Below are 58,742 nucleotides of genomic sequence, written 5' to 3' on the forward strand. Positions count from 1 at the left end.
GATTGAGAAAGGAGATAGAAGTTCATCCACGTTTGAGAGAGCCAGTGGGGAGAAAACTGGGGCCAGGAAACTTCCTGATTTCCCCAGCCAGGATAACCTCCTCTCGATCTGGTACTCAGGCACATTTCAGGGACCCTGAACTTCCTGGGGCTGGAGCAGAAGTGACCATTTGGGGTTGCTTGAGTGCCTGGGGCTGAAACTGGCCACAGGTTGTGAACATCAGAGGTAACCGCTGTAAATACATAAACATCCAAAGAGAAAACGCTTTTATTGTTCCATTTCATAGCATCCAGTCATGAGAACTTTTAAGAGGGTGAAAGAAAAACAGGTAACATTTTGCCAATGGCGAGAAAATGTTGGTTAAATGCGGTGGAGCTCTTTCCAGCTCACACCGCCTTTATTTTTCAGGGGAGAAAAAGGAAAAAAAAAAAACACAGGGAAAAAATCTGCCCTTCAAATTCATCTCATGACAAAGAACTTGTCTCTGTTCATCCTAAAAACCAAGCTTATGTGCTTCAGGGACTTTTGCTGGGTCCCTCTTAAATTGCTCGGAGATTCTGAAAGGATTTGCAAGCTGGGGAGGGTGGCCACAACAAGACCCACACTCCACTCAACACTGACAAGAGTTTATGTATGCCCGTTGTATATTTCCGCTTGTGAATGGGCACTGCCACCCTGTCACTTGTACTGTTTTCTCGGCAATGTTGCATGGTTCCAGAACTTAAAACAAAACTTTCCTCAGGGACATTATCTTCCGCGGTCTTAAATACCTGAACCAAACCCAAAGGCGGTTACTAATTAGAACTAGTTTAGAAAAAGGGGAAGAGATCCACTTCTGAACCACAATGCAGGCTGCAGTTTCGATACACTGCACATTTCCAGCACTTTTCTTAAATTAATGCTCAAATAAGAAAAAATATGAATCGTTTTAAACGTTAACTATTTTAGGTAAAATGCAATTAGTTTTTATAACTAATGATAAAACACGTTGCAGAACTGTCCAGGCCTCAAAGGTGTATGTATGTGAAATAATGAGAAAGGATTTTTTAAAATCTCTTCAGCAACACTGGGGTTTCCAGAGATTCCAGAAACTGCACTTTCTACTCTTCATCTGGTACGTTCAGCTTCCTTTCGGTTTGCGCGTTTCCTGAATTCTAAAAAGCAAACAGAGAGAGAAACTCAAATGAGAAACCCTGGTCCTTTGGCCCAGGTGACAGAGCTAAAGTGAGACACTGAGTTATGAATGTTGACTCCTTTGGTCCAGGGCCCCATATGGCTGAGAAAATAGGGCCTCCTCACCAAAATCAAATACGGCAGATCTGGCCTGGAGGCTTTATAGAAAGGAAACCTGAGGGACAGTGGGGGTACATGACTAACCAGTTACCTGACAGGGTCTGTGTGAGCCAACAAAAGGGCAGATTGGGCACACGACATGGAACCTCGCTGTGGTTGAGCATTGAGACCTGACTAGTTAGTGAACAGTGCGATACAATGGACATTTGATTCTAGAACTTTGTGCTGGAAGGGCTGAAAAGGTTTAAGCTGAGATGGGGCTGCAGCGTCAGGAGCCAGAAGTGAATGTGGTGTTGGGAGCAACCTCTCCCCACCACCTTCTCCCCTCCAACTGAGGAAAGACTGGGGGTACCCTCAGCCAGCCTGTGTTTCGACACCCAGGGGTCCTAGATTTCCCCCCTGGCTAGTGAGAGTGTGTCTTCATGCCTGCCTCCTTAACTGACAAGGACTTCTCAGGATGTTGCTGGCTCTTCACCCCACCCCACAGTCACATTCCCTTGGAGAACTCATTCGCTCCCATAGCTTGAACTACCTTTGCTTATGCAGGTGTTTCATCTACCTCTCCAGTCCTGAACTGTCTTTCATTCAACTGCATTTCATTCAATCGTACTGAGGGCTTGCTGTGTGGAAAGCACTGTACTAGGCACTTAGTTCTCTGCAGTTTCACCTTTCCTCCTGCCTTTAGGACATCTCTACTTAGATGTTATGATGACACCTCAGGTCCAAAACAGAACTTCTCAACTTCCCAGCCAAACCCCAGTGTCTTTCCCATTCCTGTAGACAACAGTACTATCCTCTCTGACTCATAAGCCTCGCCTGGAACACCCTCCCTCCTCATATCTGACGGGCAATTATTTTCCCCACCTTCAAAGCCTTATTGAAGGCACATCTTCTCCAAAAGGACTTCCCTGATGAAGCCCTCTTTTCCTTTCCTTCATCTCCCTTCTGCTTCACCCTGACTTGCTCTCCTTATTCATCCCCACTCCCAGACCCACAGCACTTATATCCATACCTGTAATTTACTTATTTTCTTACGTCTGTCTCCCCCTCTAAATTGTAAGCTCATTCTGGGCAGGGAAGGTATCTGTTATATTGTTAAATTGTACTCTCCCAAGTGCTTAGTACAATGCTCTGCACACAATAAGTGTTCAAGAAACACGACTGACTGACTGACAAGCCCATAACCTTGGCATTATCCTTAATTCATCTCCGTCATTTAACCCACATATTCAATCTGTCACCAAATCTTGGCGGTTTCACCTTAGAACAGCACCAAAATGCACCCTTTCCTTTCCAAACTGCTACTATGCTGACCCAAGCACTCATTAATTGTATTCCAATTTGGGCTTTTAACCAAGCCAACTGCTTTGGGCAGATTTAGCCACTGATGGAGCTTACCATAGGGACCATCTCTATATGTTGCCGACTTGTACTTCCCAAGAGCTTAGTACAGTGCTCTGCACACAGTAAGCGCTCAATAAATACGGCTGAATGAATGAATAGGGAAATAGTCTTCAAAAACTGCAGCATGGCCCAGTGGAGTCACTTGGGAGTCAGAGGACCTGGGTTCTAATCCTGACTCTCTCAGTTGCTTCCTGTGTGACACTGGGCAAGTCAGTTAACTTCTCTGTGCCTCAGTTCTCCTGTTTTCCTGTCTACTTAGGCTGTGAGCCCCATGTGGGACAGGGATTATGTCCAACCTAATTAACTTGTACCTACCCCAGTGCTTAGAACAGTGTTTGACACATAGTAAGCACTTAATAAAGGTACCATAAAAAAGAAGAAAATGAACACATCGCTACTCCTCAATCCATGTTCTAAATACCCCATCACTATGTCCCACTCACTAAGAAATAGCAAAAGACTGTCCTGCTGCCTTCAACTTACTTATATTTTCTTAATTCCATCATGAATTTATTAAAGGCATTTGGAAATAGCCTTGTATTACCTTGGGCTGTCCAAATGCAGTCACTCAACTGAAACTACCTCTAAAAGGCAGTCAGTGAAAATGTTATAATTTCCACCAGTGAACCCCCAAGTGTCATTAGCAACAATTTGCTTCAAGGTCACAACATTTTTCAAAGAGATACTGAACTTTCTAGAGTTTCCAGATCCTGGAATTCCAAAGAATATTTTCCCCTATGTTTACACCCTTGCTATGGCAACATTAGGCAGTGATAATATTCAAAATAGCAGACATTACGGCATAGATAAGTTTAACAGCAATAGAACTGGTGTGGGTTGTGGGTGTATGATTCAGTGAGGGAGGAAAAGTAGAGTTGTCGAGCAGAAACCAGAGGTGAGTTAAGGCATGAATTTAATAATAATAATAATAATAATAATAATAATAATAATCATGGTATTTAAGTGTATACTATGTGTCAAGCACTGTACTAAAGACCAATGTAGCTATCAGTCAGTCAATCAGTACTATTTGTTAAGCACTTACTGTGAACAGGGCAATGTACTAAGCACTTGGGAGAATACAATATAACAGAGCTGGTAGATGTTCCCTGAGCTTATGGTCTAGATACAGGATAATCAGGTTGGACACACGCTCTGACCCCCGTGGAGCTGAGAGACTAAAGGGGAAGGAGAACCGGTATTTAGGCCTCATCTTAAAGATCAGAAAACTGAGGCACAGAGAAGTTAAGTGACTTGCCCAAGTTCACAAAGCAAACAAGTGACAGGCTGGATTAGAACCCAAGTCTAACTCCCAGGCCCATGTTCTTTCCACTAAGCAACACCACCTCTCATTTACAGTGGGAGAAGTAACTGTGACATTATCTCAGTCGCTAATGTGAATATGTTCTGCCTTACCTACTACATCAGCCTCCCTGTTGACTTTCCTGCCATCCTTACTTCACTCTGCTGCCCAGTAGATTTTTTTTTGAAAAACCATTTGATCCACATCTTCCCACTCCTCAAAAACCTCCAATCGTGGTCCACCTATCACCGCATCAAACAGAAACCCCTTACTGTCAGCTTTAAAGAACTCAATTAGCTCGCCCCCTCCTACATTACCTGGATTATCTAAGGCAACCCAACCTGCTCACTTCCCTTCTCTAATGCCAACGGACTCACGGTACATCGACCTTATGTTTCTCACGGCCAATCCTCACCCACATCATCATCATCAATCGTATTTATTGAGCGCTTACTGTGTGCAGAGCACTGTACCCACATCCTTCCTCTGACCCGGAACTCCCTCCCCCTTCATATCCTACAGGCCTTGGCTCTCTCCATCTTCAAAGCCTTCCTAAAATTACATCTCCTTCAAGAGGTCTCCCCTGACTAAGCCCTAACTTCCCCTCTCCATCCTCCTTCTGCGTCACTTCCCCTATCTTGCCCTCCCATCTCCATCATCTATGTAAGGGTTAGCTGTACTCTGTAACCCTAAAGCACTTTGATTTTCACCCACCCCCCACCGCATTATATACTTATCCAACTGTAATTCATTATAATGCCTGTCTCCCCCTCTAGTCTTTAAATTTGTGGGCAGGGAGCATGTCTGACTACCGTATGATACTGTAATCAGGCAAGAGCTTAATAAAGTGCTCTGCACCCATTAACTGCTCAATAGATACCACTGACTGACTAAGTAAGGATTAATCTTCTCTGCATCATTTCAGACTGCCACAGTAGATAACTGTGAGGCCTGAAATGAACTTGATTAATAGAAATATGGCACTCAAGGATGCCTAATTTAATTCTGGATTTACCTAAATCTGGGGGGAGCAACCTCTTGGTGCCCCAACAGGGTGATCTTGAAATTGCCCCTTTACTCTTCCGAACCACAGGAGAAGATTGATTTTCATGGCCACATTCACGTGCAAAGTGCTTAACAAAACAGTTCAAGGAAATGCCCATGGATCTCAAGTGGAAAAAAAAACTCTGAAACTTCTAAGGTGTGAATACAAGTGAAGAGAGTGAAAACAGAACAACACAGAAGATTACTGGTCATTCATTTTGTTGGGTGCTTTTTCTGCTATCACTTATCTGAGTGATATGTGTACGTATTTTATATTAAATTCTTAAAATTATTTTTCTGAGATTTGAAGTGCATATATGTATTTTTGCTTTGGGTATTATGCATGTTCTGTGTCGGTATAATACTCTTCAGTTATAATTAGGTTCGTAATTGCTACCCACTACTAGCACTATAATTATTCATTCATTCATTCAATCGTATTAATTGAGCGCTTACTGTGTGCAGAGCACTGTACTAAGTGCTTGGGAAGTACAAGTTGGCAACATATAGAGACAGTCCCTACCCAATAGCGGGCTCACAGTCTAGAAGGGGGAGACAGACAACAAAACAAAACATATTAACAAAATTAAATAAATAGAATAGTAAATATGTACAAGTAAAATAAATACAGTAGTAAATATGTACAAACATATATACAGGTGCTGTGGGGAGGGGAAGGAAGTAGGGCGGGGGGGCCGAGAGGAAGGAGGGGGCTCAGTCTGGGAAGGCCTCCTGGAGGAGGTGAGCTCTCAGTAGGGTTCTGAAGAGAGGAAGAGAGCTAGTTTGGCGGATGTGCAGAGGGAGGGCATTCCAGGCCAGGGGGAGGACGTGGGCAAGGGGTCGACGGTGGGACAGGTGAGAACGAGACACAGTGAGGAGGTTAGCGGCGGAGGAGCGGAGGGTGCGGGCTGGGCTGTAGAAGGAAAGAAGGGAGGTGAGATAAGAGGGGTCGAGGTGTTGGAGAGCCTTGAAGCTGAGTGAGGAGTTTTTGCCTGATGCGTAGGTTGATTGGAGATTTTTGAGGAGGGGAGTAACATGCCCAGAGCATTTCTGCACAAAGATGATCCGGGCAGCAGCGTGAAGTATAGATTGAAGTGGGGAGAGACAGGAGGATTAGGCTTCTAAATGAATCCACTGGTAATTTATTGATCTCAGAAAATGTAGACAAGTTCCTGGCTTTCAGAGGGGCATTAATTTTGGATTTTTAACCAATTTTTCAAGTGGGACTGATCAAGTTGCACAACTGAGTCATCAGATTTCAACAAAGCCTCATTATCAACCAATACATTTTCTGCATTTTTTACCTCTTGCTTTTCTGGATTCTGATCCACATTAAGTAGAGTTGGTATTTTAGCTATATCTGATTTCTTCAGCTCCCGTTTCAGCACCTTTATCTGTTTAGCTGAACAGACACAGAATAATTACTCTTTATTACTTTCATTTATTTTCTTTCTCAGGGATTTTACTGGGGGCTTTATAGGGGCATGAAAAAGCCCCTTCACTTTCAGTTTCTCAGTTTATGTCAATCACTGCTGAAAAAAACAAAGTTCTGAATCCTGAGGAAAAATAAAATATACCAAAGATAGGCGATGATTTTTACCAGAAACAGTCCCAAGAGCCTTCAACAGGTTTGCTCTCCATGTTATTTCTGTGTGTGATTCCTACATGGGTAGGAAAAGAACCAAATATTCCAGCCTGACTTTGTCTCACACATGGGCACACTCCACAACCTTAAGAAGGCTGGAAACCTGTGCTCACTCCAGACCAGCGACTGGAGGCTGGAGTCACTCCAGACCAGGGATCCGAAGATGTCGTCACTCCGGACAAGGGATCGGGAAGCTGTGGTTACTCCAGGCCAGGCCAGGAACAAGAAGCTATGGTTTCTCATGACCAAGGACGTTTCCCTCCCCCACTTCACTCACCACCATCCCAAACCATCCCTTCCCAGCATTGCAACCTGTCAGCTCACTCCCAACCAATCCAACTCAACAGTCAGAGGACCTGGGTTCCAATCCCGGCTCTGCCGCTTGTCCGCTGCGTGACCGTGGGTAGGTCACCTAACTTCCCTGTGTCACAGGTATCTGTAAAATGGGGATTGACTGTGAGCCCCATGAGGGATATGGATTGGGTCCAACCTGATTAGCTTGTATCTTTTGTTCAGTTTAGTTCTGGCACATAGTAAGTGCTAAACAAACACCATTTTAAAAAAGAAAAAGACCCTTCAAGCCATTCCCTTTCCCACCCTCCCCTTCCTCCTCACCCCATAGCCCTGCCTAAATGCAGGCTGTGGACCCCTTACTCCACTGTGGGGAAACTCTCCTTCATCCTTAACTGGTGTCTGACTCATCCACTCTTCCTCCTTGCCATCCCTGGGACCAGGCTCCACTCAGATGATGGTAGCAGTTTTGATCCTTTTCTCACATTCCTTCTCTCTTACTCAATCCCTTCGTCGATTCTTGGGGACTTCATTATTCACAAAGATGTTCCTGATGACCCTTCCGCTGCCCACTTTCTATCACTCCTCAACTCCACCGATCTCCTGCTCCACCTCACCTCCCCCACTCACAAACTTGGACACACACATGCACACACACACACACACACACACACACACTATCTCTACCCTCACCAACTCTGAAATTCCTCTATCTGACCACAACCTTCTCCCCGCCAACCTGTCCTGTTCCCCTACAGATGTCCGATCTTTTGACCCCATCCAATTTCTCAAGTTATCATACCATTTAGCCTCCATACCCAAGCTATCTTCCCTTCATGACCAAACTGACACCCTCAGCACCATTCTCCCTACTAAACTCACTCACTCCCCTATCCCTTTGTCGATCTCGTACCACTAACCCATGGCCCTGGATCACCTCCAGAGTCCTCTTCTTTAGCTTCTGGGCACAAGCTGCAGAGCACGTCTGGCAGAAATCTCAATATCAGGCCAACTTCATCCAGCTCAAGTTCATCCTTGCATACTTTTAACTCTGCCCTCTCCTGTGCCCGGCAAATATAGTTCTTCATCCTTACTGACACCCATGCCCATCGCTCTCACCAGTTGTTCCAGATATTGGACTCGCCCCACCCACAGCCCTTAAAACTCCCTGTCCCCCTGTCTCCTCTAGCTCTTGCCCCTAATGATCTGGCTACCTAGTTTATTGAAAAAATTGAAATTAACAGGAGTGATCTCCCTAAAATCTTCCCTGCTCCTCTCCAGTCTCTCCCTCCTCCTGTCTCTTATTCAACTCTCCCATCTTTCCCAGCAGTACTTCAAGAGACGATCTGCTGCCTTCTCACAAAATCCCCCCTCCACCTGAGCATCTGACCCCATCCATTTGCACCTTATCAAATCACCTGCCCCTCTTTTTTCCCTTCCTGACCTCTATCTTCAAATGTACACTCTCCAATGACTTCTTCCCCACTGCTTTCAAGCATGCTCACATCTCATCTATCCTAAAAAAGTCTTCCCTTGACCCCACAGCTCCCCTCAGTTATCACTTAATCTCCCTACTGCCATTGCTCTCCAAACTCCTTGAGAGAGTTGTCTACATCTGCTGTTTTCAATTCTCTTTGGCCCCCTCCAATTGGGCTTCTGTCCCCTTCACTCCCTAGAAACTGCCCTGTTGCCCAGTTCAACAGTCTGTACTCCATGCTAAACCTACTTGATCTCTCAGCTGCCTTTGACACTGTCTCCCATCCCCTTCTTCCTGAAACATTATCAAACCTCGGCTTCACTGACACTGTTCTCTCCTGGTTCTCCTCCTATCTCTCTGGCCACACACAGTCTATCACTAAATCTTGTCAGATTAACTTTCACAGCAGCACTAAAATCCACCCTTTCCTCTTTAACCAAACTTCTCCCTTATTAATCCAAGAATTTTTTCTATCAGCCTCCTTGCTGACCTCCCTGCCTCCTGTCTCTCCCCGCTCCAGTCCATTCTATGTTCTGCTGCCCAGATGATGTTTCTACAAAAACATTCAGTCCTTGTTTCCCCACTCATCAGGAACCTCCAGTGGTTGTCCATCCACCTCTTCCTAAAACAGAAACTCCTTATCATTGGCTTGAAAGCACTCAATCACCTTTCCCCCTCCTCTCTCAATCAATCGGTCAATCAATAATATTTCTTGAGTTCTTACTGTGTGCAGGGCACTGCACTAGACATGTGGCACAATACAACACAATATAACAAATACATTCCCTGCCCATAATGAGTTTATAGTCTAGAGGACTCACCTCTCGGCTTTCCTACTACAAGCCAGCTTCAACACTTCATTCCTCTAATCCCAGCCTATTCACTCTTGTGAGACAGGGAAGATGGTGGTGCTGTCTACAGTGATAGGAGAATCAGTGGGAGGACAGGGTTTGGGTGGGAAGATGAGGAGTTCTGTTTTGGACATGTTATGTTTGAGGTGTTGGGGGGACATCCATGAGAGAGATGTCCTGAAATCAGGAGGAAATATGAACTGCAGAGAAGCGGGGAGATCAGGGCTGGAGATGTAGATTTGGGAATCCTCCACATAGAGATGGTAGTTGAAGTCATGGAAGCAAATGAATTTTCCAAGGGAGAGGGTGTAGATGGAGAACAGAAGGGAACACAGAACTGATTGAGCCTTGAGAGACTCCCACAGTTAGGGGGTTGGTTAGGGGGTTGGAGGCAGAGGAGGAGCCCTGGGTTCTAATTCTGACTCTACAACTTGTCTGCTTTGTGACAAGCAAGGAAGCCACTTAACTTCTCTGTGCCTCAGTTCCCTCATCTGAAAAAAGGGAATGAAAACTGTGAGCCCCATGTGGGACAGGGACTGTGTCCAACATAATTATCTTGTATCTACCCCAGTGTTTGGTACAGCACCTGGCATACAGGAAAAGTTAAACAAGTACCATAAAAAAGAGCCCGTGAAAGAAACCGAGAGTGGACGGGCAGAGAGATAGGAGGAGTCACGGGAGAGGACAGTGTCAGTGAAAAGGAGGTGGTAGATAGTGTCGAAGGCAGCTGAGCAAAGAGGATTAGGATGGATTAAGCTTGTTGTGGCCAGGGAACGTGTCTATCAACTCTGTTACACTACTCTCCCAAGTGCTTAGTACAGTGCTCTGCACACAGTACGTGCTCAATAAGTACAACTGATTGACAGAGGCCTTTGATCCAGACCCTGACCCTGGATCATATCTATAGTGCATGTCCTTCAGTGGAGAAGCAGCATGGCATAGTGAATAGACTACCCCCCAACTAGACTATGAGCCTGTTGTGGGCAGGGATTGTCTCTCTTTACTGCTGTATTTTACTTTCCAAGCTCTTAGTACAGTACTCTGCACACAGTAAGTGCTCAATAAATATGACTGACAATGAATGAATGAACAGAGCACAGGCCTCTGAGTGAGAAGGTCATGGGTTCTAATTCCCGCTCAGCCACTTGTCTGCTGTGTGACCTTGGGTAAATCACTTCAGTTCTCTGGGCCTTAGTTTCCTCATCAGTAAAATGGGGATTGAGACTGTGAGCCCCATGTGGGACAGGGACTGTGTGCAACCCGATTTGCTTGTATCCACCCTAGGGTTTAGTATGGTGCCTTGCACATAGTAAGTGCTTAACAAATACCATTATTATTATCATTATTATTATTATTACTCCCATGCCCTGGAACACTGCTGCCAGAAATCCAGGCACTAGGCCAACTTGGGTCACCTCAAATTCTTCCTGACTTGCTACAACTCTACCCTTTCTCCATGCCCTTTCAATTTCAATGCTCATTTTCCCCCACCCGCTATTCCAGGCCTCTCCTGAGATTTCCAGTGACCAAACCTCCCCATCTCTTGCCTCTAACGACTTGCCAATTATGGTAACAAAATCGAAACCCCTAGGCGTAAGTTCCCCCAAATCTCCCTTCCCGTCTCAGCTCCCTCCCAAGCCAACATTCACTTTCTCATCCTTTTCAACCATCTTTCAAGAGATCTCCCACCTGCTTTTAAAATCTACTCCTTTCATCTGCACCTCCAACCCCATCCCCTCAATTTCTAAAAATCCCTGTGCCTATTCATCTTCTCCCCAAGACTACCATCTCCAGCTGCTCACTCTGATGACTCCTTTCTGCCTGTCTTCAAATTGGCCTTCATCTCCTATCTTCAAAACCTTTTTCTGGACCTTTCTGCCACGTCCCGCTATCACTTGACCTCCCTTATCCCCTTCATACTCAAAGTCCTTGAACAGGTTGTTTACACAGCTCTGTCCACTCTCTGTCCTTTGGCATCCTTCTTTGACCTTTTATGAATGTTTCCTCCCCACTTCACTCCACTGAGACTCCTGTCACCTAGGGCTCCGGTGACGTCCTTCTTGCCAAATCTAACAGGCTGTTCTTCTTTCTAATCCTCCTTGACCTCTCAACTGCCTTTGACACTGAGGACCACTCCTGCCTCCTGGAAATAATATCTAACCTTGCTTTTTATGAAAGAGTTTTTCCAAGTTCTCCCCTTCCCTCTCAGTCTCTCTGCCTACTGTTTCACTCCTTAACAACAATGATAACAATGCTAATAATTAACAATCTAATACTCCCAACGTACTCACTGTACCTTACTCTTGTCTCTCCAACCGCCAACCTCTGTCTCACGCTGCTCCTTCTAGCTGGAATTCCCTCTCCTTTCACATCCCTCTAGACTGTAAGCTCACTGTGGGCAGGGAACATGTCTACACCTCTATCACACTGTACTCTCTCAAGTACTCAGTACAGTGCTCCGCACATAGTAAGCGCTCAGTAAAGAAGAAGCAGTGTGGCTTAGTGAATACAGCAGAAGCCTGGGTATCAGAAGGCTCTGGTTTCTAATTCCGCTTCCAATACTTGCCTGCTGTGTGACCTTGGGCAAATCAGTTAACTTATCTGTACCTCAGTTACCTCATCTGTAAACTGTGAGCCCTATGTAGGACAGGGACTGTGTTCAATCTGATCATTTGTATCTACTCCTGCACTTAGAACAGTGTTTGATATCATCATCATCATCAATCGTATTTATTGAGCGCTTACTATGTGCAGAGCACTGTACTAAGCGCTTGGGAAGTACAAATTGGCAACATATAGAGACAGTCCCTACCCAACAGTGGGCTCACAGTCTAAAAGGGGGAGACAGAGAACAAAACCAAACATACTAACAAAATAAAATAAATAGAATAGATATGTACAAATAAATTAGAGTAAAAAAAAATATGTACATACATATATACATAATAGATAGATATAGACATATATACATAAGTGCTGTGGGGCGTGGTGGGGTAGAGGAAAGTACAGTACAGTGCAGTGCTTGGCACATAGTAAGCACTTAAAAAATACTATTTTAAAAAATGTTGATGGTTGGCCACTCTCCAGGGCTTCTGAAAGTTGGAGGCAGCTGATGATGATGATGATGGTATTTGTTAAGCGCTTACTATGTGCAAAGCACTGCTCCAAGCGCTGGGGGGGACACAAGGTGATCAAGGTGTCCCACGTGGGGCTCACAGTCTTCATCCCCATTTTACAGATAGGGGAACTGAGGCTCTGAGAATTTAAGTGACTTGCCCAGGGTCACACAAATACAGTAAGTGCTTAACAAATACCATAAAAAAATAAATACAGTTGATTGATCTGTCAGGCTACTGTTCCTCTCGGCCTCTGAGCCCTTCTGAAATCAGTTCTCTTCCGGGAGCCCTTCCCTAAATGATTTTTAATCTCTCCATCCTATATCGCCAGCTGCCATTTCAACACCTCTTCGCCATCCAAGCACTTAAGAATTCCCAGTCCCCCGTAGCACTTACGTACAAATCTTTATGCACTATTATTTCCTCTTATCTGTAATTTATTTTGGTGTCTCTCCCTTTCCCACTAGATTGTAAGCACTTTGAGGGCAGGAATGATTTCTACTGATTCTACTGGATTCTCCCAAGTAAACAGTCCTCTGCACGGAGTAGTTGCTTAATCAGAGCTATGAATCAGCATCCTTCCTACCTGAGCGAAGCTCTGAGAACCTCCTCTGTTTCCACGGTGTCACCCATGATCACCATTCTCTATATGCCCTCTGCCTGAGGGGCCATGAGGGATTTAAACTGCACTGATACCTGTTTTCCCTCCTAATTAGAGTGTGACAGGGACTGCAGCTGCCCTAATTAATCTGGATCTACCCCAGTGCTTAGAACGATGCTTGGCACTTCGTCAGCACTTAACAAACATCATCGTCATCATTATTATTATTGCTAATAATAACAACTGTTATCATTATCATTATCATCAGCACGTGGCTGCTACACATTTTAGAGCCCTGGGAAGATCTGGTCCCTGGATAACCGGTGAGGCAGCTCCCAAACGACCCTGCTGGTCTTCCTTCCCAGCAGGCTGGTTGGACTCTGAGCTTTGTCTTTCATGTTGTTTTTGTATTTATATCTTTTTGTCTTTCTTATTGTGCCCGTCATCAAATCCCTCCACATCTTATTCTTAGATTGGGGACCCCTGAAGGACCAGGGTCCACATCTATTTCTTACCCGGAGAATTTTTCTCAACTCTCAGTGCCGTGCTCTTATCTGTAAGCTGATCCCCTAGACTGTAAGCTCATTGTGGGCAGGGAATGTGTCTGTTTATTGTTATTAATAATAATACTGGTATTTGTTAAGTGCTTACTATGTGCCCAGCACTGCTTTAAGTGCTGGGGTAGATACAAGGTAATCAGGATGTCCCATGTGGGGCTCACGGTCTTAATTCCCATTTTACAATAAGGTAACTGAGGCAGTTAAGTGTCACAGAGCTGACAAGTGGAGGAACCCGTGACCTCTGACTCCCAAGCCCGTGTACTTTCTATTGAGCCATTATATTATATTATGTTATTATGTTATAGTGTACTCTCCCAAGCGCTTAGTACAGTGTTCTGCGCACAGTAAATGCTCAATAAATACGACTGTCTTTGAGACTGTGAGCCCACTGTTGGGTAGGGACTGTCTCTATATGTTGCCAACTTGTACTTCCCAAGCGCTTAGTACAGTGCTCTGCACACAGTAAGCGCTCAATAAATACGATTGACTGATTGATTGACTGAGTGAATGAATGAATGAACAGTAGTCTGCTTAACGTAAACTCATTACTGGCAACTGCTAATCCTGCTGTAGTGTACTCTCCCAAGTGTACAATGCTCTGCACACGGTAAGCACTCAATAAATACCACTGATTGACTGATTGATTGATTAGTTACTATAAATACATATCCATTCTATTTATTTTATTTTGTTAATATGTTTAGTTTTGTTGTCTGTCTCCCCCTTCTAGACTGTGAGCACACTGTTGGGTAGGGACCGTCTCTATATGTTGCCAACTTGTACTTCCCAAGCGCTTAGTACAGTGCTCTGCACACAGTAAGGGCTCAATAAATACGATTGATTGATTGATTGATTAATAAATACTAACACCATTACTGCTGATTGAAGTCCCATGAAATAGTCCAATGTGCCACTCATGCCGTTTAAGTAATTTCTCACTAGATGTCAGTGTGTTGCAAAGAAATCAAATGTAATTCCGGGCCTGGAGGTTAAAAGCCGTTTTTCGTTTGAAAAAGTTCCACAGAAGTTAACAAACTCATTCAGGACCCACCTGGAATAAAGTGAATAATCAATCAATCGTATTTATCGAGCGCTTACTGTGTGCAGAGCACTGTACTGAGCGCTTATAAGCGCTACATCCCCTTTCATCTGGGGGAGACAGACAGTGATGTGCCAATTAATCTACCCTAGGTCACAGGCTGAATCAAAACCAGGCGTCCGTTGAAACAACTACATAGCACGCCTTTGTCCGAAAGGTTGTACTAATTACAAGTTTCTGTTTTAAAAGTCAGGTAACCCTACTTATAACAACTGTCCAGTGATATATGCACGGGCTTGGTTGTCAGAGGACGTGGGTTCTAATTGTGGCTCCGCCACTTGTCTGCTGTGTGACCTCGGGCCAGTCACTTTACTTCTCTGTGCCTCAGTTCCCTCATCTGTAAAATGGGGGTTAAAAGTGTGAGCTCCAACTGGGACAACCTGATGACCCTGTATCTACCCCAGCGCTCAGAACGGTGCTTGGCGCATAGTAAACGCTTAACAGATACCATCATTATTATTATTATTCCGATTTGTAAATGAGAAAATACACCTCATTAAAAGTACTGAATCACCTGGCATCACACTGTTAATAATTATACCACTTATTAAATAAGCTATTATTACTTATTAAATAATCTACCTAGGGTAGATTCTAGGTAATGAGGCCAGACACAGTCTCTGTCCCACCCGGTGCTCACAGTCGGTCTTAACTTCGTTTTACAAAAGAAAAAACAGGCCCAGTAAAATCAAGTGGCTTTTCAATCAGTCAATCAATTGTGTTTATTGTGTTTTTCCTGACTGCAGAGCACTGTATTTTACACTTGGGAGACTACAAGACACCAGAGTTAGTAGATGCATTCCCTGGCCCCAAGAAACTTAGAGTACAGAGGAGGAGGCCAAATCAAAAAAAGAGAAGCAGCGTGGCTCAGTGGAAAGAGCCTGGGCTTTGGAGTCAGAGGTCGTGGGTTCAAATCCTGACTCCGCCAACTGTCAGCTGTGTGACTTTGGGCAAGTCCCTTAACTTCTCTGGGCCTCAGTTCCCTCATCTGAAAAATGGGGATGAAGACTGTGAGCCCACCGTGGGACACCCTGATCACCTTGTAACCCCCCAGCGCTTAGAACGGTGCTTTGCACATAGTAAGCGCTTAATAAATGCTATCATTATTATTATTATTGTCCTCCTACTACACCCAGCAGGCCATTGGCATATCTGGGACGGGAACCCAGATCTGCTGACTTCCAGTCTCGTGCTCTTGTCACTATGTGACACTGCCTCCTCTTCCACTGATTTCCATATAAACCAAAGTAGCATGGAGCAGTCCGAAGGTCACGGGTTCTAATTTCGGCTCCGCAACTTGTCTGCTGTGTGGCCTTGGGTAAGTCACTTCACTTCTCTGGGCCTCACTTACCTTATCTGTAAAATGGGGATTAAGACTGTGAGCCCCACATGGGACAGGGAGTTAGTCCAACCCGCTTTATCTGTATCTATCCCAGTGCTTAGTTCAGTGCCTGGCACGAAGCGCTTAGCAAATACCATCATCATCATCATCATTACTATTATTATTATGGAAATCATGCCCTGGAATTTCATTTTAGTTCTACGAAACACAAAGCTCTACCTTCGATTCCTTTCAGCTCCTTTGATTGGGATGTTAATGGCAGCTCTGGGAAATGGATCTCTTTCTTCTCGGCCTTTGAAATGTTCAGTTTTTTCTTGTTCCCATTTCCCATGTGGTCAACTTGACCTGTGCGTTCATAAAGTGCAGCCTAAAAGGAAAAAAAAAAGAAATTAATGTTGGGGGAAGTTTCTTCATTCATCGGCTCACTACTTGGAGCAAAGCAATAAATCAGTCAATTGTATTTCTTGAGTGCTTCCTGGGTGCTGAGCACTGTACTAAGCACTGGGGAGAGAACAATGTAACAGAGTTGATAGACATTATCTGCTCACAACGAGCTTACAGTCTAGAGGGGGAGACGGGCATTAATATAAATAATATATAATATAAATAAATAAATTACAGATGAATACATAAATACATAAGTGCTGTATATATGTATGTACATATTACTCTATTTATTTATTTTACTTGTACATATCTATTCTATTTATTTTATTTTGTTAATATGTTTGGTTTTGTTCTCTGTCTCCCCCTTATAGACTATAAGCCCACTGTTGGGTAGGGACCGTCTCTGTATGTTGCCAACTTGTACTTCCCAAGCGCTTAGTACAGTGCTCTGCACACAGTAAGTGCTCAGTAAATACGATTGATTGATTGATTGATTGCTGTAGGGCTGAGAGAGGGGTGAATAAAGGGAGCAAATCAGAGTGACCCAGAAGGGAGTGAGTAAAGAGGAAAGGAGGGCTTAGTCAGGGAAGGCCTCTTGGAGGAGATGTGCCTTCAATAAGGCTTTGAAGGTGGGGAAAGTCATCATCTGTTGGTTATGAAGAGGGAGGCCATTCCAGGCCAGAAGTGGGACGTGGGTGAAAAGTCGTTGGTGAGATAGATGAGATCGAGGTTCAGTGAGTAGGTTAGCATTAGTGGAGTGAAGTGTGTGGGCTGGGTTGTAGTAGGAGAGCAGCAAGGTGAAGTAGGAGGGGGCAAGGTGACTGAGTGCTTAAAGCAGATAAAGCACTGAGCTAAATGTCAGGAAAAATACAGAGAAACAGATATGATCCCTGGCCCCAAGTGGCTCACGATCGAAGAATAAAGCGGTAAAGGGAAGGAGGTTGGCAACAAACCTGTAAGGAAATATTGAAATATTTCCAACAGGTAACGTATATAAACCAACAGGTAACATGACAAGTCGAGGACAACAATAAATACAGTAACAGTTGCAAAACACTGGGACTTATGGTCCTTTAGACTGTAAGCTTATCATGGGCAGGGCAGGTGCCTGCTCAGTCTGTTGTACTGTGCTCTCCCAAGCGCTTACTACAGTGCTCCTCACATAGTAAGCATTGATTGATCGATTGGTTGACTGAAGGTACAGCGTTCCAATGGCTCCCCAGGGCTTGGGACTGGGTATTTTGAAGCCCAACTGTCACAGGAGGCACCGCAGCAGCCTCCAGCCTCCCAACATTTTCAGAGCTGTGACGAGGACTGGGGCCATTGCTTCTCCCCGCTGCTTGGGAGCCAGGCCGGACGGGAGTCCCAGGTGGATCGGATCACTGTGGCCCATAGACCGGATCACAGGCCTCGGCTCTCTGACGCCAGGGGAGCGGCAGGAGGACTCGTGCTGCCTCTGCATCTTCTTGTAGAAAGGAGACTGCCAGTGCAACAGAGGAAAGGGAAGAACTCCAAGATGCTGTCCAAAAGTTAGGCCCATTGTTGGAACAGATCAATGGTCTATACAGCTCAGTCTTCTGTCTCTGCCCGTGGCAACGGGAGGCAACAGGGAACCAGGTGAAGGTTACTTTCCTGGATATCAGTCCTAATTTTTAGGGATGTGTCATTTAACATCCCTAACTTTTCTCCTCTATGAGCCCCAAAATTTACCCTCTAGACTCTAAGCTCATTGTGGGCAGGGAATGTTATATTCCCTTTTACAAAGTTTCACACCAAAGGCTTTCAAAAGAACTGAATAATCTTGGGATTGGAGAAAATGTTCTGCCATGGATAGAAAGCTGGCTTAAAAATAGGGGCAGGGGCAGTTATATTGTTATAGTGAACTGTCCCAAGTGCTTAGTACACACAGTAAAGTGCACACAGTAAGTGCTCGATAAATTTGATCTGCTGGCTGACCCAAACTCTTCTTGAATCCATGGTTATGTTCTGCCTACACAACTTCCTGCTGTAAAGAATTCCATATTTTTACCCTATGAAGATGGATTTTGTTAGGTTGGTTTGGAATCTATCATGTCTATCATTTTCAAGCTTCACTGGATGTCCCCTCATTCTGAACTTCAGGGATTTGGTGAATAGTTGTCGACCTACTTACACTCATCCCTATTTGGCAGACTTCAGTCATGTTCAGGGAAGCAGTGTGGCCTAGTGGAAAGGAGTCAGAAGACCTGGGTTCTAACCCCGGCTTCACCACTTGCCTGCTGTGGGACCTTGGACATGTCACCTAACTTCTCTGTGCCTCAGTTCCCTCATCAGCAAAATGGGGACTCAATCACTGTTCTCCCTCCTGCTTAGACTGTGAGTGCCATGTGGAACCTGCTTATATTGTATCTACTCCAGCGCTTAGTACGGGGCTCGGCACACAGTAAGTGCTTAACAAACACCGTGACTAATATTAATTATTCTGTCCCTTCTCTGTTTAAGTCTTTCCACATCAAAATACAGTCACCTCTGCCAGAATGTGTGATCCAAGACTCCCGCTGCCAGAATGGGTGAACACTTCAGTGTGAGTTTTTCTTCATATGGGGTTCTGCGAGAATGCAGTTTCTGAGTTACGAGAGGATTGGGTCTGTTCTCATTTGGAAAAGCTTCTTCATATTCCCCAGCTCATCGCTGTGCCTTGTATCTTTTCATTCACTCAATCGTATCTTCCCCACTTCTATTATATTGTTCTTAAGCTGCCGCGAGCAGTCAGAATTGCACATGGTATTCCAGGTGAGAAGGCACCAAGGCTTTACATAATATCTTTGGATTTGGTTTTGATCCCTTTCCTGATGATGCCTGACATTTGATTGACCTTTGTGGGTGCTGCCTTGCATTGCCAATTATTTAAAGAGTCAAAGATAGCTTTGAGAGCAGCATTTTGTAGTTGCATTTTGGATCATCTTTCTGTAGGTGCATTGCCTTGCCCTTGCCCACACTGAAGCTCATCTTTCCACCTTTCAGCCCACTCACTCAGCTTTATGAGGTTGATCTCCTCCTTCATGGCATTTCACCCCCCAGGAGAGCCTATTGTCTTCTGCATATTTTGAGATTTCCCCGCATGCATTTCTATCCCCCGACCATTTATAAGGGATAGTAAATAAAACTGCTCCTAGCATAGATCCCATCATTTAATCTTTTCCATCCTGAAAAGTGGCCATTTATCCCTGCCCCTTTCCCCTATTTTTAAGCCACCTTTCTATCCATGACAGAACATTTTCTCCAATCCCAAGATTATTCAGTTCTTTTGAAAGCCTTTGGTGTGAAACTTTGTAAAAGGCCTTTCAAAAATCAAAGTACACTGGTTCCCCTCTATCCATGTTTATGGACCCTTTCAAAGAAATTCAGCAGATTAATGGGGTCTTATTTCCCCTTACAAGAAACCATATCTTTCCCTCAGTGGGTTGTATGTTCTCTAAATACTCGCTGATACTCCATGTAATTATTCATTCTTCCCTTAGGGCTGAACCACAAAATGGGTTGTCTATTCTTATTTTGCTCTCTGGTTTGTTATGACAAGTACACTAAAAATACATAGGGATCCAAGCTGCTATAGAAGTTTAAAAAGCAAGGTTTTACCTTAATGGAGATTTAATACATACTTCAAAGTTTCTGCCTTCTCTTTTACAGACTCAAGTTGAGAAAAAAACCTCATTTTGGGCTTAGTATGGTGCTCGATAAATACCAGTGATGATGATGATGACGACAATGTGGGAATCATCTGCGGAGAGGGGGTAGTTGAAGGCAGGTGTTCTCCAGGGAAGTAAGGGTAAATTAAGAATAGAAGGGAACCCAGAATTGAGCCTTGAGGGTCACCCACAGTTAGGGAGTGGGAGGCAGAGAAAGAACCAGTGAAAGGGACTGGGAAGGACCAGCCAGAGAAGAAGGAGGAGAACCAAGAGAGGACAGTGTCAGTGAAGCCAACATTTGATGGTGTTGTGGGGAGAAGTGGTGGTCCTGAGTGTCGAAACCTTCCGAGAGGTCAAGGCGGACTGGACAGAATAGAGACCAATAGATTCAGTGAGGAAGAGGTCATTGGTGACCTTGGAGATAGCAGTTTTAGAGGAGATGAGGGGGCGGAAGGCAGAATGTAGAGGGTTCAGGAAGGCGTTGTAAGAGAAGTGGAGGCAGCGGGTTGTAATCAATGATATTTTTTGAGCGCTTACTGTGTGCAGAACGCTACACTAAGCACATGGAAGAATACAACACAACAGACTTGGTAGACACATTCCCTGCCTACGCTGAGCTTACAGTCTGGAGGACTGCATTGTTGTTTAGCTCTTCTATGGGAAAATGACTTTGCCCTGAGCACGCATGGCTAATGATTTTGAGGTCATGGGTGGAGAAAATAACGGAAATGAGGAATCGGTTTAGAAATGGTGAAACTATTTCTAAAGATGTTTCTTGGAACTTACTTGAGTAAAGGTTCCATCCTCCTGCTTAATGCCGCACCCAGTCTGCCAGGGGCTTCGTCTCTTTTTGCCTTTGTCAGGTAGCCTATTACTGAGCGGTGGGAAAAAGGAAAAATTGTGCAGGACAAAGAAAGTTAAGTCATAATACACTCACAGTACTTCCTCCTAAAATAACTGAATACTGAAGACCGAGTTGTCTTTTTTTTAGTGGGGGAGAGGGAAGGGGAGAGAGAAATCTTCCTCTCCATCCAAATGGCAGTTGTCAAATCTCATTTTGACTACTGCATCATCAGCCTCCTTGCTGACCTCCCTGCCTCCAGGCTGTACGTCACTTGGCTCCCTGGTTTATTTTTCTAAAATGTCATACTGCAGGAAAACCTTCATCACTTACCTATTTCGGGGAATCACAGGACCTGGGTTTTAATTCCAGCTCTATCAACTGTCTGCTTTGGAACTTTGGGCAAGTCACTTGATTTTTCAGTGACTGAGCTGCCTCATCTATAAAAAAATGGGGATTGAATACCTGTCCTCTCTCCTACTTGGATTGTGAACTCCAAGTGGGATGGGATCTGTGTCCTACCTGACTGAAATGTATCTACCCTGCTGCTTAGAAGAGTGCTTGACAAATAGGAAAGAGCTTAACAAGTACCATAAAAAAACACCCAACCACTGGCTTTAATCAGTCAATCAATGATATTTGCTGAGTGCTTATTCTGTGAAGACCACTGTACTAAGCGCTCGGTAGAGTACAATACAACAGAGTATTTAAGGCATCTAATGAGCTCTCTTCCTCTTCAGCCCCTCCCTTCTTCCACTACACCTCAGCTCGCACTTTTTGTTAGTCTCAAGCTAACCCACTCGCTGTGCCTCCTTCTCACCTCCCTTATGTCTGACCTTTTGCTCACTCTCTTCCGCCTATCTGAATTCCCTCCCCTTTCAAATCCACCAGATTACTGCACTCCCCAGCTATTCTGAAATCACATCTCCTCCAGGAGGCCTTTTCCAACTAATTTCTCTTTTCCCCAATTTACATTCCCCACAATTGCCACCTCGACGCTTCTATGCCAACCACACAGTTCTGCACTCACAATCGCCGGTAGCACTTCTGAACACATCAACTGGTACGCACAACTCCTAAAGCATTTACTCATCATCACATTCTCTTTTCCCTTTTCCTGCTACCTATAAATTATTTTACTGTTTGAAGCTCCCTGAGGTCAGGGATCACGTTTATAAATTCTATTGTCCTCTTCTAAGTGCCTAGTTCAGTGCTCTGACACAGTAATAATAATAAGTGCTTAATAAATACTATTGATTGGCTGATTGGCCAGAGCACATCTGGAGAGGTTCTGGCCTCTGAATTTATTGCATGCTACTCTTTTCATCTTTGCACATGTCTTCGGGAACTCAAATTAACCTTTGACAAGAGACCCAAACCGACCCCCTTTCCCTCTTTCACTCAACGTTTGACCCAAACCACCATTTCTACCGACCTGGTATTGCTGGGTGGGTAATTTAAACTTGCGGTTGTCAAATTACTACTGTTGGGATTGATGGGGGGCATTGTCATGCAACCTCCGACATGCCCCTCTTCCTTCGAGTGACCAGTGATGATAGCACCGTTACGAACTGCGGGGCTGGGTAAAAGTTCAATGTCTGCAGGCTTACGGTCTTGAAGAGGGAGAAAATTCTCAGACACATCACCATGACAATGCACACTTCCATGGTCATTTTTTTGAGCCTCAGAAATCTCTCCTCTCCCTGCTTTTATTTTCACTTTGGCTTTTCCATCCTTGGTCTTTTTTCCTTTGTCCATATCCTGAAAAAATGGATACATGACTCTGGAGTTAGGAAGTCCGCTCCAAACCCAAATGTTCCTTCATATTCTTTTTTATTCCCCAAACATATAGTAATAAACATTTTTAATTAAAATTCTCACCTTTCCCATTGTCAAATTATTTGCTATTTTATTTACATGCACTGCTTTCCTTTCCTCCTTTATGGGTTCGATGTCTTTAAAATTCTCTCTTGGCTTTTTGAATGAATTGACTTTCGCTTCTTGTTGTAATTTAGCCCTCAATTCTGGCATGAATCTGATAATATATAAAAAATGACCTTTCTGTTTATATATTGAAAGAATTTATCTCCTCGTGCCATTTGATTAATTAACGAAATGACCTCCCAGCTGTATCACACCACACCACCACCACTCCCTGTATCTATACTGTTGATAGACAAGGTGGCCAAAAATTTTGCAAAGAATTAATGAATACAAAAAGTTTTAAAACAGATTGTGCATGTACATCTATAATTAATGATCTAAAATGTCCTCAAATGAAAGACTTTTTGTTTTGAGAAACACTATTCCATTCTATCTACTGGGCACCAGAGTTGATGGACGATTTTGGCAAATTGACAAAAACCTGGGAAGGTTTAGTTGATATGACCACAATGTCATCTTCCCAGTTGGTTATGAGCTTAAAAACTTAATCATTTTGTTCCATGTTAGAAACACTTGAGGACAGTTAGAAGATGCAAATTAGAATTTCACACCAACTCATGTCAGATAGAGGTGGAGAAGATCAAGTTCAATTTGCAGCCTCTAAAAGCAATCGACTAATAATTCCCAAAGAAAGATACATCTTATGTGTAGCCCCAAATACCATTTTGTAACGGTGTTATACACGGCTACTGCATTTTCTCTGACATGGATATTGTCACCACACTTTTCTGATAAATTAGTGCTCCCTTGACTTCCCTCCTTGTACTACTACTGTAGCATATCTTGAAGACAGACTGATTTAAGTTTTATGTTCTCTTTTATATCTCTTTGTTGAGAGCAACATTCTCATGAAATAAACTCGAACGACGTTAGTACTGCAGAGTCAAAAATATTCTAATACCCTCTCCAAATAAGTTTCTAGTGTGCAAAACTTTTGTCAGGTCTTCTAATGCTAACCTCTTTCATTATTATTATTATTAGTAGTAGTAGTATATTTGTTAAGGGCTTACTATGTGCCATGTACTAAGCACTGGGGTAAATACAGGTTAAAATCAAGTCAGACATACTCCCTGTCCCACATGGGGCTTACAGTCTAGAAAAGAGAAAGAAACAAAGAGACGGCCAGAACAGATACTTAGTCTCCAATTTGCTGATGAGGAAAATGAGGTCCAGAGACATGAAGTGACTGCCCAAGGTCACACAGCAGACAAGTGGCAGAGCTGGAATTAGAACCCAGGTCTTCTGACTCTCAGGCCCAAGCTCCTTCCACTAGATCACCCTGCTTCTAATGTAACACAGCCTTGTTACATTGATGGCATCTAAAGAAAAAACATAGCCGATGCTATGCAAGTTATTTCCCATCTGAATTCTCATTTTTACTTAAAAGCAACCTGATTTCTCTCAACCTTAGGCCTAACGTCTCATGCTAATTTGCCTGGCTGAGCCAAACGCTTTCACACAAATTTTCCCAAACAATAATGGTGTCTCTCACCCTAAACAATGGGTGAACTTCATCCCAATACAAACGGCAATTAATCACTACATTACTTTGAAGCACAGACAAAATGATAACGGCTTCAGGACTCCGTACTTTCCACTAGTTGTTATACCACAGAACAACAAATTCTGACCTCTTCTAGGTACTTCTATCCCACTGGAGAATCAGTTCGATCGGACACCCTGAGTTTCCCATTCATCTTCTCTCAATCTTTCTAATCCAAAAGTGAAAAGTGACATCTCCTGCTCAAGTCTGCCTCTGAATGCATCTCCAGGAGGTATTCCCATCTTCATCCCAATTTTTGGGACCCAGATGTTATTATACTTGAAACTGACTTCTTGAGTCTCCGATACTACTGGTCAAATGCGTTTTCATCATCGATATCAGAATCAGTATTTACTGGGTGTCTTCTGGGACTCATTTTAGCAATCCCTAGGTAATTCTCAGAACAAAAAAGAGCTCAAATGGAAGAGGCCAGTAAGTAAATCACCATCGTTCTGTGACTCTCACAGGCAACAGAGGGGAAGGAAGCTCAAGAGTCTTGCTTTTCCATTCATCATCCGTTATCTAGGTTGTCATGCCAGTTGGTGATTGTGTGGACTCAGCAACCTCCATTTCTCATGAAATATTCTTTTTTTTTTAAGACGGGGCGTCATTTCCCTCCAAACGAACCCTGTTTACTGGATTGTTGGCTAACACCAAACCAAAAATCCCCAAATTAACCCTCCCAAGACTTACTTCTCAATGAATCCATCTCTGGTAAAATAGTCATGGTGCAGGAGAGCTGTACATGAGATTCGATCCTCAGGGTCAATTTGTAAACATGCCTGGAACACCACGATATGCAGATTGAGAGAGCATTTTACAAATGAAATGGACAACATTCAGCAAGTTCCTTGGGGCTGTCCTTTTCCGAGCTGACACTGAAGTTCTGCTGTTTCCAGTTCTAAATTTGGGGCTTTTTCTCCCCTTGGCATACTTACTGTAAGCAGTGCTCTGTCGGATTGCTCACTGCATGTACCGAACCCTGCGTGGGGAGGAGACAGAGGCCAGAGCGACAGAGACAGTGCAAACCACCGCCTTGAGAACCCTTCAGTCCCAGCAACAGTGAATTTTAGGGGGTCTGAACTAGTTGAGCTGTAGTTGAACAGAAGCAGCACGGAGTAGCAGCTAGAGCAAGGTTCCTGGAAGTCATGGGCTCTAATCCCTGCTCCGCTACTTGTCTGCTGGGCAAGTCACTTAACTTCTCTGGGCCTGTTACATCATCTGTAAAATGGGGAGTGAACCCCCTGTGGGACGGAGTCTGCGTCCGACCCAATTTGCTTCTATCCACCCTAGTGCTTAGAACAGCGCCTGGCACACCGTAAGCGTTTAATAAATATCACAATTATTACTATTATTATGATTTTTATTTTGGTTCTGGAGACCTGGCCGGGAGAGAGAAATTCAGCCAATCACCTGTGGTAATCCAGGGTGGGAAGAAGGTGGTGTGGAGGATAAATACTTAAATGATTTTACACCTCACTACAGCCAAGAAGGTTGGCCTCCTTCTTCACCACAACTTCATCAGACCTACTGGCAAGTACCAATGTTTTCCAGACTTAAATCTCACCTCCTCTTCCCTTCCTTCCCTCCCCTCTGGAAGCAGTACTACCATTCAATCAATCAATCCATCAACCAAGCGTATTTACAGAGCGCCTACTATGTGCAGAGCACTGTACTAAGAACTTGGGCGAGTGCAACACAACAGAGTTGGGAGGTGCATTCTCTGCCCACAACCGAGCTAAAGTGGGAGACAGACATAACCCAGAAAAACAGTCAAAAGTTCGGCAGTAGGAAGAAAAGGAGGGAGGTGAGAGGTCTGGGCATGATTGGAACGATCCCAAATAACAAAGACGGACATTAGTGCTGGAAATAAGCGGGAATTGGATCAAATGGCTCTAAAATAAGAAAAATTCTCATATCGGGGGTTTGGCACAGCAAGGACTGAGTGGGTGCCAGAAGGGGTAGGATGGGGGTAAGGGGGGCACGAGGCACGGCGGTGGAGCCAGGCTGTTTCTCATTCGGCCGCAGCCACCAGGTCATCTCTCCCACTTTTCTCCACCCCAGAGCCCTGCTCTGCATGCTAGGCATCCTCCTCAGCCCCCTAAAAGCCCCTTCGCTCACCACCACAGCCAGCATGCTCACCCTGACCCTGAAAACCCACTTAACTCCGGGGTGGCAAGCATGGTGGGGATAGGGGAAGATGGGAGAAGAGGCCACCACTGTTCTGTTTAGAGAAGCAGCGTGGCTTAATGGAAAGAGCACGGGCTTGGGAGTCAGAGGTTGTGGGTTCAGATCCTGGCTCTGCCACTTGTCTGCTCTGTGACCTTGGGCAAGACACTCTGGGCCTCAGTTACCTCATCTGTAAAGTGGGGATTACGACTGCGAGCCCCATGTGGGACAACCTGCTTCCCTTGTATCTACCCCAGCGCTTAGAACAGTGCTTGCCACATAGTAAGCGCTTAACAAACACCATAATTATCATTATTAGAGATTTTTATTTTACTTTCCGCGCTGGATGAGGCAGGCGAAAAACGCCTGGCTTTGTATTTGTATTGGAAAGCTCTCTCTAAAAGGAGAGGTCGTTTGGTAGAATGATGTGCTCTTCACCTCAGGAGGCCTGAGCCTGAATTGAGTCATAACTTGAAGTGAATTGGGAGACCACAGCCTTTTTATTGATGCGAACATACCCACATCCTTAAGCAACTGCTTTCGAAAGTGGAGTGATTGCTTAAATGGTGGGGATATTAATAATAGTGTGCTTGCTCTTACTACGTGTCAAACACTGTAGTGAGCCCTGGGATTATAAACAATATAAGCGAATCCCCCTCAGTCAGTCAACTGTATTTATTGAGCACTTACTGTGTGCAGAGCACTGTAGTAAGTGCTTGGGAGAGTACACTATAACAATGTAACGGACTCATTCCCTGCCCACAACAAGCTTACAGTCTAGAAGGGGAGATGGACATTAATTTAAATGAATAAAATTACAGATATGTTCACAACTGCTCTGGGGCTGGGAGGGGGAATGAATAAAGGAAGCAAGTCAAGGCAGCACAGAAGGGAGTAGGAGAAGAGGAAAGGAAGGCTTAATCAGGGAAGGCCACTTTGGAGGAGATGAGACTTCAATAAGGCTTTGAAGGTGGGGAGAGTCTGTTGGATAAGAAGAGGGAGGGTGTTACAGGCCAGAGGCAAGACGTGGGCTACGGGGTAATGGCGAGACAGGTGAGATTGAGGTGCAGTGAGAAGGTTGGTATTAGAGGGCCTGTCTCACATATGGCCCAGTCTATGGGGGAGGGAGAGCAAGTATTTCATCTTCATTTCAATCAATCAGTCAATCAATCGTATTTATTGAGCGCTTACTGTGTGCAGAGCACTGTACCAAGCACTTATTTCTGATTTCACAAATCAGAAAATTGAGGCATGGAGAACTAAAGTGATTTGGTCACACAGCAGGCAAGTGGCAGCGCCAGAATTAGAACCCACATTTCCTGATTCCAGTCCTCTGCTCTTTCCATTAGGCCACAGTGCTTCTATTGGAAATCTACTGGTCATAATGATAGGGAAAAATGTAAAGTTCTTGCCCCAAAAATCATGTTACTGTCTTCACCATCATCATTATTTGTCTTTATTGAGTACCTGCTAAGGGAAGAGAACTGTGCTAGATGCTTGGGAGCACACCATAAAAGTAGGAAACACAATAGCTGACAATAATAATAACAATAATAATGATGATGATATTTATGAAGCACGTATTAGGTTCCAAAGCATTGTGCTAAGTGCTGGAGTGAATATAAGAATCAAATGGAAGACAATCCCTGTTCCACACATGGCCCAATCTAAGAGGGAGGGAAAACTGGATAATAATAATAATAATAATAACGATGGCATTTATTAAGTGCTTACTATGTGCAAGGCACTGTTCTAAGCACTGGGGAGGTTACAAGGTGATCAGGTTGTCCCACGTGGGGCTCACAGTCTTAATCCCCATTTTACAGATAGGTAACTGAGGCACAGAGAAGTTATATGTATATATGTTTGTACATATTTATTACTCTATTTAATTTGTACATATCTATTCTATTTATTTTATTTTGTTAGTATGTTTGGTTCTGTTCTCTGTCTCCCCCTTTTAGACTGTGAGCCCACTGTTGGGTAGGGACTGTCTCTATATGTTGCCAACTTGTACTTCCCAAGCGCTTAGTACAGTGCTCTGCACACAGTAAGCACTCAATAAATATGATTGACTTGCCCAAAGTCACACAGCTGACAATTGGCAGAGCTGCGATTCAAACCCATGACCTCTGACTCCAAAGCCCATGCTCTTTCCACTGAGCCACGCTGCTTCTCTATAACTGGATAACTGGATCTTATCACTATTTTACAGATGTTGAAACTGAGACACAGAGAGGTTAAGTGACTTTTCCAAAGTCACCCAGCAAACTAGTGTCAGTACTAGAACTAAGAGTCTCCTGACTCCCCGATTTGTGTGATTTCCAACGGGCTCCACGACCTTAAGGTCCTTCCAAGAAAATGGAGGAGCTTACGGTCTTCCTATAGACAGAGGTGCCCAGGCAACTCGCACTTATCAAAATCCCTCATCATCTACAAATGATAGATGTTCCATTTTTCATCATCATCAATCGTATTTATTGAACACTTACTGTGTGCAGAGCACTGTACTAAGCGCTTGGGAAGTATTTTTCATATCAACATCACAACAATGGCTGAGCAGGGAAACAGCGTGGCCTAGCTGAAAGAGAATAGGCCTAGAAGTCAGAGGACCTGGGTTCTAATCCTGGCTCTGCCACTTGTCTGCTGTGTTATCTTGGGCAAGTCATTTACCATCTTTGCGCCTCAGATCTGTAAAATGGGGATTAAATCCTACTCTTTCCCACCTAGACTGTGAGTGCCGTGTGGAACTGTGTCCAACCTGATTAACTTGTATCTACCCCAGCGCTTACTACAGTGCTTAGAGAAGCAGTGTGGATCAGTGGAAAGAGCACAGACTTGGGAGTCAGAGGTCATGGGTTCAAATCCCGGCTCCCCAATTGTCAGCTGTGTGACCTTGGGCAAGACACTTAACTTCTCTGTGCCTCAGTTACCTCATCTGTAAAATGGGGATTAAGACTGTGAGCCCCACATGGGACAACTTGAACACCTTGTATCATCCCCAGCGCTTAGTACAGTGCTTAACAAATGCCATCATCACTATTATTATTATTATGGGTTCTAATCCCGGCTCCATCACGTCTGCTGTGTGATCTTGGGTAAGTCACTTAACTTCTCTGAGCCTCACTTACCTCATCTGTAAGATGGGGATTAAGATCGTGAGCCCTTCCCTTCCCCACAGCACCTGTATATATGTATATATATTTGTACATATTTATTACTCTATTTATTTATTTATTTTATTTGTACATATCTATTCTATTTATTTTATTTTGTTAGTATGTTTGGTTTTGTTCTCTGTCTCCCCCTTTTAGACTGTGAGCCCACTGTTGGGTAGGGACTGTCTCTATATGTTGCCAATTTGTACTTCCCAAGCGCTTAGTACAGTGCTCTGCACATAGTAAGCGCTCAATAAATACGATTGATGATGATGCTGATGTGGGACAAGGTGATCACCTTGTATCCTCCCCAGCGCTTAGAACAGTGCTTCGCACATAGTAAGTGCTTAACAAATGCCATTATTATTACAGTGCTTGGTACACAGGAAGTGGTTAGGAAGTATAACAATAATACTAGTAATAATTATACCTTAAGTGACTTTAGATTTAGTAAGGTAGTCTAGACAACCTCTGTGGCTTATATCTACAGGAAATGCCCAGAGATTCTTGAGGCACTCTGAATGATTCAGTGAATTAAACCAACATACAAAGATTTTCAGAGGATAAAATGTCACCTTTCGCAGCTAATTGCAGTAAAGCAAGCAATGTCTCTCCAGTATGGCCTAGCTGGAAGGTCACGGATCTAGGAGTCTAGCCTCGTCTCGGCCTTAGTTGTATGACCGTAGGCAAGTCACTTAACCTCTCTGGGCCTCAGTTTTCTCAACTGTAAAATGGAGATAAAATACCTGTTCTCCCACCCTTATAGACTGTGAGCCCAGTGCGGGACAAGAACTGTGTCTGATTTGCTTACTTTGGATCTTCCTTGGTGCTTAGCACCTAGTTGAATGAATGTCACCTAACGCTCCTCCCAGAACTGACAAGGGCTCAATAAATCAAAAGTATTTACTGCGTGCTTACTGTGTACAGAGCATTGTACTAAGCACTTTGAAGAGTATAATCCAGTAGAGGGGGTCGACAGGGCCCCTGCCCACAAGGAGTTTACAGTCTGGAAAAATGCTTCTAGAAGCTTGTATCATGGCATGCAAATCATTTGCAGGAATAGGAGAGTCTAAGTGGGACAATGCCAAGGCTGAAGAGATTCAGGAACATATAGATCAACACCAAACCAAGGCCCCCTAGCCTGCTTATTGTGGGGAGGGAAGCTATCTGTTTATTGTTATTTTGTACTCTCCTAAGTGCTTAGTACAGTGCTCTGCACCCAGTAGGTGCCAATAAATACGAGTGAATGAGTAAATGCTATTCGATAAATCTCAGAAGGGGATTATCTCTGAATATTCTACCACATCACTGCTGAAGGTACGTAGGTGACACTACACTTATCACCCAGAGAATAAAGGTGGGGTAGGTGACTACATCTCAAAATTCTTCTAAATAATAATAATAATGACATTTATTAAGCGCTTACTATGTGCACAGCACTGTTCTGAGCGCTGGGGAGGTTACAAGGTGATCAGGTTGTCCCACGGGGGGCTCACAGTCTTAATCCCCATTTTACAGATGAGGTAACTGAGGCACAGAGAAGTGAAGTGACTTGCCCAAAGTCACACAGCTGACAACTGGGGGAGCCGGGATTTGAATCCCTGACCTCTGACTCCAAAGCCTGTGCTCTTTCCACTGAGCCATGCTGCTTCTCCAATGTGCTTTCCATCAAAGATACTGAGGCTCTGCAAAGGATAGGCAACCTATTAGTCAATACTTGGAGCCTTGATCAACATTGCAACTCTTGAGAGAGTCATAATAATAATAATGGCATTTGTTAAGCACTTACTATGTGCCAAGCACTGTTCTAAGCACTGTGGGGGATACAAGGTGATCAGGTTGTCCCACGTGGGACTCACAGTCTTAATCCCCATTTTCCAGATGAGGGAACTGAGGCACAGAGATGTTAAGTGACTTGCCCAAAGTCACACAGCTGACAAGTGGTGGGGCCTGGATTAGAACCCAGGACTTCTGACTCCCAAGCCCATGCTCTTTCCACTGAGCCACGCTGCTTCTCCATCATCATCATCATCACTGGGTTCAAAGCACCGTCCTGGGAAATGTGGAGGATCAAGAAGTTTTCAGTCTAGAGGAGGAATACGTTTACTATGAAATGTAGCAATGACCTTCATGGAAGGAAGTAATAATAATAATCATCAATCGTATTTATTGAGTGCTTACTATGTGCAGAGCACTGTACTAAGCGCTTATAATAATTAATAATAATAATATTTATTGAGCACTTGCTACGGGTGCTGGGGTAGATTCATGTTATTGAGGTTGGACCCAATCCCTGTCCCACCTGGGGCTCACAGTGTAAGTAGGAGAGAGAACAGATTGTTTAATTCCCAATTTTACAGAGGTCACACAAAAAAAACAATTGGCAGGGGTTGTATTTTTTATGGCATTAGTTGAGCACTAAATGCCAAGCACTGTAGTAAGCACTGGGGTAGATACAGGCTAATCAGGTTGGACACGGTCCATGTCCCACATGGGGCTCATAGTTTTAATCCTCAGTTTACAGATGAGATAACTGAGGCGGAGAAGTGAAGTCACTTGCCCAAAGTCACACAGAAGATAAGGGGAGGAGCCGGGATTAGAACCCAGATTCTTCTCTCAGGCCCGTGCTCTTTCCACTAGGCCACACTGCTTCTAGAAATCCCAAGTGTCAAGCATGGAAATACTAAAGATATATAGTAAGTGCAGATTCCAAAAGGCACTGTACCCAAAACGGCAGAGGCGGAATGTCATCTGGAAACCCTCTCAAAGTGAGGTTGAATGTTGCCAACTTGTACTTCCCAAGCGCTTAGTACAGTGCTCTGCACACAGTAAGCGCTCAATAAATACAATTGATTGATTGATTGAGTCCTCCGTCATAAATGGTGGATGAACCTCAGGCCGGCCATCCACCCTTTGGGACTGAGAACTTGAGGAAAGGAATTGTTGGCAAGGTGATTAAGTGGTTTGAGAGGAGTCACTCGCACTCTCTCATCCCTACCAGTTGAGTTCCTGCTTAGGGCCCGGGAGGGTGATGAGTGAGAAGACAATTAGGGATGCCGCAACTTGCATGGCCGATGAACATTTCAGGATTCCTGCTAAACCTGTCTGCCACAAGGCACATCCTATTCTGATTAATGTGCATTTACCCCAGCGGTTAGGCCAGTGTTTGTCACGCAGGAGGTGTTTAACAAACATAATGCTGATAATGATGATGATAATACTACTACTACTACTACTAACTGGTTCTTTGGTCGCCATACATAATCACTGATTCATTCACTCATTCGATCGTATTTATTGAGCGCTTACCGTGTGCAGAGCACTGTACTAAGCGCTTGGGAAGTACAAGTTGGCAACATACAGAGACAGTCCCGACCCAACAGTGGGCTCACAGTCTAGAAGGGGGAGACAGAGAACAAAACTTATTAACAAAATAAAATAAGTAGAATATGTACACATAAAATAAATACATAAATAATTGTGTATGTGTGTGTTTGTGTGTGTGAGTATGTGTCCCATATCAGCCCTCAGTAGCTGAAGATGACCCTACTGAGAGTTCCTCTTCAAACAAATAAACATATTGAAGCAGAATAGTCTAGAGGAAAAAGCACGGGCCTCAGTGTCAGAGGACCTGGGTTCTAATCCCAGGCTCCACCATTAACCTGCTGTGTGACCTTGGGCAAATCACTTAACTTCTCTGTGGTTCACTTCCCTGATCTGCAAAATGAAGATTTAATACCTGTTCTCCCTCCTACTTAGGATTATGTACCCAAGATCACACAGCATATGCTAACTCTGGTAGACAATAACCTACTTCTGGCTGCTTCACCTCCACGCTGTGGTGAGGTGTGGGTCAAACTCTGGGTGGGGGGGATTAATCTGGGAAGAGATGAGTTAGTATGGGTTAATCTGAGGAGAGAAGCAGTGTGGGCTAGTGGATAGAGCATGGGCCCGGAAGTCAGAAGGACCTGGATTCCAATCCAGGCTCCGCCACTTGTCTGTTGTGTGACCTTGGGCATGTCACTTTACTTCTCCACGCCTGAGTTACCTCACCTGTTAAATGGGGATGAAGACTGTGAGCGCCACAGACTGTGTCCAACCAGATTAGGCTGTATCTACCCCAGTGCTTAGAGCAGTGCCTGGACCATAATAAGTGCTTAACAAACACCACTGGAAAACAGAAAAAGATTTCATTAAGGAAGTAGTTCTTCAGCAGTTTTGAAGACAGGGAGGGAAGTGGTGTGGTGGGAAATTGGGATAGAATCTTAGGCCAAGAGAATAGGGTGAACAATGGTTTAGGGGTAGAGGGAGAGTCGGGCATGTGTGATAGTTAGCAGACTAGTTTGGCTGTGGCAGCAGCAAGTTTTTAGGGGAGATGGGGGCAGCTAAGAGCTGAGGCAACTAAAGGAGACATGAGAACAGCAACCTTAATGGAAGAGGATTCTTGAGTTTGTGTGGAGAACAGACTAGAGATGGGAGAAGCGGGGGGACCAGGAGGGTAATTTAGGCAAGATGTATTTAGGGCCTCAACTAGGAATGGAGAGGCTAAGTGGATCCAAGAGTTATCACTGAGTATATTACAGGATGTAGGGGGAAACTAATGGCAGGGGTTAAAGAGGAAGATGGCTCTATCACAGCTTCCCACAAAGGACTTTTTTGGGAACTAGGCACAACTACAGTTGGAGGCAGAGTATTATTCAATGAGCCATTGATCTGAGCCAGTGTGGCATCCCTAACCTTCTTCTACTAGGAGGGTGAGGAAAAAAGACTGAAGAGGGACATCTCTGACAGTGGTGAGGAAGTTAGAAGGTATAATTTCCTTACTTTACCTGTAATTCAATTATTATATCTGTAATTTATTTATTTCTACTAATGTCTGTCTCCCCCTTTAGACTATAAACTCACTGTTTATTGTTATACTATACTCTCCCCATCACTTAGGACAGTGCTCTGCACACAGTAAGGGCTCAATAAATACAACTGAATGAATGAAGGTTGGGCCATGCACTTTGGGACAATGTGGAAGGCCGGTGGTGATGGTACGTGGGGAAAAAAGAGATGCCCTAGAGACGGGAAGAAATATGGGTTTGGAGACAGGGGTTGAAGAGTTAAGGCTGGAAATTGAGATCCATGATTTGGCTGGAAGGGCCATACAGCTCTGAGTGGAAAAGCTTCTCCAATTCGATGGCCTTCCTGCTAAGGTCTAACAGGAGGGAAGGCGTGTACAGCTCAGACATTTATACTGGCCTATCTTTCATACAAGCAGCCCCGCCCTGGGTTTACAAACCTCCTCAAGTCATAGTCATCTTCACAAAGAAAGGTAAAGAAATGGCTGTAGAAATGATCTTGACCTCTCATTGCTCTCCTTTGTTGGCAAGAACCTAGCCAGAGTCCTTCTGGACTGATTACTTCATTCATTCATTCAATTGTATTTATTGAGCGCTTACTGTGTGCAGAGCACTGTACTAAGCGCTTGGGAAGTACAAGTTGTCAACATATAGAGACGGTCCCTACCCAACAGTGGGCTCACAGTCTAGAAGGGGGAGACAGGGAACAAAACCAAACATATTAACAAAATAAAATAAGTAGAATAAATATGTACAAATCAAATAGAGTAATAAATGTGTACAAACATATATACATATATACAGGTGCTGTGGGGAGGGGAAGGAGGTAAGGCGGGGGGATGGGGATGGGGAGGAGGAGGAGAGGAAGGAGGAGGCTCAGTCTGGGAAGGCCTCCTGGAGGAGGTGAGCTCTCAGTAGAGCTTTGAAGGGAGGATGTCAAGTCATCAGAATAAACAGAAATAAAGCTAGATGCACATCATTTACAAAACAAATAGAATAGTAAATATGTACAAGCAAAACAAGCAGAGTAGTAAATCTGTACAAACATATATACAGGTGAAGGGTTACTGCCGATATTCATTCACTCATTAAATCGTATTTATTGATTCTATTCTATATTATTATTCTATCCCTGCTCTGCCACTTGTCTGCTGTGTGACCATGGGCAAGCCGCTTCACCGTGCCTCAGTTACCTCATCTATAAAATGGGGATTGAGACCGTGCGCCCCACATGGGACAAGGGAGTGTGTCCAACCCGGTTTGCCTGCATCTACCCCAGCGCTCAGTACAGTCCCCGGCCCATAGTAAGCACTTACCAAAAGCCACTATTATTTTGGAAGCGGCGTGGCTCAGAGGAAAGAGCCCGGGCTTGGGAGTCAGAGGTGACGGAGCCCGCTGGTCCGCCGTGTGACTTCGGGCGAGTGGCCTCCCTTCTCTGGGCCTCCGTTCCCTCGGCCGTTAAATGGGGACGAAGACTGGGAGCCCCCCGTGGGCCAACCTGATCGCCTCGTATCCCCGCCCCATCCCAGCGCTTAGAACGGCGTTTACCACATAGCGAGTGCTTAATCAACGACTACTGAAAAATATATTGGCTATGCACTCTGGGCATCGCAGTGTGGCTTAGCGCTGAAACTTGAAACACAGGACACGATCCTTGCCACACATCAGACACCAAACAAGAGCAGGGAAAACCATCAAAACCTCCAGAGAGCATCCTAGACCTGACAGAGGCAATTACCATGATCATTTCATCTAGACTCTGACACGTCCTGAGAGGTTCTACGAAACAAAAAGGCTACTCCATGATGGAATGCTCAAGCAGAGTTTAAGATGCTTTGGCCGTTCTATTCCCATCAACAACCCCGTCAAATCTGCTATGTAACACTGGGCAACTCCCTTAACAAATACCATTATTATTATTAATATTATTAATTTCTGTGCCTCGTAAAATGGGAGTGAAATACCGGTCCTTCCTCCCCCTTTTAATTCATTCATTCAACCATATTTATCAAGCACTTACTATGTGCAAAGCACTGTACTAAATGCTTGGGAGAATGCAATATAACAATAAACAGACACATTCCCTTGGACTGCAAGCTCCATGTGGGAGAGGTACCGTGCCTCACCTGATTTTATCTACCCTAGGACTTAGCACAGGGCTTGGCATGTAGTAAGAACTTAATAAATACCACAATTATCATTATTCTGGAATGGAAGTGCTGCCCACAAAGATAATACGGCTTAGAGCGGCAGAACCTGGAACGGCAAGCCCAGGAGGGAAGGAGGGTGGCGAGATACAGCCGGGGCAAGGGTTGACGGTGGCATCGCATCTCTCCTGGATTCAGGCTCCCGTGGGTTTGGGCGCTAGCCACTAGAGTCAGGGCAGAATACCAAGTAATAGAGCATATTTGCGTGCGCCACAAAGTATCTAAAGATAGGTTTCATGGGCTACCAAATGGCCGTTTGCCCACCCTTGTTCCAGCGGGCGCCATTTCAATAGATTTTGTTTCTTTTTCTGGAAACGCCTCAATTCTTTCAACCACATGCACTAATCAAAGCTAAGAAATGCAACGCATAGAGACGAAGCCCATTAGATCTGAAATTGCCATGGCTCAAGAGGTGAAATACTGAATTATACAAGAGTGGAGAAAATAGCACGGTCTTGTAAAGCCACCCAAGTCTTGTAACTGCCACCCAAGACCAGTTTTACAACTGGAGAAACTGAGGCCCCCAAATGAGCCCCTAAGAAAATCAGGGGTAAAATACAAAATAATTCCCAGGCTCCAGTTTTCTCAATTTGCCCTCAAAAGAATGGAAACAACTCTAATAGTAATACTCCCTTTCTCTTCCTACCAGATTGGTTCAGTTCACCGGCTACAGTCCAACTGTCTCTCTTCACTCCATGCTTCGGTTTCTACCTCATTCTCAGCAATTCTGCCGCCATCCCCACATGGACTCTGTTCTCCCAGCCTGGAATTCCCTAATCTGGCTACAACATTCCTCATCTTTAAAGCCCCTCCACCCTAAAATCCCACCGTCCTGGATGAGTTCCAAGGCCCCGAATCATAACGACCCATCAGCCACCTTTGACACTTACGTATTTATTTATGCCCTTCCTCAACCCTTACTCTCTCTCTCTTTCTCTCTCTCTCTCTCACACACACACACAAAATCAACTGTACAGTCAATTACTTATTCTGATTCTCCTATTTGTCAAAAAAAAATTATGTCTGCCTCCCCCTTTGGAGTGGAAGCTCCTTGTGGGTAGGAATGGGACTACTGCTGTATACTGCATCTGGTGGGTGTTTAATAAATACCACTACAATTACTACTACTGATGCTGTCCCTGATTTCTACATAAGGTAAGACATGGTAATCTTTCTCAAATAGTTTTTCTCATTAGCCCTCCTAATTTCCATTAAATGGGTATCTTAAAGTGATTAAGTTAGACTTTCTACCCAAAAAGGGACAACAATAGGCAGCATTCTTGAGCAATTCCAACATACGTGAACGATATCGGCTAATAGTCCGTTGAGCTTGGGATACTTTTTTCGGGCATTTTTTGGATGCTGAACTTGAGGAAGGACTACTCCAGAAAAAATAGGACTCCTTAGAAAAATACTCTGCAAGTGAGGTGTCAAATTGCCTGAAAGAAAAAAAGGGCAACATTTACAAGGGTGTTGTATATGTTAATCGGTATACAAGCACTCCAATGAAATAATCACATTGTTTTTGCATAATATAAAATGGTTAGAATTATGATGGAATTAAGGAATGACACTGAATTTTCACTGAAATTTTTTTCAGGTTTGGTAAAGGAAATTATTAAATAAATGAATGTCCTGTTGCCAGATCTTTTTTTAAAATATGAATTTGCAAACTGAACACATTATTTTGAGTACCCAACCACTTAGCTCTTCTTCCTCAAAAAAAATCATCTTGGCAGTATTGCTTATGGTTATTTAGAAAAGCACACTATAATTTTTCATCTATAAAATAGCTTTTGGTTCTTTAACACTAACAAGAAGATACTGTAATCATCAGATTTCTGGATGTAAAGTGACAAGATGCAATGAGGGAATGGGTCAAAAAATACATTCACCATCAGAATCTATTTTTATTCATAGAATTTTACTTTATTTATTTCAGGAGACAGATGGTGGGACATGGATGGATTTATATTCTGCTTAAATTAATTAGTTAACAACCATACAAATTGTGAATTGCTTATGACTGAAAATCTCTCGTAGTATCTCTATCAGCCTGCAATTTTTTTTGGTATTTGTTAAGTGCTTACTTTGTGCAAAGCACTGTTATAAGCGCTGAAGTAGATACAAGGTTAGCATGTTGTCCCATGTGGGGTTCACAGTCTTAATCCCCATTTTACAGATGAGGTAACTGAGGCACTGAGAAGTTAAGTGACTTGCCCAAAGTCACACAGCTGACAAGTGGCGGAGCCGGGATTATGAACCAATGATACCTGGAATTTTTAATTCTTTACAATAATAATAATTATAATACCCAATTTCAAAATAAGGGGCCTGTTTTTAAATGAACACATGCATACAAAAAGCAAAAGTGTTAACTTTTGTTCTCCAATTAGGTAATCAATGCTTTTTGGTTCTGCAAATGAAAAAAAGGAAGATACTAACTTAAAGGTTTATTTGAGAGGCATTTGCAACACATTAGATATCATTACCTAAAATTAAGTTTTCTTTGCAATTGGAATTATTTGCTTTCAAAGCTGCCTCTTGTTGACTGGCACAATCTGGAATGACTGTTTTCATGGGCCTGGCTAACTTGCTCTGAAAAACTGATTCAATTTGGAAAATACAAGTCCCTTTTCTGTAATTGAAAAATACGTTTATGTGTATTTTTTCACCTAAAATTAAATCAACCCACATCGTACCATTTTTTAGCATCCCAAGGCAGAGTTGCTGCTATCCTGGTGGAATGAAGATTACTTTCAAAAATCACAGAGAACAAGGTCCTTCTACAGTCTGCTGGATTGTAAACTCCTTGAGGGCAGTGAATCTCGTCTACTAATTCCACTGTATATTTGCAGGCGCTTGGCCATAGTACTCTGCACACAGTAGGCATGCAAATATGACTGACTGATCGATTAGTGTGTTTACCAAGAGTAAGTTTAATCTTTTTGAATAGCTGATGCAATATGTATTTATAAAAGGTGTGGAAACCAAGTGACTAGGGCCTGCTTTTTCCTTTCCTATGAGGGTTGCCCATAATGTTTCAGAAATACCCACCTACTTTAATCACAATTTTGTGCAGCAAGTCTAAGTCAGAGCTGCTGGGAAGATAAGGATTTCCGGTGGCCATTTCAATGATCATACAGCCCAGAGCCCAAATATCCACTGGTCTAGAATAAGAAAAAGAACAAACAGGGGAAATGTACAGACAGTTCAAGCCAAGGGCTAATTTTAAAAAGAAACAAGATTTTTCAAACGTATTTAAAAGCAATGGAAATACAATGTACTTATACTAGCCTTCAAACAAAACGATGAATTTCATCTGAGTCCAGTGCAAACTGTTAAAATATCTAATTTTTAGGACCCAGACAAAATATTTCACCGCCTTTGTTATAAAAAAATTTCCTCTAATTTACAGAGTCTGTGAAACTCTGTAGCAATCTATGTAAAAAAGGAATTCTCTATATGAAAATTATTCGAGGCTTGACTAAGAGAAAGCATTTGATGAATTAGAACAGTTTTGGTCTTGAAGTCACCCCTCGGTTCGTTAGCATATTTCTGCTTTCCTAAGTACTTTTTCTCATGCCTTATTTATCCATCTTAATCCATTCTTTTTGTGAGACATTATAGCCTCATTTCATGAAACAGAATCATGGTTAGTTGTTTGGCTTTATCTGCATGAGCCACATTTAACAGGATTATTATTAAAAGCAGAACACCATGACAGATGTCAAGAATCCTTTGCGCCATCTACCAAATTTCCAAGCGGCTTAACTCTGAGTAAGCGACAGGAGCAGCCTGAATGAAGCCTGCTAAATAAAGTCTGAGCCAGCATGGAGACCCAAATGTGTATTTGCTAAGGTAATAATGAGGAGCCAGAAACTTGGTTCAAGTTCAGAGGTGCCAAGAAGTCACGGTTTTTTATTGGATTTTAGCCGTGCCTTTTTCTCCTCCATAAACATAGCGCCAGGCTAGTCGGCTTATGGCCTGCAAGTCAGACAACTGGGGTGGAGGGGTAAGATTTTTCAGTAAGTGATTACTACAGTGCTTTGCACATAGTAAGCACTCAATACATACCATTGATTCCTTGATAAATGTTAACTTGGCAGGCTGAGGAACATTTCTGAACAAGCTGCTTGATGGAGGTAGGAGCAGAGTGAAATGACCCACCCTCCCTCCAATGACCTTGGCCTAGCCTGGTGCTGACACCCCTATCCATCACTGCGGTGATGCTGGAGCTTTTGGCTTGTGTGTTTTTCACCTCCAACATCAATAACCAGAACAGTTCTTTCAGGAAAAAAATTGTCCTCCGTTGTGCCACTGGGTGGTCGGATGAAGACCAATGTCAGTACACAGAGTAAATAATATTTAACAAGTTGCTTTTCAGGAAAATCAGAACACCATGGGCCACAACAGCCTAATTAAATCCATCCTGGTTTACCTATCTGCAGGTAATAGTCTTCTTACCAAAGACTGAGAAGAGATCTAGGCACCTTTGGCCTGCATTTTTCCCTCCTCCTGTACTTTGAGCAGTAAATCAGAAGATTTAAGTAGGTCAAAGTGTGAAAGAATAAATAACAGAAATCTAACATAAACTAGTACATTAAGTTGGTTTTTTCCCCGTGGTATTTGTTAAGCACTTTCTACATGTCAAACACCATTCTAAGCGCCGGGATAGATGCAAGTTTTATCAGGTTGGACACAGTCCCTGTCTCACATGGGAGTCACACTCTAAGTAGGAGGGAGTAGGCCTGAATCCCCATTTTACATTCAGGAAACTGAAGAACAGAGAAATGGTTTGCCCAAGGTCACACAGCAAGCAATTGGAGGAACCAGGATTTGAAACCAGGGCCTCTACTTCCAGGCCTGTGCTCTTTCCACCAGGCCATGTTATAGCCAGAGTTTGGAGACCCATAAAAAAGGAGATGCAAAGCTCCACTTCCTCCCTTGTGCCTTATATGTGCCTAACCCCACCCATGTTCCTGGAGCTTTTGTCTAGAATCTATGATGGAACTGTGTTACAGTGTGTTCAGAGTCGCGTCTTGCTACACTCCACTCTTACCACCCCATTCTCCTGCTAGGGGAGAACCCTTTCTTTGAATCCTTGCAAGTTCTCATTTTAAACTTCAGCCACTACTGCCCATCCAAGTACAGAAGGAGGGAAAAGTGCAGACCAAAGGTGCCTGGGTCTCTTCTCAATCTCTGGTAAGAAGATTACCTGCAGATAAGTCAGCCAGGATGGATTTAATTGGGCTGCTGTGGCCCATGGAGTTCTGGCTTTCCTGGAAAGCAATCACATAAACGTTATTTACTCCATGTATTGAGATGCTGGTCTTTATCTACAAGCCAGGGCAGTTTTTTTCTGAAAGAACTGTTCTGGTTATTGATGCGAGAGGTGAAAAACACACAAGCTAAATGCTCCATTATCACCACAGTGATTGATCAAGGGAGGTTGAGTTTCCAATCTAATAGTATCACTGTTCTGATAGGGAGATGAATCGGGTTCAACTATAGTGAGCAGACATCAATCGGTGGAAAGTATTATGAGCAAGTTCTCATCTCATGTGAAATATCATCTTTCTATGTCTGGAGAAACTAGCTCCTGGGACACATCCCACCAAGGGATCAGCTGTAGAAGTAGTGTATTTAGATGAAGCGGGTTCAAGTATAGTAAGCAGACATCAATCGGTGGAAAGTATTATGAGCAAGTTCTCATCTCATGTGAAATATCATCTTTCAAGTTTATGTCTGGAGAAACTAGCTCCTGGGACACATCCCACCAAGGGATCAGCTGTAGAAGTAGTGTATTTCGAAGTGCCTCAGGCTTCACAAAGGGCGAAATGGGGCAGGAATTCCCGGCCTTCTCTGCCCAGCCATGGCATTCCAAGGTCTTCAGAGAGTTGGGGAAAGCCATTGAGATTGCAATTGGAACTGGCAACTAAACCTGGCAGCAATAATTAATGAGAGCAACCTCTTCCTGTTTTATGAGCAAGGCTCTCTTCCACCCTTTAGGCCGGACCACGCCCCTCTGCTCCGCTCCTGCGAAACTCTGCTGAAAATCCATCAACCTCAAGATGCTAAGATGAATCATCCCAGGCCTCGCTGGTAAGCAGCATGAGCCAGGATGAAAGCAGGAGGTCTGCCACTGTGTTGCAGGAGGAGAACGGGAGTACGGTCTGCATGTCTGTGGGAGTCCACGCATGTGCGTGTCCCCTCTCTGTCCCTTTCTTCATGTTCTCCCTTTCTGCCTCTTCTCCTGTTCCACGCATGTGCGTGTACCCTCTCTGTCCCTTTCTTCATGTTCTCCCTTTCTGCCTCTCCTCCTGTTTTTCCTCCTCTGAATTTGTCTCTTTCTCTCTCCTGCTTTTTTTTCCCTGTATTTCCTTCCTTTTCAACCACTCTGGGCTCCCCAAACTATAGTCACCTACCTGAAGTCGGGAGGAGTGAGAGTGGGGTGAGGGGGAGGGAAAGGAGCCATGGAGAGAAGTAGCAGTAGAAGAGTCTTGGGGTGGTGGGGAAGGAAGAGAAAGGACGTTGGGGGGGGGGGGGGGGTGGGGGGTGCCAGAGGGCAACAATGGAAAAGGAAGTTTGCAGAGAAGGGTGTGGGATGTTTATGGAGGAGGATCTGAAGAAGTTTGCCTTCGGGAGAGGTAGAAGGGGAGGAGGGAGGGGAGTTTATTAAAGAGAAGAGACTACATATGATTGGGGGAGAAGCAAAGAGAGAGGCGGGTATCATGCTTTCAATTCAATCATATTTATTCAGCACTTACTGTGTGCAGAGCACTGTACCAAGTGCTTGGGAGAGTACAGTATAACAGAGTTGACAGACACGTTCCCCATCTCTCTCTGTCTCTCTGGATTTCTGTAGTCCCTCATGTCTGCTGCCCTCTCCCTTTCCTGCTGCTTCCTCGATCTGTTCACCTGCACACACTCAAGATTGTTCTGTTGAGTGGAATGAGGTGCCCATTAGCCATTTAAGCAAAGAGAGGCTTCTCGCCTCCTTCCTCCAATGGAGTTCAACAATCCCCTTGGGCACCAAAATATCTCGTCCAGCCTCTGCTCTGAAGTGTTTACTATGCTGGCAAGTCGGGTGCGCGTTCACGTGGCTTTACAATCGACAGACCGGTCTCCCACTGTGTATGGAACAGAATGGATGCCTTCTGCCTGGTATTTTTCAGCCCCACAGCCCAGAAACAGCACCCGTATCCACGGGGACCCGCAATGGCTCTGGAGCTGTTGGGGGAGTCAGTGTCCTCCTGAAGAGACCTGTAGATTCGGGCAGTCCAGGGCATGCTTCCCTGAGATGGCCCAATTCAATCGATCAATCATATTTATTTAGCACTTACTCTGTGCAGTGCACTGAACTAAAGTGCTTTCATTCAATTGTAAATATTGAGCACTTACTGTGTGCCGAGCACTGTCTTAGGCACTTGGGAGAGCACAGTACAACAATAAACAGACACACGCCCTGTCCGCAATGAGCTTACAGTCTAGAGGACTACTTACACTTGCGGGGATCAGGGGGAGTGGGCTTGGGAGAGTACAACATAACAGAGTAGTCAGACGTGCACCTTTTCCGCAATGAGTTTACAATCTAATTGACTTCATTATGTTATGCTGCACGCCTGACCTAACCCGTGATGCCACAGTGCGCCCGCCAGCTATCCGGCTGGGCCATCAGTGGCCCCCCTATGGAAGAGTGAAATGAATTAAGTGCTCAGAATGGCAGATAGCATGACAGTGGCTGGAACAGCCAGGAAAAAGTGCTTGATGGGGCCATCAGTAGGGCTTGTGCTAAGGAGTTTTCGGTCTGCAGGCTGAGACTATGCAGGACAGAGAGGGAGGGTGGGCCAGCAATGGCCAGGCATAAAGCTCCCAGTGCCGGACTGACGGCCTAGTACGAAGAGTGAGGAAGGAGAAACAGTGTGGCCTCTTGTCGGTCCCTTCTTCATAACATCGCTAAAATCCGCCCTTTCCTCTTCATCCAAACAATCACTCACCCTATCCTGACTGGAGTACTACACTGGCTTCCTTGCTGACTTCCCAGCGTCCTGTCTCTCCCCACTCCAGTCCATACTTCACTCTGCTGCCCAGATCATTTTTCGATACAAACGTTCAGGAAATGTCACCCTGCTCCTCAAAAAATTCCAGTGGTTGCCCATCCACCTCCACATCAGAAAAAACCCCTCCTCACCACTGGCTTTAAAGAGGTCAACCACCTTGCCCCATCCCATCTCACCTCGCTTCTCTCCTTCTACAACCCAGGCCCAACTCTGCTCCTCTAAGCTAATCTTCTCACCGTGCCTTGATCTCAACTACCTCGCTGCCAACTCTTAGCCTGTCCTGACTTTGACCTGGAACACCCTCCCTCCTCAAATCTGACAATCTGACTACTTTCCCCCATTTCAAAGCCTTACTGAAGGCACATTTCCTCCAAGAGGCCTTCTCTTCCCAGACTAAGTCCCCCCTTTCCTCATTTCCCACTCCCTTCTGCTTCACTCTGACTTCCTCCCTTTGCTCTTCCCCTCTCCCAGCCCCACAGCACTTATGTACATAGCTGTAATTTATTTATTTGTATTGATATCTGCCTCCCCCCACCCCCGCAGACTGTAAGTTCATTGTGGGCAGGGAATGTCTATATTGTTGTATTGTACTCTCCCAAGCGCTTAGTACAGTGCTGGGCACACAGTAAGTGCTCAATAAACACAAATGAACAAATGAATGAATGGGTAGAATGCCGGCCTGGGAGTTGGAAGGACCTGGGTTTTAATCTGCCACTTGCACGCTGTGTGTGACCTTGGGCAAGTCACTACACTTCTCTGGGCCTCTGTTCCCTCCTCTGTAAAATGGGGGTTAAGACTGTGAGCCCCATGTGAGATAAAGGCGGTGTCCAATGTGATTACCTTGTATCTACCCAGTGCTTAGTACAGTGCCAGGCACACAGAAAGCCTTCAACAAATAGCATTAAAAAAAAAAAGGGTGGGAAGCTGCGACCAGCAGAGCTCACAGTAACTCAAATGGATACTTACTTTCCATAAGTGGTGTCCTTTAAAACCAGTTCCGGAGCTCTATACCACCGTGTAGCCACGTAGTCGGTGTAAATGTCCCCTGGGGCTGCTAATGTCCGAGCAAAGCCAAAATCACAGAGTTTAGTGATCCCAGACTGGGAAACTAAAATGTTCTCTGGTTTTATATCCCGATGAATGATCTACGAACAAACCACAAACAGGATTCGTTGATCAGAAGTTGAGCATACTGTAAATGAGAGATCCAGTGTTTCCAAATTTGCACAGGGCACATCTTGCCAGGGAAGGCAAGCCTTTTTTCCTGAGGATGCAGGGTTGTGGTGATCCTCTCCCGTTCTATCCACCTGCACACAGGAAAAGAGAGAAACATCTTGTTGAGGAGTCATGAACGAGCAAAACTGGCAAGAGCACAGGAAACTCTCAACCATAGGATATAAAGGGAAGAATGGGAAAGGGAAGGAACCTGGAATTGAGAAGTCCAGGTTTTTCCAGAGGCTCTCGAGTTGGCTAGCTGAGGAGGGACCTTGGTTGACTTTCAGTGTCCATCTGTAAAGTGGAAAAAAAAAATCACACCAGCATAGCCCTGTTAACGGATTCCCCTGAAGCTGCCATCTCTGAAACTGGACTTACTACAACCTGCCTTATTTGGTGTATAGCACTTTTTTTTTTACAGTATTTGTTAAGCGCCTACAATGTGCCAGGCACTGTACTGAGCACTGGAGTAGATCAATCAACGGTATTGAGTGTCTACCATGTGTAGTGCTTGTGAGCGTACAATACGACAGAATTAACTACAGGTTAATCAGGTTGGACACAGTCCCTGTCCAGCACTGGGGTGGATACAAGCAAATCAGATTGGACATAATCCCCATCCCATGTGATCTTCTGACTCCCGAGTCCGTGCTCTAGCTACTAGGCCAAGCTGCTTCCCATGTACAGGAAGGGCTGCACAGGAAATCAGGAAAGTAAAGTAGAAGGGGGCAAACTGATTCATCCTTTAAAACCAATAGTCTTTTCATCTCTGGGGCATTTTCACTGTCAGTTTGTGTGTCCTCAGTTAGCCACGGCCAGTGTCTGAAGGGTCGCCTGATAAAAAGTAGTTTGGAAAGAACCCCATTTGCTGTTCATGTTGGAATTTAATTCCACGATCCACTACGGCTATTACAAGTTTTGAGGAGAACAAATTGAATTGTCTTCAGTCTCCTGGACACATTACTCAATGGATACCCATGCTCTCTTGAAGATATGTCCCAGTCCACGCAGTTTGTTTTTTAATTGCACTTTTTTGTTACGTGCGTACCATGTGCTACGCACTGCATTGAGAGCTGGGGCAGACACAGGCTAATCAGGTTGGACACAGTCCACTCCCGCATTGGCCCAGTCTTAATCCCCATCTGGTGGATGAGGTAGCTGAGGCCCAGAAAAGTCAAGTGAGTTGCCCAAGGTCACACAGCAGACAAGTGGCAGCACTGGGATTAGAACCCAGATCCTTCTGATTCCCAGGCCCGTGCTCTATCCACTAGACCACGCTGCTTTTATTTTTCCAAAGCTCTTTCAGATCGACGATCTCAATTTAACCTCGCGACGTCCCTGTGAGCCGCAGGAAAAGGTCAACACAATCCCCATTTCACAGAAATTGAGGCTCAGAGTGCTTGAGTAACTTGTCAAGGTCACACAGGAGGCCAGTGGCAGAGTTTCAAATAAAGCCTGGTGTCCTAACTCCTGGCTGAGTCCTTTTTCCAGCATACCACGCTGCTGTCCTTAGAACAATGTGCCGAGGCAAGTTTGAACCAAGGTCTTGGAATCCTGATATTACATTGACTTCCACCTCTATTTGTTAGCAGCAATTCCTGTTTAGGAAGTCATTCTCCCTCTTCCTCTCAGTCGCCTTTCCCATCCCACGCACTTCGCCAAGGCACAGACCTGGAACCAATATTATTCTCCCTCTTCCACAGAGCATCTTGGGGGAGACTCTTTGAGGTGGGTACTTTATCTCATAATTATAATTATGGTATTTGTTAAGTGCTTACTATGTGACAGACGCTGTACTAAGCGCTGGGGTGGATACCAGCAAATCGGGTTGGACACGGTCCCTAACCCACTTGGGGCTCACAGTCTCAATCCCCGTTTTGCAGATGAGGTAACTGAGGCCCAAAGAAGGGAAGTGACTTGCCCAAGGTCTCAGGGCAGACAAGTGGCAGAGTGGGATTAGAACCCATGACCTTCTGACTCCCAGGCTCATCTACTCACTACACCATGCTGCTTCTCTGTATTGTTTGTAATTTGTACCTATTATTTGTACCCTGAGCTTTCTTTTGGGACCTTACCTTTTCACATTTAAAACAGCAATCCCTCTAGAAACACGCAAAATAGAACATAAAGTTAGCCTTTACATGCCGGAAAAATAAGGGAGATGCAGGGAATTGTATGCGGTCATATGTGGTTCTCACTGAGTCTGCTTATGAAAGTGCCGCAAACCGAATAGATGAACATTCCTTTTTAAGCCAAAGCATGGCATGAGGCAGGTTCCAATTTTAAACACAACGCCTTTATAAGGAAATTCCACTTTTGACGTCTAGGCAAGTTTGCCCAATTCCACCCTCATCCACTTTCACAAGTTCAAAATGTTAAAATCTTCGAGGATGAATTAGGCGTACCATTACCTACATCTTGGTACTAAGAAAACTTGATAATATACGAAGGCTGACCAGATACAAAAAATGTTTTTTAACTGCATGGCATTGTGTAAATCATTACGGGATGGATTCGGTGTCGTAAGTCTCATAAACTCTTAGAAGCCAAAACAGCCTGCCATACTTCTGTGTGGGCCAGGACCTTCCACAACCATGACGACTGCACTGCTTAGACCCTGCTATGGCTTGAGAAGGTCCAGAAAAACTGGTGACCTGACAGTCAAAGAGCACCTCAGGCTCCACAACACCTAGCTCATTCATTCATTCAATAGTATTTATTGCGCGTTTCTGTGTGCAGAGCACTGTACTAAGCGGTTGGAAAGTACAATTCAGCAATAGAGACAATCCCTGCCCAGAATGGGCTCACAGTCTAGAAGGGGGGAGACAGACATCAAAACAAGTAAAGAGGCGTAAATATAAATAAATACAATTATAGATATATACACATCAAACCAATTAAACAAACAGCTTCCTCCTCTCCCTCCCATCCAAACCCCCACAGCTGGCCACAGGGTCTCAGGAGAAGCAGCTTGGCCTAGTGGATAGAACAGGGGCCTAAGAGTCAGAAGGGCCTAGGTTCTAATAACAGCTCTATCAGTTGTCTGCTGGGCAACCACTGGGCAATCATTTAACTTCTCTGTGCCTCAGTTACTTCGTCTGCAAAATGGGGGTTAAGACTCTGAGCCCCACGTGGGCCATGGACTGTGCCCAAGCTGATTAGCTTGTAACCACTCAGTGCTTAGGACAGTGCCTGGCACATAGTAAGCACTTAACAAATACCACCTATAGATAGATAGAGATAGACAGAGAGAGAGAGATCAGGCTTGTTTGAAGTTAGAGGCAGGACAGATTTTAAACATGTGGATTTGGAGCTGCACTTGAAAGCCAAGAAATCCAAGAGATCTTGGTGTGAGCTGGGTTCCCCCTTATAAGACAAACTTTCACAGTCCCGGCTAACCGGGGAAAGCATGAGAGTTCGGCAGTGGTGTAGAACTCCATTAACCACTTGCCAGGCTCCCGGGCTAAAGGTAGCCAAGCCATCTTGCCTCTCCAAGTGTTCTACCTCTGTTGGATTTCCCAAGTGACCATGAATCAACGCGGCTGCTGCTGTCGCCATCTCCGCCCATCCCAGCCTCACCTTCTTCCCCAGTCTCATTCCCAGCCTCGGCAGAATGAGGCAACATTGGCCCTTCTTCCTAACAAATTTGGCAGCGGCTTCAGGGGAGAAGCAAAAGCCCAAGGCTTTGGGCCAAACCATTCCCCCACCTAGCCCTCCCTGGCACACCGCTTAAATGCCCCTTCATTTCTCCGCTTCTCTCTCCTTGCCTAGTACGCCAACCTCTCAAAGAGCTGATCCTGTACATGTCCTGGCAGCCTGCCAAGAAACAGGGAGCTAAACATTTCAGCTGGTTATCAAAACCACTGCCAACCCTGCAAGGTGGCGATAACTGGTTGTTAGCCTGGACCCTTGCGAACAAGTTTATGGGATGAGGATGCTAGGTTAGGATGCTTAAGATGGAACCCAGGACAACTGGTTCAACAGCCTAACTTTGTTCATCTTGATTGCACACAAATCGATTGACTGTCCTTGATTTTCCCTCAGATTGGTAATTTTGTTTAAAATAACAGCTTACATAATTGAGTTCAACTTCCAAAATCAAAGATCAAGGCAGTAGCCAGAAACCGGACCTGGTTTGACTTTGATATTCACCCCTCCTCCTCCAAGTCCCATAGGACTTATGTACATATGCATAAGTAGCATGAAGCAGCACGGCTTAGTGGAAAGAGCACGGGCTTGGGAGACAGAGGTCATGGGTTCTAATCCCGGCTCCACCACTTGTCAGCTGGGTGACTTTGGGCAAGTCACTTAACTTCTCTGTGCCTCAGTTACCTCATCTGTAAAATGGGGATTAAGACTGTGAGCCCCACGTGGGACGTGATTACCCTGTATCTACCCCAGCGCTTAGAACAGTGCTTGGCACAGAGTAAGTGCTTGACACCAAAATTATTATTATTATTATTATATGTGTGGCACATAGTAGGCGTTTAATAAACACCATCATTATTATCCATCTGTAATTATTTTTCATGTCTCTTTTTCCCTCTAGTCTGTGAGCTCCTTACTGATACTGATGGCATTTATTAAGCACTTACTATGTGCAAAGCACTGTTCTAAGCGCTGGGGAGGTTACAAGGCAATAAGGTTGTCCCACAGGGGGCTCACAGTCTTAATCCCCATTTTACAGATGAGGTAACTGAGGCCCAGAGAAGTTAAGTGACTTGCCCAAAGTCACACAGCTGACAATTGGTGGAGCCAGGATTCGAACCCATGGCCTCTGACTCCAAAGCCCGTGCTCTTTCCACTGAGCCACGCTGCTTCTCTCAGGGATTGCCTCTTACCTACTCTTTTGCATTATACTCTCTCAAACACTTATTACAGTGCTCCGCACACAGTAAGCATGCAATAAATACCACTGATTGATTCTTTTTAAAAAACGGTACTTGTTAAGCGCTTTCTATGTGCTAGGCACTGTATTGAGCGCTGGAGCAGATACAAGCTACGAGATACAATTTCTTTACATTCAGGCACAGACAATCTCTTCGTTCTAATGTAATCATTTTTGAAAACCTTGGTCTAGATGCCTCTGGAGTGCCTCCACATTCTCCAATAACGGTGGAAATTGTCTGAGACAATTAGCTGTTCTAAGAGCTCAAAATAACACACTTCTTTTAGCCTTTCGGAAGCAATCTGTTTGACCGAGTTTACTTAGAAAACCGTTACCAATGAGGAAAAGGCTTTGGCGTGCACAAGCCAAGTAGGATACACTGGAGAGAAGAACTAGAATAATCATACTTTGAAATCAATTGTAGTGCCTTTAGTCCAAGGAGCCTAAATAGCTTCTCGTTAATCTGCATTTTAACATCTTTTAATCAATCATATTTATTGAGAGCTTACTGTCTGCAGAGCACTGTACTAAGCGCTTGGCAGAGTACAGTACAATAAACAGACACATTCCCTGTCCACAATGAGCTCACAGTCTAGAGGGGAAGACAGACATTAATATAAATAAATAAATTATGGGTGTATAAATAAGTGTTGTGGAGCTGAGGGGTGAAAAGAGGGAGCCAATCCAATATTTTTACATTAAAATATCACCATCCCAACCCCTGCGCGACAGGTAATGGACGGGTTCTACTAAGGCAACCCTCTTTTATCCCTGGAGGTGGAGAGAGTTAAGGGAAATTCCCCCAAACTCAAAACTTCTCAGAAGGGAAAAGAACCAATGCAATAAGCCAAGTAACCTCAGCTGAAAGTTTTCCAGAACTTTCACTTCTGAAGCCGCTCACAGGAATGGCGTTTCTATGCCATGTTAATGGAAGGTGAGTGACGTATCATAAATCCCCGACAAACAGCAACAACGGTTGACAGCAGGACAGCAAACCTGTAGGCTAGGAGAATCTATGTGGAAGGAGGAGCAGTAGGAGGAGGAAGGGTTTTTTAATGAACTGTTCTGTCTCTGCCATCACCAGAGGTCTGAGAACAATATCACTGATGAACCTCACTGGCCCCCCTCCTTTTCCCTTCCCCAGATCTCACAGCCAAGCTTGGAGCCTGAATCCAACGGGGATCATTTTTAAAGGGAAAAAATGCACCACTCCTTCCCCTTCGCTACACCACTTCCTCTCATTATGACATTTAGGCAAATGGATGAATTTCCACCAATTTCAAGTCTCTCAAAGCACGGGAAGCAGTGTGGCCTATTAGGTAAAGCCCAGGCCTGGGAGTCGGAGGGAGCTGGGTTCTAATCCTAGCTCTGCCATTTGTCTGCTGTGTGACTTTGGGGAAGACACTTCACTTCTCTTGGCCTCAGTTACCTCATCTGTAAAATGGGGATTCAGACTACGAGCTTCATGTGGAACAGGGACTGTGTCCAATCTGATTAGCTTGTATCTCCGAGGACTGAGCTTCATGCGGGACAGGGACTGTGTCCAATCTGATTAGCTTGTATTTACCGAGGACTCAGTACAGTGCCTGGCCCATAGCAAGCGCTTAAACAAAGCCGTTTAAAAGAAAGTCTCTGAAATTATATTAATCCTAAACACCCGAGCTCTCTGCTGTCTCAGTAGTACTTACGTTGTTATTATGAAGGAATTCAAGAGCTCGAAGGATCTGGAAAAGGTATTTCCTAAGTCGTTTGCTCTCCAATCCATGACAGTAATGCTGTAGTTCATCTAAAACTGTGTGATCAATAAATTCAAACACCAAATGAATTTTCTTTTTCTGTCTAAATACTTCAATCAAATTGACCAGGTTTTCATGACGAAATTGCTATTGACAAAAGAAAAAAAATAATGAGTGCCATTTCTCGGAATTGATTTTTAAGTACAATGATCTCATTTCTTAATGACAGTAGGACAGCAAGAAAAAGCTTCAGAACTTCTATCATTCTGAGAGGGATCAGGAATGGTGATGCCCAAACACTGCACGGGATTTTAACCAGCGCAAGAGCAGTACGTTTCATTCCTTTTACCTTTGAAGCACAAAAGATGAGCAAGTTGCTGAATTACCACAGACTCATCATAAGTTTTAAAGAGCAACAGAAAGGAAACATAAACCACCTTATCTTGTACATCTTGGGCAACCAGCTAAATGAAGCAACTTCCTCAGAATGACGATTCTCCCAGCTATTTGAAACAATGCCATTTCAGGTCAATTTTCATACCCAGACAATACTGGGCTTAATTATTTTGGATGGGCGGGCCCCCAAGATTCAGCTGTTAGAATTATTTTTATCATCCAGACTAGGGTTTTTTTTTGGGAGGGGGGGGGAGTAATCAGTCAATTTGGCATATCAACATCTGGATAATTGGCTTTCTGTGATTCTAGATCATCTAGAACTCCCCTAGGATGCATTATTCCACCAGACAACTGGGCATTCAATTGCACCTGATTCCAAGTGCTTAGTACAGTGTTCTGCATATAGTAAGTGCTTAATAAATACGATTGACAATTAATGAACTGAACTCCCTAGGAACTGAGTGGGAGTTTGTTTACAGTACTGAACTGTGGGGCTGGGGAGGGATGGACATGGCTAACTGCATTGTTTAATACATACACAGAACTCTGGGTCAGCCTGGGATGATATAAAAGATTTCTAAAATTGTTCCTTAGTTTTAAAACTCCTCATTGTAAAATTACTTCAGGATTTTACAATAGACATCAGTTAAAACACACAGAAATCCATGTTAGATGATTTATGGTCCTGAGTCATTGGCCACAACTCCCTAATTAATTCCAAGGTTCAAGCTATTATTGGAAGAATGAGACAGTTGCAGACATCAGTTTCCGTCACAGAAAACCTTTTGCTGGGTCGGGGGAATGATGCTAATGGGGTTTAATTGTATCAGAATGACTTTGGAAATAAAACATTCAGGATGACACCTTATTGTATTTTAAAAAGATCCTGGGCTTATTGTTGGGACTTCTAGCTCTATAACAAACATTATTAAACCAAAAGCTTTACTATTAGCATTCTAAGGGAGATAAATTGGGTTTAATTGTCCTAGTCTCTCCTTTTTCCTCCTCCAGAAAATAGCTGAGTTTTATAATATACTCAACTGAACGAAGGTGGATGTACTTATAGGATTGCATTCATAAATTTATTAAACATATAACAGCAAAAACTTTGCATTTACTCTGGTTGGCCCAATGTCATGGATTTTTCCACTGACTCTCAACTGATGCGTTTTGCAATTTCTCTCTCAAAGTCCTTTTAAGGTGACTAATAGATAAACATTCCCAAATCCCCACGCCAGTTTCCTTTTTTATTCCTCTTTCCGAACCCTAGGTTGGCAAGATCTGGGTGTAGCGCAGACACCGCGCTGACACTACGAAAGGAAAATGACTGCCTTTGGACACGGCGGGATTACCTTCTCAAACTTAGGGATATCACTGGCTTCCTGCTTAATCTTTCCTATGGGAAAGATGAGAGCAGTGACAGGGTTAAAGAACCCCATCGCATCATACATGTTTTGTTTTGTTGTCTGTCTCCCCCTTCTAGACTGTGAGCCCACTGTTGGGTAGGGACCATCTCTATATGTTGCCAACTTGTACTTCCCAAGCGCTTAGTACTGTACTCTGCACACAGTAAGCGCTCAATAAATACGACTGAATGAATGAATGAAATACCCTCCCAACCACTTACTCCGCACAGAGTACAAAAATAAAACCATTGAGAAATTAACTAATATAAGCTCCCAGGTAAGTCATCTGAGGGGGAAAAAAATCAAGGGTCGTGGGAGCAAGATGTTGGAGGGAGGCAGTGTGGCCTGGTGGTAAGAGGATGATGGGCACAGGGGCATAAGCTGACTCCAGTTCCAGTCCCCACTCTGCCAGTGGCTTAATGTGTAAGCCTCAGTTTGCTCATCTGTAAATTGAGGATAACATACCTGCTTTCACTACTCTTAGGCTGTGAGTCCTGCAGGAGACAAGGGCTGAATCTAAATCTGATTGTTTTAGCTCTACTTGGCACACAGTAGGCACTTAATAAATGTCCTTATCATTGTCTGCAAGCATTTTTTATCACATCACAACTCTTTCCATATTTTTTATGGTACTTGTTAAGCACCTACTATACGCCAGGCACCGGACTGGCCCTAAGCACTGGGGTAGATAAAAGTTACTAAGGTTGGCCACAGTCCCGGCTCCACATGGGGCTCAGAGTCTTAATCCCCATTTTACAGATGAGGTAACTGGAGCCTAGAGAAGTGAAGTGACTTGGCCAAGGTCACACAGCAGACCAGTGGCAGAGACGGGTTTGGAACCAGGTCCTCCTGACTCCCAGCCCCGTGTTCTCTCCACTCGGCCACGCTGCTTCATCATTACGACATTTTTCTATCAACAACTCACGGCAGAAGTTGGGAGTGGATGGCGGATGGCAGAGAGCTCAGGGCTCTCCAATGACATACTAAATGACAGTTCGCTGTAAATTATAGGAAACCAAGTTTTAAAATCCAGTGAACTGAACTTCAGCCAAATCAGAAGAGGAATTTTGAGCAATATGCTGATATTGAGTTATGATCCTAATTAAAATAGGAAAGCCAGACCTGGGGACTTTAACATTTTTTAAATATTACCAGTCACAACTTTGACAATACATATTTACCCACACACACCTAACATACTTCAAATGTATTATGTTTTCAAAGTGACTGAAGAGCCCCAGACTGGATAAAATATAAATGTAAGTCACCATCAAGATGCACAGCAGTAATAACTTATCTATAGTAACACAACACAAGGCAGTTCACTCATAAAACAAATGCAGTAATTAAATAGCAAAGAAACCCTCACATCCATTATAATTCTGGGATTAACCCATTGGCCTGGGCAAACTGTGTCCACAGATGCATGTAAGTTAAGCCCTGTTGATCTACAAAGTAGGCAGAGGTTACATACAAGCGCTTAGTACAGTGCTCTGCACACAGTGAGTGCTCAATAAATAAGATTGAATGAATTTTTTAGTATTGGATGAATTCAGATAACCACATTGAACATTCGTTCAATCGTATTTATTAAGCACTCACTGTGTGCAGAGCACTGTACTAAGCGCTTGGGAGAGTACAATACAACAATAAACAGATGTATTCCCTGCCCAGAGCGAACTTATAGTCTAGAGACTAGATTTGTTTAAAGTGAGCAGGTACTGCCACTATATTCTGAACTAAACCAAGTCCTGATTATCCACACGGGACGATTGGTGTTAAATTATTCTTAAATAAAAGCAGGCGCAAACACCATCAAGTATCCGTGGGGGTTTCTTTTCTTTTTCCTCCATCCTAGTGAACGTAATGCATCTTTGAGTGTTTAGGCATTGTTTATCAGTGACATTAGTAAAAACACCTGGTTCATAGAACAGACCATATTTTCAGGTTAAAACAGCTTCGTGTATAAATATTTACAGTCTATGTACGAATCACATGAAGAGGTTTCAGAATTGAAAGGATTAGACACATCGTTTACCTTTCCATTAACACCTACTTCCATAGGTTTGATCACTTTAACATCATAAAAGTTCTGCAATAAAATAGGCATGGCGTGAAACCTGTTTTCCTTCTACTGCGCTTAATAGGGCATGAATTATTGATATATCCCAATAATGATGCAAATTTTCTTTCCTAGCAATCTCTCTTTTGATTTATAGAGCAATTAAAGCAAAAGAAGCAAACCTTTAGGAACTTTATTTCTCTCATTGCAATTTTGTTCACAGATTTTTCTGGTTTCTCATAAAATATCTTTATGGCCACTATCTGCCCGGTTTCCTTATGCTTACACTTCATGACTGTGCCATAGCTTCCCTCTCCCACTTTTCCAAGGGTCTCGTACATCTCCATTTTCAAGCCTGGATCCTATTTCTTCATTGAAAAAGAGAAATGGTTATAAATGGGCACACGTGGTGGGCAGGGGATGTGCCTCTAATTCTGTTTTACTCTCCCAAGCACTGAACTGTACTCTCCCAGGTGCTTAGTACAGTGCTCTGCACACAGTCGGCACGCAATAAATATAATGATGGTGTTTGTTAAGCGCTTACTATGTGCAAAGCACTGTTCTAAGCGCTGGACTTAATGAATTTAGTACAGTGCCCTGTATAGTAGTGAGCACTCGGTAAATGCCACTGATTGACTGTGGTAAGCAGCCCGGGCTTTGGAGTCAGAAGGTCATGGGTTCTAATCCCGACTCCGCCACTTGTCAGCTGTGGGACTCTGGGCAAGCCACTTAGCTTCTCTGGGCCTCAGTTAGCTCATCTGCAAATCAATCAATCAATCGTATTTATTGAGCACTTACTGTGTGCAGAGCACTGTACTAAGCGCTTCAGAAGTACAAATAGAGACAGTCCCTACCCAACAGCGGGCTCACAGTCTAAAACGGGGAGACAGAGAACAAAACCAAACATACTAACAAAATAAAATAAATAGAATAGGTATGTACAAGTAAAATAGAGAAATAAATATGTACAAACATGTAAAATGGGGATGAAGACTGTGAGCCCCACGTGGGACAACCTGATTACCCTGTATATATGTATGTACATATTTATTACTCTATTTATTTATTTCTTTATTTTACTTGTACATATCTATTCTATTTATTTTATTTTGTTAATATGTTTGGTTTTGTTGTCTGTCTCCCCCTTCTAGACTGTGAGCCCGCTGTTGGGTAGGGACCGTCTCTCTATGTTGCCAACTTGGGCTTCCCATCATCATCATCATCAATGGTATTTATTGAGCACATACAATCAATCAGTCGTATTTATTGAGCGCTTACTGTGTGCAGAGCACTGTACTAAGCGCTTGGGAAGTCCAAATTGGCAACATATAGAGACAGTCCCTACCCAACAGTGGGCTCACAGTCTAAAAGGGGGAGACAGAGAACAAAGCCAAACATACTAACAAAAGAAAATAAATAGAATAGATATGTACAAGTAAAATAAATAAATAAAGCGCTCAGTAAATACGATTGATTGATTGACTGTCTCTATATGTTGCCAACTTGTACTTCCCAAGCGCTTAGTACAGTGCTCTGCACACAGTAAGCGCTCAATCAATACGATTGATTGATTGATTGTATCTCCCCCAGCGCTTAGGACAGTGCTTGGCACACAGTAAGCGTTTATCAAATACCATCACTATTATTATTATTATAAATAATAGATAAACCCCGGGGCCCAAATGCTCTGTGGGGGGGGGGGGGGGGTCCATCCCACCGTTGACCTGACCGGCGACGCCTCCGCCCATGGCCGCCCGTTACCATGGCAACGGCCCCGCCCGCGCCCCCTCACCCGGAAGTGAAAGCGGAAACCGGAGAGAGGAGCAGGGAGCACGTGACAGGGAGGGGGCGGAGACGAGCGGGGGTCACGTGATAGGGCGGGGCCGGTGGGGTCGTGCGCACGCGCGAGGGGACACGTGATGGGGCGGGAACGGGCGGGTCACGTCAGGCGTTGGCAGCGGCCTGAGGAGGTTTCTCCTGAGGGAAGCTGCTCCCACCGCCACGTTGGTGTCTTCCCTTGCGGTGCCACATTATCATTTATTACTATTATTTTTACACCAATACTGTCAGGGGATGGGAGCTGAGTTTATACGTTATGAAGTGGGGGATTTGCCCAAATTTGGCCCTCCAATGAATGGAAATAATGATAGTAATGGTATTTCGTAAGCGCTTACTCTGTGCCAAGC

At 44.1% G+C, this 58,742-nt stretch overlaps 1 protein-coding gene across 3 annotated transcripts; it reads right to left on the reverse strand.

The window, feature by feature from the left end:
• Positions 1-251: 251 nt before the first annotated feature.
• CDKL3 (cyclin dependent kinase like 3) lies at positions 252-58,338 on the reverse strand. Of its 3 annotated transcripts, none has more exons than XM_038772523.1 (13): positions 58,274-58,338; positions 56,739-56,924; positions 52,645-52,839; positions 45,820-45,998; positions 39,848-39,960; positions 38,090-38,229; positions 25,103-25,191; positions 22,804-22,957; positions 22,358-22,683; positions 20,868-20,955; positions 16,246-16,393; positions 6,349-6,446; positions 252-1,154 (listed from the first exon to the last, which is right to left on the reverse strand). In XM_038772523.1, exons 2-13 carry the CDS (start codon positions 56,901-56,903, stop codon positions 1,101-1,103), a joined length of 1,749 nt encoding a protein of 582 aa, XP_038628451.1. In that variant the 5' UTR covers positions 56,904-56,924; positions 58,274-58,338; the 3' UTR covers positions 252-1,100. The 3 variants fall into 3 exon arrangements, with proteins under 3 accessions (XP_038628451.1, XP_038628453.1, XP_038628452.1); XM_038772525.1 differs by lacking the exon at positions 58,274-58,338 and adding an exon at positions 56,533-56,586 and having other exon boundaries at positions 56,843-56,879; XM_038772524.1 differs by lacking the exon at positions 6,349-6,446.
• Positions 58,339-58,742: the final 404 nt, after the last annotated feature.

This window comes from Tachyglossus aculeatus, chromosome X1 (genome assembly GCF_015852505.1).
Source record: "Tachyglossus aculeatus isolate mTacAcu1 chromosome X1, mTacAcu1.pri, whole genome shotgun sequence".
Lineage (NCBI taxonomy): Eukaryota > Metazoa > Chordata > Mammalia > Monotremata > Tachyglossidae > Tachyglossus > Tachyglossus aculeatus.

Bases quoted from the DNA above. Each gene is read 5' to 3' on its own strand.
- CDKL3 (XM_038772523.1), bottom strand. From the start codon at position 56,903: ATGGAGATGTACGAGACCCTTGGAAAAGTGGGAGAGGGAAGCTATGGC. The intron at 45,999-52,644 runs GTAAGTACTACT...GTTTGTTCGTAG, and splicing joins AATTCCTTCATAATAACAAC to ATCATTCATCGGGATATAAA. The intron at 6,447-16,245 runs GTAGAGCTTTGT...GTGTCTGTTCAG, and splicing joins GGAGCTGAAAGGAATCGAAG to CTAAACAGATAAAGGTGCTG.